The sequence below is a fragment of the Amblyomma americanum genome, unplaced genomic scaffold (genome assembly GCF_052857255.1).
Source record: "Amblyomma americanum isolate KBUSLIRL-KWMA unplaced genomic scaffold, ASM5285725v1 scaffold_34, whole genome shotgun sequence".
Lineage (NCBI taxonomy): Eukaryota > Metazoa > Arthropoda > Arachnida > Ixodida > Ixodidae > Amblyomma > Amblyomma americanum.
In genome coordinates this window covers 688,855-756,511 of record NW_027526506.1, presented here as the reverse complement: position 1 = coordinate 756,511, position 67,657 = coordinate 688,855, and positions in this window count along the sequence as shown.

Here is a 67,657-nt window from a genome sequence, read left to right as displayed (position 1 = left end):
GGCTTAAGAAAGACGGCAATTGTGCGAGCAGAAAGAAAAAGAGGAGCTTCGGTTGGCTCAAGAAAGACGGCAATTGTGCGAGCAGAAAGAAAAAGAAGAGCTTCGGTTGGCTCAAGAAAGACGGGAATTGTTTGAGCAGAAAGAAAAAGAAGAGCTTCGGTTGGCTCAAAAAAGTCGGGAATTGTGCCAGCAGAAAGAAAAAGAAGAGCTTCGGTTGGCTCAAGAGAGACGAGAATTTTGCGAGCAGAAAGAAAAAGAAGAGCTTCGGTTGGCTCAAGAAAGACGGGAATTGTGCGAGAAAAGAAAAAGAAGAGCTTCGGTTGGCTCAAAAAAGACGGGAATTGTGCGAGCAGAAAGAAAAAGAGCTTCGGTTAGCTCAAGAAAGACGGGCTATGTGTGAGCAGAAAAGAAAAGAAGAGCTTCGGTTAGCTCAAGAAAGGCGGGAATTGTGCGAGCAGAAAGAAAAAGTAGAGCTTCGGTTGGCTCATGTAAGATGGGAATTGTGCGAGCAGAAAGAAAAAGAAGAGCTTCGGTTGGCTCAAGAAAGACGGGAATTGTAAGAGCAGAAAGAAAAAGAAGAGCTTCGGTTGGCTCAAGAAAGACGGGAATTGTAAGAGCAGAAAGTAAAAGAAGAGCTTCGGTTGGCTTAAGAGAGACGGGAATTGTGCGAGCAGAAAGAAAAAGAAGAGCTTCGGTTGGCTCAGGAAAGACGGGAATTGTGTTAGCAGGAAGAAAAAGAAGAGCTTTAATTCGCTCAAGACGTTAATAGTGCCAGTGGAAAGAAAAAGAAGAGCTTCGATTGGCTCAAGAAAGACGGGAATTGTGCGAGCAGAAAGAAAAAGAAGAGCTTCGGTTGGCTCAAAAAGACGGGAATTGTGCGAGCAGAAAGAAAAAGAAGAGCTTCGGTTGGCTCAAGAAGGACGGGAATTGTGCGAGCAGAAAGAAAAAGAAGAGCTTCGGTTGGCTCAAGAAAGACGGGAATTGTGCGAGCAGAAATAAAAAGAAGAGCTTCGATTGGCACAAGAAAGACGGGAATTCTGCGAGCAGGAAGAAAAAGAAGAGCTTCGGTTGGCTCAAGAAAGACGGCAATTATGCGAGCAGAAAGAAAAAGAGAAGCTTCGGTTGGCTTAAGAAAGACGGGAATTGTTTGAGCAGAAAGAAAAAGAAGAGCTTCGGTTGGCTGAAAAAAGTCGGGAATTGTGCGAGCAGAAAGAAAAAGAAGAGCTTCGGTTGGCTCAAGAGAGACGAGAATTGTGCGAGCAGAACGAAAAAGAAGAGGTTCGGTTGGCTCAAGAAAGACGGGAATTGTGCGAGCAGAAAGAAAAAGAAGAGCTGCGGTTGGCTCAATAAAGACGGGAATTGTGCGAGCAGAAAGAAAAAGAAGAGCTTCGGTTGGCTCAAGAAAAACTGGATTTGTGCGAGCAGAAAGAAAAAGAAGAGCTTCGGGTGGCTCAAGAAAGACGGGAATTGTGGGAGCAGAATGAAAAAGAAGAGCTTCGGTTGGCTCAAGAAAGACCGGAATTTTGCGAGCCGGAAAAAAAAGAAGAGCTTCGGTTGGCTCAAAAAAGACGGAAATTGTGCGAGCAGAAAGAAAATGAAAGGCTTCGATTGCCTCAAAAAAGACGGGAATTGTGCGAGCAGAAAGAAAAAGAAGAGCTGCGGTTGGCTCAAGAAAGACGGAAATAGTGGGAGCAGAAAAAAAAAGAAGAGCTTTAGTTGGCTCAAGAAAGACGGGAATTGTGCGAGCAGAAATAAAAAGAAGAGCTTCCGTTGGCTCAAGAAAGACGGGAATTGAGCGAGCAGAAAGAAAAAGAAGAGCTTCGGTTGGCTCAAAAAAAGACGGAAATTGTGCGAACAGAAAGAAAAGGAAAGGCTTCGGTTGGCTCAACAAAGACGTGAATTGTGCGAGCAGAAAGAAATGGAAGAGCTTCGGTTGGCTTAAAAAAGACGGGAATTGTGCGAGAAAAGAAAAAGAAGAGCTTCGGTTGGCTCAAGAAAGACAGGAATTCTACGAACAGGAAAAAAAAGAAGAGCTTCGGTTGGCTCAAGAAAGACGGGAATTGTGCGAGCAGAAAGAAAAAGAAGAGCTTCAGTTGGCTCAAGAAAGACGGGAATTGTGCGAGCAGAAAGAAAAAGATGAGCTTTGGTCGGCTCAAGAGAGACGAGAATTGTGCGAGCAGAAAGAAAAAGAAGAGCATCGGTCGGCTGAAGAAAGACGGGAATTGTGCGAGCAGAAAGAAAAAGAAGAGCTTCGGTTGGCCCAAGAATGACGGGAATTGTGCGAGCAGAAAGAAAAAGAAGAGCTTCGATTGGCTCAAAAAATACGGGAATTGTGCGAGCAGAAAGAAAAATAGCTTCGGTTGGCTCAAGAAAGACGGGAATTCTGCGAGCAGGAAGGAAAAGAAGAGCTTCGGATGGCTTAAGAAAGACGGCAATTGTGCGAGCAGAAAGAAAAAGAGGAGCTTCGGTTGGCTCAAGAAAGACGGCAATTGTGCGAGCAGAAAGAAAAAGAAGAGCTTCGGTTGGCTCAAGAAAGACGGGAATTGTTTGAGCAGAAAGAAAAAGAAGAGCTTCGGTTGGCTCAAAAAAGTCGGGAATTGTGCCAGCAGAAAGAAAAAGAAGAGCTTCGGTTGGCTCAAGAGAGACGAGAATTTTGCGAGCAGAAAGAAAAAGAAGAGCTTCGGTTGGCTCAAGAAAGACGGGAATTGTGCGAGAAAAGAAAAAGAAGAGCTTCGGTTGGCTCAAAAAAGACGGGAATTGTGCGAGCAGAAAGAAAAAGAGCTTCGGTTAGCTCAAGAAAGACGGGCTATGTGTGAGCAGAAAAGAAAAGAAGAGCTTCGGTTAGCTCAAGAAAGGCGGGAATTGTGCGAGCAGAAAGAAAAAGTAGAGCTTCGGTTGGCTCATGTAAGATGGGAATTGTGCGAGCAGAAAGAAAAAGAAGAGCTTCGGTTGGCTCAAGAAAGACGGGAATTGTAAGAGCAGAAAGAAAAAGAAGAGCTTCGGTTGGCTCAAGAAAGACGGGAATTGTAAGAGCAGAAAGTAAAAGAAGAGCTTCGGTTGGCTTAAGAGAGACGGGAATTGTGCGAGCAGAAAGAAAAAGAAGAGCTTCGGTTGGCTCAGGAAAGACGGGAATTGTGCGAGCAGGAAGAAAAAGAAGAGCTTTAATTCGCTCAAGACGTTAATAGTGCCAGTGGAAAGAAAAAGAAGAGCTTCGATTGGCTCAAGAAAGACGGGAATTGTGCGAGCAGAAAGAAAAAGAAGAGCTTCGGTTGGCTCAAAAAGACGGGAATTGTGCGAGCAGAAAGAAAAAGAAGAGCTTCGGTTGGCTCAAGAAGGACGGGAATTGTGCGAGCAGAAAGAAAAAGAAGAGCTTCGGTTGGCTCAAGAAAGACGGGAATTGTGCGAGCAGAAATAAAAAGAAGAGCTTCGATTGGCACAAGAAAGACGGGAATTCTGCGAGCAGGAAGAAAAAGAAGAGCTTCGGTTGGCTCAAGAAAGACGGCAATTATGCGAGCAGAAAGAAAAAGAGAAGCTTCGGTTGGCTCAAGAAAGACGGGAATTGTTTGAGCAGAAAGAAAAAGAAGAGCTTCGGTTGGCTGAAAAAAGTCGGGAATTGTGCGAGCAGAAAGAAAAAGAAGAGCTTCGGTTGGCTCAAGAGAGACGAGAATTGTGCGAGCAGAACGAAAAAGAAGAGGTTCGGTTGGCTCAAGAAAGACGGGAATTGTGCGAGCAGAAAGAAAAAGAAGAGCTGCGGTTGGCTCAATAAAGACGGGAATTGTGCGAGCAGAAAGAAAAAGAAGAGCTTCGGTTGGCTCAAGAAAAACTGGATTTGTGCGAGCAGAAAGAAAAAGAAGAGCTTCGGGTGGCTCAAGAAAGACGGGAATTGTGGGAGCAGAATGAAAAAGAAGAGCTTCGGTTGGCTCAAAAAAGACCGGAATTTTGCGAGCCGGAAAAAAAGAAGAGCTTCGGTTGGCTCAAAAAAGACGGAAATTGTGCGAGCAGAAAGAAAATGAAAGGCTTCGGTTGCCTCAAAAAAGACGGGAATTGTGCGAGCAGAAAGAAAAAGAAGAGCTGCGGTTGGCTCAAGAAAGACGGAAATAGTGGGAGCAGAAAAAAAAAGAAGAGCTTTAGTTGGCTCAAGAAAGACGGGAATTGTGCGAGCAGAAATAAAAAGAAGAGCTTCGATTGGCTCAAGAAAGACGGGAATTGTGCGAGCAGAAAGAAAATGAAAGGTTTCGGTTGGCTCAAAAAAGACGGGAATTGTGCGAGCAGAAAGAAAAAGAAGAGGTTCGGTTGGCTCAAGAAAGACGGGAATTGTGCGAGCAGAAAGAAAAAGAAGAGCTGCGGTTGGCTCAATAAAGACGGGAATTGTGCGAGCAGAAAGAAAAAGAAGAGCTTCGGTTGGCTCAAGAAAAACTGGATTTGTGCGAGCAGAAAGAAAAAGAAGAGCTTCGGGTGGCTCAAGAAAGACGGGAATTGTGGGAGCAGAATGAAAAAGAAGAGCTTCGGTTGGCTCAAGAAAGACCGGAATTTTGCGAGCCGGAAAAAAAAGAAGAGCTTCGGTTGGCTCAAAAAAGACGGAAATTGTGCGAGCAGAAAGAAAATGAAAGGCTTCGATTGCCTCAAAAAAGACGGGAATTGTGCGAGCAGAAAGAAAAAGAAGAGCTGCGGTTGGCTCAAGAAAGACGGAAATAGTGGGAGCAGAAATAAAAAGAAGAGCTTTAGTTGGCTCAAGAAAGACGGGAATTGTGCGAGCAGAAATAAAAAGAAGAGCTTCCGTTGGCTCAAGAAAGACGGGAATTGAGCGAGCAGAAAGAAAAAGAAGAGCTTCGGTTGGCTCAAAAAAAGACGGAAATTGTGCGAACAGAAAGAAAAGGAAAGGCTTCGGTTGGCTCAACAAAGACGTGAATTGTGCGAGCAGAAAGAAATGGAAGAGCTTCGGTTGGCTTAAAAAAGACGGGAATTGTGCGAGAAAAGAAAAAGAAGAGCTTCGGTTGGCTCAAGAAAGACAGGAATTCTACGAACAGGAAAAAAAAGAAGAGCTTCGGTTGGCTCAAGAAAGACGGGAATTGTGCGAGCAGAAAGAAAAAGAAGAGCTTCAGTTGGCTCAAGAAAGACGGGAATTGTGCGAGCAGAAAGAAAAAGATGAGCTTTGGTCGGCTCAAGAGAGACGAGAATTGTGCGAGCAGAAAGAAAAAGAAGAGCATCGGTCGGCTGAAGAAAGACGGGAATTGTGCGAGCAGAAAGAAAAAGAAGAGCTTCGGTTGGCCCAAGAATGACGGGAATTGTGCGAGCAGAAAGAAAAAGAAGAGCTTCGATTGGCTCAAAAAATACGGGAATTGTGCGAGCAGAAAGAAAAATAGCTTCGGTTGGCTCAAGAAAGACGGGAATTCTGCGAGCAGGAAGGAAAAGAAGAGCTTCGGATGGCTTAAGAAAGACGGCAATTGTGCGAGCAGAAAGAAAAAGAGGAGCTTCGGTTGGCTCAAGAAAGACGGCAATTGTGCGAGCAGAAAGAAAAAGAAGAGCTTCGGTTGGCTCAAGAAAGACGGGAATTGTTTGAGCAGAAAGAAAAAGAAGAGCTTCGGTTGGCTCAAAAAAGTCGGGAATTGTGCCAGCAGAAAGAAAAAGAAGAGCTTCGGTTGGCTCAAGAGAGACGAGAATTTTGCGAGCAGAAAGAAAAAGAAGAGCTTCGGTTGGCTCAAGAAAGACGGGAATTGTGCGAGAAAAGAAAAAGAAGAGCTTCGGTTGGCTCAAAAAAGACGGGAATTGTGCGAGCAGAAAGAAAAAGAGCTTCGGTTAGCTCAAGAAAGACGGGCTATGTGTGAGCAGAAAAGAAAAGAAGAGCTTCGGTTAGCTCAAGAAAGGCGGGAATTGTGCGAGCAGAAAGAAAAAGTAGAGCTTCGGTTGGCTCATGTAAGATGGGAATTGTGCGAGCAGAAAGAAAAAGAAGAGCTTCGGTTGGCTCAAGAAAGACGGGAATTGTAAGAGCAGAAAGAAAAAGAAGAGCTTCGGTTGGCTCAAGAAAGACGGGAATTGTAAGAGCAGAAAGTAAAAGAAGAGCTTCGGTTGGCTTAAGAGAGACGGGAATTGTGCGAGCAGAAAGAAAAAGAAGAGCTTCGGTTGGCTCAGGAAAGACGGGAATTGTGCGAGCAGGAAGAAAAAGAAGAGCTTTAATTCGCTCAAGACGTTAATAGTGCCAGTGGAAAGAAAAAGAAGAGCTTCGATTGGCTCAAGAAAGACGGGAATTGTGCGAGCAGAAAGAAAAAGAAGAGCTTCGGTTGGCTCAAAAAGACGGGAATTGTGCGAGCAGAAAGAAAAAGAAGAGCTTCGGTTGGCTCAAGAAGGACGGGAATTGTGCGAGCAGAAAGAAAAAGAAGAGCTTCGGTTGGCTCAAGAAAGACGGGAATTGTGCGAGCAGAAATAAAAAGAAGAGCTTCGATTGGCACAAGAAAGACGGGAATTCTGCGAGCAGGAAGAAAAAGAAGAGCTTCGGTTGGCTCAAGAAAGACGGCAATTATGCGAGCAGAAAGAAAAAGAGAAGCTTCGGTTGGCTCAAGAAAGACGGGAATTGTTTGAGCAGAAAGAAAAAGAAGAGCTTCGGTTGGCTGAAAAAAGTCGGGAATTGTGCGAGCAGAAAGAAAAAGAAGAGCTTCGGTTGGCTCAAGAGAGACGAGAATTGTGCGAGCAGAACGAAAAAGAAGAGGTTCGGTTGGCTCAAGAAAGACGGGAATTGTGCGAGCAGAAAGAAAAAGAAGAGCTGCGGTTGGCTCAATAAAGACGGGAATTGTGCGAGCAGAAAGAAAAAGAAGAGCTTCGGTTGGCTCAAGAAAAACTGGATTTGTGCGAGCAGAAAGAAAAAGAAGAGCTTCGGGTGGCTCAAGAAAGACGGGAATTGTGGGAGCAGAATGAAAAAGAAGAGCTTCGGTTGGCTCAAAAAAGACCGGAATTTTGCGAGCCGGAAAAAAAAGAAGAGCTTCGGTTGGCTCAAAAAAGACGGAAATTGTGCGAGCAGAAAGAAAATGAAAGGCTTCGGTTGCCTCAAAAAAGACGGGAATTGTGCGAGCAGAAAGAAAAAGAAGAGCTGCGGTTGGCTCAAGAAAGACGGAAATAGTGGGAGCAGAAAAAAAAAGAAGAGCTTTAGTTGGCTCAAGAAAGACGGGAATTGTGCGAGCAGAAATAAAAAGAAGAGCTTCGATTGGCTCAAGAAAGACGGGAATTGTGCGAGCAGAAAGAAAATGAAAGGTTTCGGTTGGCTCAAAAAAGACGGGAATTGTGCGAGCAGAAAGAAAAAGAAGAGCTGCAGTTGGCTCAATAAAGACGGGAATTGTGCGAGCAGAAAGAAAAAGAAGAGCTGCGGTTGGCTCAAGAAAGACGGGAATTGTGCGAGCAGAAAGAAAAAGAAGAGCTTCGGTTGGCTCAAGAAAGAGGGGAATTGTGCGAACAGAAAGAAAAAGAAGAGCTTCGGTTGGCTCAAGAAAGACGGGAATTGTGCGAGCAGAAAGAAAAAGAAGAGCATCGGTTGGCTCAAGAAAGACGGGAATTGTGCGAGCAGAAATAAAAAGAAGAGCTTCGGTCGGCTCAAGAAAGACGGGAATTGTGCGAGCAGAATGAAAAAGAAGAGCTTCGGTTGGCTCAAGAGAGACGGGAATTGTGGGAGCAGAATGAAAAAGATGAGCTTCGATTGGCTCAAGAATTACGAAAATTGTGCGAGCAGAAAGAAAAAAAAGAGCTTCGGTTGGCTCAAAAAAGACGGGAATTGTGCGAGCAGAAAAAAAAGGAGAGCTTCGATTGGCTGAAAAAAGACGGGAATTGTGCGAGCAGAAAGAAAAAGAGCTTCGGTTGACTCAAAAAAGACGGGAATTGTGCGAGCAGAAAGAAAAAGAAGAGATTCGGTTGGCTCAAGAAAGATGGGAATTCTGCGAACAGGAAGAAAAAGAAGAGCTTCGGTTGGCTCAAGAAAGACGGCAATTGTACGAGCAGAAAGAAAAAGAGCTTCGGTTAGCTCAAGAAAGACGGGATATCTGTGAGCAAAAAGAAAAAGAAGAGCTTCGGTTAGCTCAAGAAATGCGGGAATTGTGCGAGCAGAAAGAAAAAGAAGAGCTTCGGTTGGCTCATGAAAGACGGGAATTGTGCGAGCATAAAGAAAAAGAAGAGCTTCGGTTGGCTCAAGAAAGACGGAATTGTAAGAGCAGAAAGAAAAAGAAGAGCTTCGGTTGGCTCAAGAAGGACCGGAATTGTGCGAGCAGAAAGTAAACTAAGAGCTTCGATTGGCTCAAGAAAGACGGGAATTGTGCGAACAGAAAGAAAAAGAAGTGATTCGGTTGGCTCAAGAAAGACGGGAATTGTGCGAGCAGAAAGAAAAGGAAGAGCTTCGGCTGGATCAAGAAAGACGGGAATTTTGCGAGCAGAAAGAAAAAGAAGAGCTTCGATTGGCTCAAGAAAGACGGGAATTGTGCGAGCAGACAGAAAAAGAAGAGCTGCGGTTGGCTCAATAAAGACGGGAATTGTGGGAGCAGAAAGAAAAAGAAGAGCTTCGGTTGGCTCAAGAAAAACTGAATTTGTGCGAGCAGAAAGAAAAAGAAGAGCTTCGGTTGGCTCAAGAAAGACGGGAATTGTGGGAGCAGAAAGAAAAAGAAGAGCTTCGGTTGGCTCAAGAAAGACGGGAATTTTGCGAGCAGAAAGAAAAAGAAGAGCTTCGGTTGTCTCAAAAATGACGGGAATGCTGCGAGCAGAAAGAAAAAGAAAGGCTTCAGTTGGCTCAAAAAAGACGGGAATTGTGCGAGCAGAAAGAAAAAGAAGAGCTGCGGTTGGCTCAATAAAGACGGGAATTGTGCGAGCAGAAAGAAAAATAGCTTCGGTTGGCTCAAGAAAGACGGGAATTCTGCGAGCAGGAAGGAAAAGAAGAGCTTCGGATGGCTTAAGAAAGACGGCAATTGTGCGAGCAGAAAGAAAAAGAGGAGCTTCGGTTGGCTCAAGAAAGACGGCAATTGTGCGAGCAGAAAGAAAAAGAAGAGCTTCGGTTGGCTCAAGAAAGACGGGAATTGTTTGAGCAGAAAGAAAAAGAAGAGCTTCGGTTGGCTCAAAAAAGTCGGGAATTGTGCCAGCAGAAAGAAAATGAAGAGCTTCGGTTGGCTCAAGAGAGACGAGAATTTTGCGAGCAGAAAGAAAAAGAAGAGCTTCGGTTGGCTCAAGAAAGACGGGAATTTTGCGAGAAAAGAAAAAGAAGAGCTTCGGTTGGCTCAAAAAAGACGGGAATTGTGCGAGCAGAAAGAAAAAGAGCTTCGGTTAGCTCAAGAAAGACGGGCTATGTGTGAGCAGAAAAGAAAAGAAGAGCTTCGGTTAGCTCAAGAAAGGCGGGAATTGTGCGAGCAGAAAGAAAAAGTAGAGCTTCGGTTGGCTCATGTAAGATGGGAATTGTGCGAGCAGAAAGAAAAAGAAGAGCTTCGGTTGGCTCAAGAAAGACGGGAATTGTAAGAGCAGAAAGAAAAAGAAGAGCTTCGGTTGGCTCAAGAAAGACGGGAATTGTAAGAGCAGAAAGTAAAAGAAGAGCTTCGGTTGGCTTAAGAGAGACGGGAATTGTGCGAGCAGAAAGAAAAAGAGAGCTTCGGTTGGCTCAGGAAAGACGGGAATTGTGCGAGCAGGAAGCTTTTTCTTCCTGCTCGCACAAGAGCTTTAATTCGCTCAAGACGTTAATAGTGCCAGTGGAAAGAAAAAGAAGAGCTTCGATTGGCTCAAGAAAGACGGGAATTGTGCGAGCAGAAAGAAAAAGAAGAGCTTCGGTTGGCTCAAAAAGACGGGAATTGTGCGAGCAGAAAGAAAAAGAAGAGCTTCGGTTGGCTCAAGAAAGACGGGAATTGTGCGAGCAGAAAGAAAAAGAAGAGCTTCGGTTGGCTCAAGAAAGACGGGAATTGTGCGAGCAGAAATAAAAAGAAGAGCTTCGATTGGCACAAGAAAGACGGGAATTCTGCGAGCAGGAAGAAAAAGAAGAGCTTCGGTTGGCTCAAGAAAGACGGCAATTATGCGAGCAGAAAGAAAAAGAGAAGCTTCGGTTGGCTCAAGAAAGACGGGAATTGTTTGAGCAGAAAGAAAAAGAAGAGCTTCGGTTGGCTGAAAAATGTCGGGAATTGTGCGAGCAGAAAGAAAAAGAAGAGCTTCGGTTGGCTCAAGAGAGACGAGAATTGTGCGAGCAGAACGAAAAAGAAGAGGTTCGGTTGGCTCAAGAAAGACGGGAATTGTGCGAGCAGAAAGAAAAAGAAGAGCTGCGGTTGGCTCAATAAAGACGGGAATTGTGCGAGCAGAAAGAAAAAGAAGAGCTTCGGTTGGCTCAAGAAAAACTGGATTTGTGCGAGCAGAAAGAAAAAGAAGAGCTTCGGGTGGCTCAAGGAAGACGGGAATTGTGGGAGCAGAATGAAAAAGAAGAGCTTCGGTTGGCTCAAGAAAGACCGGAATTTTGCGAGCCGGAAAAAAAAGAAGAGCTTCGGTTGGCTCAAAAAAGACGGAAATTGTGCGAGCAGAAAGAAAATGAAAGGCTTCGGTTGCCTCAAAAAAGACGGGAATTGTGCGAGCAGAAAGAAAAAGAAGAGCTGCAGTTGGCTCAATAAAGACGGGAATTGAGCGAGCAGTAAGAAAAAGAAGAGCTGCGGTTGGCTCAAGAAAGACGGAAATTGTGCGAGCAGTAAGAAAAAGAAGAGCTGCGGTTGGCTCAAGAAAGACGGAAATTGTGGGAGCAGAAAAAAAAAGAAGAGCTTTAGTTGGCTCAAGAAAGACGGGAATTGTGCGAGCAGAAATAAAAAGAAGAGCTTCGATTGGCTCAAGAAAGACGGGAATTTTGCGAGCAGAAAGAAAATGAAAGGTTTCGGTTGGCTCAAAAAAGACGGGAATTGTGCGAGCAGAAAGAAAAAGAAGAGCTGCAGTTGGCTCAATAAAGACGGGAATTGTGCGAGCAGAAAGAAAAAGAAGAGCTGCGGTTGGCTCAAGAAAGACGGGAATTGTGCGAGCAGAAAGAAAAAGAAGAGCTTCGGTTGGCTCAAGAAAGACGGGAATTGTGCGAGCAGAAAGAAAAAGAAGAGCTTCGGTTGGCTCAAGAAAGACGGGAATTGTGCGAGCAGAAAGAAAAAGAAGAGCTTCGGTTGGCTCAAGAAAGACGGGAATTGTGCGAGCAGAAATAAAAAGAAGAGCTTCGGTCGGCTCAAGAAAGACGCGAATTATGCGAGCAGAATGAAAAAGAAGAGCTTCGGTTGGCTCAAGAGAGACGGGAATTGTGGGAGCAGAATGAAAAAGATGAGCTTCGATTGGCTCAAGAATTACGAAAATTGTGCGAGCAGAAAGAAAAAGAAGAGCTTCGGTTGGCTCAAAAAAGACGGGAATTGTGCGAGCAGAAAAAAAAGGAGAGCTTCGATTGGCTGAAAAAAGACGGGAATTGTGCGAGCAGAAAGAAAAAGAGCTTCGGTTGACTCAAAAAAGACGGGAATTGTGCGAGCAGAAAGAAAAAGAAGAGATTCGGTTGGCTCAAGAATGACGGGAATTCTGCGAACAGGAAGAAAAAGAAGAGCTTCGGTTGGCTCAAGAAAGACGGCAATTGTACGAGCAGAAAGAAAAAGAGCTTCGGTTAGCTCAAGAAAGACGGGATATCTGTGAGCAAAAAGAAAAAGAAGAGCTTCGGTTAGCACAAGAAATGCGGGAATTGTGCGAGCAGAAAGAAAAAGAAGAGCTTCGGTTGGCTCATGAAAGACGGGAATTGTGCGAGCATAAAGAAAAAGGAGAGCTTCGGTTGGCTCAAGAAAGACGGAATTGTAAGAGCAGAAAGAAAAAGAAGAGCTTCGGTTGGCTCAAGAAGGACCGGAATTGTGCGAGCAGAAAGTAAACGAAGAGCTTCGATTGCCTCAAGAAAGGCGGGAATTGTGCGAACAGAAAGAAAAAGAAGTGATTCGGTTGGCTCAAGAAAGACGGGAATTGTGCGAGCAGAAAGAAAAGGAAGAGCTTCGGCTGGCTGAAGAAAGACGGGAATTTTGCGAGCAGAAAGAAAAAGAAGAGCTTCGATTGGCTCAAGAAAGACGGGAATTGTGCGAGCAGACAGAAAAAGAAGAGCTGCGGTTGGCTCAATAAAGACGGGAATTGTGGGAGCAGAAAGAAAAAGAAGAGCTTCGGTTGGCTCAAGAAAAACTGAATTTGTGCGAGCGGAAAGAAAAAGAAGAGCTTCGGTTGGCTCAAGAAAGACGGGAATTGTGGGAGCAGAAAGAAAAAGAAGAGCTTCGGTTGGCTCAAGAAAGACGGGAATTTTGCGAGCAGAAAGAAAAAGAAGAGCTTCGGTTGTCTCAAAAATGACGGGAATGCTGCGAGCAGAAAGAAAAAGAAAGGCTTCAGTTGGCTCAAAAAAGACGGGAATTGTGCGAGCAGAAAGAAAAAGAAGAGCTGCGGTTGGCTCAATAAAGACGGGAATTGTGCGAGCAGAAAGAAAAATAGCTTCGGTTGGCTCAAGAAAGACGGGAATTCTGCGAGCAGGAAGGAAAAGAAGAGCTTCGGATGGCTTAAGAAAGACGGCAATTGTGCGAGCAGAAAGAAAAAGAGGAGCTTCGGTTGGCTCAAGAAAGACGGCAATTGTGCGAGCAGAAAGAAAAAGAAGAGCTTCGGTTGGCTCAAGAAAGACGGGAATTGTTTGAGCAGAAAGAAAAAGAAGAGCTTCGGTTGGCTCAAAAAAGTCGGGAATTGTGCCAGCAGAAAGAAAATGAAGAGCTTCGGTTGGCTCAAGAGAGACGAGAATTTTGCGAGCAGAAAGAAAAAGAAGAGCTTCGGTTGGCTCAAGAAAGACGGGAATTTTGCGAGAAAAGAAAAAGAAGAGCTTCGGTTGGCTCAAAAAAGACGGGAATTGTGCGAGCAGAAAGAAAAAGAGCTTCGGTTAGCTCAAGAAAGACGGGCTATGTGTGAGCAGAAAAGAAAAGAAGAGCTTCGGTTAGCTCAAGAAAGGCGGGAATTGTGCGAGCAGTAAGAAAAAGTAGAGCTTCGGTTGGCTCATGTAAGATGGGAATTGTGCGAGCAGAAAGAAAAAGAAGAGCTTCGGTTGGCTCAAGAAAGACGGGAATTGTAAGAGCAGAAAGAAAAAGAAGAGCTTCAGGTGGCTCAAGAAAGACGGGAATTGTAAGAGCAGAAAGTAAAAGAAGAGCTTCGGTTGGCTTAAGAGAGACGGGAATTGTGCGAGCAGAAAGAAAAAGAGAGCTTCGGTTGGCTCAGGAAAGACGGGAATTGTGCGAGCAGGAAGCTTTTTCTTCCTGCTCGCACAAGAGCTTTAATTCGCTCAAGACGTTAATAGTGCCAGTGGAAAGAAAAAGAAGAGCTTCGATTGGCTCAAGAAAGACGGGAATTGTGCGAGCAGAAAGAAAAAGAAGAGCTTCGGTTGGCTCAAAAAGACGGGAATTGTGCGAGCAGAAAGAAAAAGAAGAGCTTCGGTTGGCTCAAGAAAGACGGGAATTGTGCGAGCAGAAAGAAAAAGAAGAGCTTCGGTTGGCTCAAGAAAGACGGGAATTGTGCGAGCAGAAATAAAAAGAAGAGCTTCGATTGGCACAAGAAAGACGGGAATTCTGCGAGCAGGAAGAAAAAGAAGAGCTTCGGTTGGCTCAAGAAAGACGGCAATTATGAGAGCAGAAAGAAAAAGAGAAGCTTCGGTTGGCTCAAGAAAGACGGGAATTGTGCGAGCAGAAAGAAAAAGAAGAGCTTCGGTTGGCTCAAGAGAGACGAGAATTGTGCGAGCAGAACGAAAAAGAAGAGGTTCGGTTGGCTCAAGAAAGACGGGAATTGTGCGAGCAGAAAGAAAAAGAAGAGCTGCGGTTGGGTCAATAAAGACGGGAATTGTGCGAGCAGAAAGAAAAAGAAGAGCTTCGGTTGGCTCAAGAAAAACTGGATTTGTGCGAGCAGAAAGAAAAAGAAGAGCTTCGGGTGGCTCAAGGAAGACGGGAATTGTGGGAGCAGAATGAAAAAGAAGAGCTTCGGTTGGCTCAAGAAAGACCGGAATTTTGCGAGCCGGAAAAAAAAGAAGAGCTTCGGTTGGCTCAAAAAAGACGGAAATTGTGCGAGCAGAAAGAAAATGAAAGGCTTCGGTTGCCTCAAAAAAGACGGGAATTGTGCGAGCAGAAAGAAAAAGAAGAGCTGCAGTTGGCTCAATAAAGACGGGAATTGTGCGAGCAGTAAGAAAAAGAAGAGCTGCGGTTGGCTCAAGAAAGACGGAAATTGTGCGAGCAGTAAGAAAAAGAAGAGCTGCGGTTGGCTCAAGAAAGACGGAAATTGTGGGAGCAGAAAAAAAAAGAAGAGCTTTAGTTGGCTCAAGAAAGACGGGAATTGTGCGAGCAGAAATAAAAAGAAGAGCTTCGATTGGCTCAAGAAAGACGGGAATTTTGCGAGCAGAAAGAAAATGAAAGGTTTCGGTTGGCTCAAAAAAGACGGGAATTGTGCGAGCAGAAAGAAAAAGAAGAGCTGCAGTTGGCTCAATAAAGACGGGAATTGTGCGAGCAGAAAGAAAAAGAAGAGCTGCGGTTGGCTCAAGAAAGACGGGAATTGTGCGAGCAGAAAGAAAAAGAAGAGCTTCGGTTGGCTCAAGAAAGACGGGAATTGTGCGAGCAGAAAGAAAAAGAAGAGCTTCGGTTGGCTCAAGAAAGACGGGAATTGTGCGAGCAGAAAGAAAAAGAAGAGCTTCGGTTGGCTCAAGAAAGACGGGAATTGTGCGAGCAGAAATAAGAAGAAGAGCTTCGGTCGGCTCAAGAAAGACGCGAATTATGCGAGCAGAATGAAAAAGAAGAGCTTCGGTTGGCTCAAGAGAGACGGGAATTGTGGGAGCAGAATGAAAAAGATGAGCTTCGATTGGCTCAAGAATTACGAAAATTGTGCGAGCAGAAAGAAAAAGAAGAGCTTCGGTTGGCTCAAAAAAGACGGGAATTGTGCGAGCAGAAAAAAAAGGAGAGCTTCGATTGGCTGAAAAAAGACGGGAATTGTGCGAGCAGAAAGAAAAAGAGCTTCGGTTGACTCAAAAAAGACGGGAATTGTGCGAGCAGAAAGAAAAAGAAGAGATTCGGTTGGCTCAAGAATGACGGGAATTCTGCGAACAGGAAGAAAAAGAAGAGCTTCGGTTGGCTCAAGAAAGACGGCAATTGTACGAGCAGAAAGAAAAAGAGCTTCGGTTAGCTCAAGAAAGACGGGATATCTGTGAGCAAAAAGAAAAAGAAGAGCTTCGGTTAGCACAAGAAATGCGGGAATTGTGCGAGCAGAAAGAAAAAGAAGAGCTTCGGTTGGCTCATGAAAGACGGGAATTGTGCGAGCATAAAGAAAAAGGAGAGCTTCGGTTGGCTCAAGAAAGACGGAATTGTAAGAGCAGAAAGAAAAAGAAGAGCTTCGGTTGGCTCAAGAAGGACCGGAATTGTGCGAGCAGAAAGTAAACGAAGAGCTTCGATTGCCTCAAGAAAGGCGGGAATTGTGCGAACAGAAAGAAAAAGAAGTGATTCGGTTGGCTCAAGAAAGACGGGAATTGTGCGAGCAGAAAGAAAAGGAAGAGCTTCGGCTGGCTGAAGAAAGACGGGAATTTTGCGAGCAGAAAGAAAAAGAAGAGCTTCGATTGGCTCAAGAAAGACGGGAATTGTGCGAGCAGACAGAAAAAGAAGAGCTGCGGTTGGCTCAATAAAGACGGGAATTGTGGGAGCAGAAAGAAAAAGAAGAGCTTCGGTTGGCTCAAGAAAAACTGAATTTGTGCGAGCGGAAAGAAAAAGAAGAGCTTCGGTTGGCTCAAGAAAGACGGGAATTGTGGGAGCAGAAAGAAAAAGAAGAGCTTCGGTTGGCTCAAGAAAGACGGGAATTTTGCGAGCAGAAAGAAAAAGAAGAGCTTCGGTTGTCTCTAAAATGACGGGAATGCTGCGAGCAGAAAGAAAAAGAAAGGCTTCAGTTGGCTCAAAAAAGACGGGAATTGTGCGAGCAGAAAGAAAAAGAAGAGCTGCGGTTGGCTCAATAAAGAGGGGAATTGTGCGAGCAGAAAGAAAAAGAAGAGCTGCGGTTGGCTCAAAAAAGACGGGAATTGTGCGAGCAGAAAGTAAAAGAAAAGCTTCGGTTGGCTTAGGAGAGACGGGAATTGTGCGAGCAGAAATAAAACGAAGAGCTTCGGTTGGCTCAAGAAATACGAGAATTGTGCGAGCAAGAAGAAAAAGAAGAGCTTTAATTCGCTCAAGACGTTAATAGTGCCAGTAGAAAGAAAAAGAAGAGCTTCGATTTGCTCAAGAAAGACGGGAATTGTGCGAGCAGAAAGAAAAAGAAGAGCTTCGGTTGGCTCAAAAAATACGGGAATTGTGCAAGCAGAAAGAAAAAGAAGAGCATCGATTGGCTCAAGAAAGACGTGAGTTGTGCGAGCAGAAAGAAAAAGGAGAGCTTCGGTTGGCTCGAGAAAGACCGGAATTGTGCGAGCAGAAAGAAAAAGAAGAGCTTCCGTTGGCTCAAGAAAGACGGGAATTGTGCGAGCAGAAAGAAAAAGAAGAGCTTCGATTGGCTGAAAAAAGACGGGAATAGTGCGAGCAGAAATAAAAAGAAGAGCTTCGATTGGCACAAGAAAGACGGGAATTCTGCGAGCAGGAAGAAAAAGAAAAGCTTCGGCTGGCTCAAGAAAGACGGCAATTATGCGAGCAGAAAGAAAAAGAGGAGCTTCGGTTGGCTCAAGAAAGACGGGAATTGTTTGAGCAGAAAGAAAAAGAAGAGCTTCGGTTGGCTGAAAAAAGTCGGGAATTGTGCGAGCAGAAAGAAAAAGAAGAGCTTCGGTTGGCTCAAGAGAGACGAGAATTGTGCGAGCAGAACGAAAAAGAAGAGGTTCGGTTGGCTCAAGAAAGACGGGAATTGTGCGAGCAGAAAGAAAAAGAAGAGCTGCGGTTGGCTCAATAAAGACGGGAATTGTGCGAGCAGAAAGAAAAAGAAGAGCTTCGGTTGGCTCAAGAAAAACTGGATTTGTGCGAGCAGAAAGAAAAAGAAGAGCTTCGGGTGGCTCAAGAAAGACGGGAATTGTGGGAGCAGAATGAAAAAGAAGAGCTTCGGTTGGCTCAAGAAAGACGGGAATTTTGCGAGCAGGAAAAAAAAGAAGAGCTTCGGTTGGCTCAAAAAAGACGGGAATTGTGCGAGCAGAAAGAAAATGAAAGGCTTCGGTTGCCTCAAAAAAGACGGGAATTGTGCGAGCAGAAAGAAAAAGAAGAGCAGCAGTTGGCTCAATAAAGACGGGAATTGTGCGAGCAGTAAGAAAAAGAAGAGCTGCGGTTGGCTCAAGAAAGACGGAAATTGTGGGAGCAGAAAGAAAAAGAAGAGCTTTAGTTGGCTCAAGAAAGACGGGAATTGTGCGAGCAGAAATAAAAAGAAGAGCTTCGATTGGCTCAAGAAAGACGAGAATTGTGCGAGCAGAAAGAAAATGAAAGGTTTCGGTTGGCTCAAAAAAGACGGGAATTGTCCGAGCAGAAAGAAAAAGAAGAGCTGCAGTTGGCTGAATAAAAACGGGAATTGTGCGAGCAGAAAGAAAAAGAAGAGCTTTAGTTGGCTCAAGAAAGACGGGAATTGTGCGAGCAGAAAGAAAAAGAAGAGCTTCGGTTGGCTCATGAAAGACGGGAATTGTGCGAGCAGAAAGAAAAAGAAGAGCTTCGGTTGGCTCAAGGGAGACGAGAATTGTGCAAGCAGAAAGAAAAAGAAGAGCTTCGGTTGGCGCAAGAAAGACGGGAATTGTGCGAGAAAAGAAAAAGAAGAGCTTCGGTTGTCTCAAGAAAAACGGGAATTGTGCGAGCAGAAAGAAAAAGAGCTTCGGTTAGCTCAAGAAAGACGGGATATGTGTGAGCAGAAAGAAAAAGAAGAGCTTCGGTTAGCTCAAGAAAGGCGGGAATTGTGCGAGCAGAAAGAAAAAGAGAAGCTTCTGTTGGCTCATGAAAGAGGGGAATTGTGCGAGCAGAAAGAAAAAGAAGAGCTTCGGTTGGCTCAAGAAACACGGGAATTGTGCGAGCAGAAAATAAAAGAAGAGCTTCGGTTGGCTTAAAAGAGACGGGAATTGTGCGAGCAGAAACAAAAAGAAGAGCTTCGGTTGGCTCATGAAAGACGGGAATTGTGCGAGCAGGAAGAAAAAGAAGAGCTTTAATTCGCTCAAGACGGTAATAGTGCCAGTAGAAAGAAAAAGAAGAGCTTCGGTTGGCTCAAGAAAGACGAGAATTGGGCGAGCATAAAGAAAAAGAAGAGCTTCGGTTGGCTCAAGAAAGACGGGAATTGTTTGAGCAGAAAGAAAAAGAAGAACTTCGGTTGGCTCAAAAAAGACGGGAATTGTGCGAGCAGAAAGAAAAAGAAGAGCTTCGGTTCGCTCAAGAGAGACGAGAATTGTGCGAGCAGAAAGAAAAAAAAGAGCTTCGGTTGGCTCAAGAAAGACGGGAATTGTGCGAGAAAAGAAAAAGAAGAGCTTCGGTTGGCTCAAGAAAGACGAGAATTGTGCGAGCAGAAAGAAAAAGAGCTTGGGTTAGATCAAGAAAGACGGCATATGTGTGAGCAGAAAGAAAAAGTAGAGCTTCGGTTGTCTCAAAAAAAGACGGAAATGGTGCGAGCAGAAAGAAAAAGAAAGGCTTCAGTTGGCTCAAAAAAGACGGGAATTGTGCGAGCAGAAAGAAAAAGAAGAGCTGCGGTTGGCTCAAGAAAGACGGGAATTGTTTGAGCAGAAAGAAAAAGAAGAGCTTCGGGTGGCTCAAGAAAGACGGGAATTTTGCGAGCAGAAAGAAAAAGAAGAGCTTCGGTTGGCTCAAAAAAGACGGGAATTGTGCGAGCAGAAAGAAAATGAAAGGCTTCGGTTGCCTCAAAAAAGACGGGAATTGTGCGAGCAGAAAGAAAAAGAAGAGCTACAGTTGGCTCAATAAAGACGGGAATTGTGCGAGCAGAAAGAAAAAGAAGAGCTTCGGTCGGCTCAAGAAAGACGGGAATTGTGCGAGCAGAAAGAAAAAGAAGAGCTTCGGTTGGCTCAAAAAAGACGGGAATTGTGCGAGCAGAAAGAAAAAGAAGAGCTGCGGTTGGCTCAAGAAAGACGGGAATTGTGCGAGCAGAAAGAAAAAGAAGAGCTTCGGTTGGCTCAAGAAAGAGGGGAATTGTGCGAACAGAAAGAAAAAGAAGAGCTTCGGTTGGCTCATGAAAGACGGGAATTGTGCGAGCAGAAAGAAAAAGAAGAGCTTCGGTTGGCTCAAGGGAGACGAGAATTGTGCAAGCAGAAAGAAAAAGAAGAGCTTCGGTTGGCGCAAGAAAGACGGGAATTGTGCGAGAAAAGAAAAAGAAGAGCTTCGGTTGTCTCAAGAAAAACGGGAATTGTGCGAGCAGAAAGAAAAAGAGCTTCGGTTAGCTCAAGAAAGACGGGATATGTGTGAGCAGAAAGAAAAAGAAGAGCTTCGGTTAGCTCAAGAAAGGCGGGAATTGTGCGAGCAGAAAGAAAAAGAGAAGCTTCTGTTGGCTCATGAAAGAGGGGAATTGTGCGAGCAGAAAGAAAAAGAAGAGCTTCGGTTGGCTCAAGAAACACGGGAATTGTGCGAGCAGAAAATAAAAGAAGAGCTTCGGTTGGCTTAAAAGAGACGGGAATTGTGCGAGCAGAAACAAAAAGAAGAGCTTCGGTTGGCTCATGAAAGACGGGAATTGTGCGAGCAGGAAGAAAAAGAAGAGCTTTAATTCGCTCAAGACGGTAATAGTGCCAGTAGAAAGAAAAAGAAGAGCTTCGGTTGGCTCAAGAAAGACGAGAATTGGGCGAGCATAAAGAAAAAGAAGAGCTTCGGTTGGCTCAAGAAAGACGGGAATTGTTTGAGCAGAAAGAAAAAGAAGAACTTCGGTTGGCTCAAAAAAGACGGGAATTGTGCGAGCAGAAAGAAAAAGAAGAGCTTCGGTTCGCTCAAGAGAGACGAGAATTGTGCGAGCAGAAAGAAAAAAAAGAGCTTCGGTTGGCTCAAGAAAGACGGGAATTGTGCGAGAAAAGAAAAAGAAGAGCTTCGGTTGGCTCAAGAAAGACGAGAATTGTGCGAGCAGAAAGAAAAAGAGCTTGGGTTAGATCAAGAAAGACGGCATATGTGTGAGCAGAAAGAAAAAGTAGAGCTTCGGTTGTCTCAAAAAAAGACGGAAATGGTGCGAGCAGAAAGAAAAAGAAAGGCTTCAGTTGGCTCAAAAAAGACGGGAATTGTGCGAGCAGAAAGAAAAAGAAGAGCTGCGGTTGGCTCAAGAAAGACGGGAATTGTTTGAGCAGAAAGAAAAAGAAGAGCTTCGGGTGGCTCAAGAAAGACGGGAATTTTGCGAGCAGAAAGAAAAAGAAGAGCTTCGGTTGGCTCAAAAAAGACGGGAATTGTGCGAGCAGAAAGAAAATGAAAGGCTTCGGTTGCCTCAAAAAAGACGGGAATTGTGCGAGCAGAAAGAAAAAGAAGAGCTACAGTTGGCTCAATAAAGACGGGAATTGTGCGAGCAGAAAGAAAAAGAAGAGCTTCGGTCGGCTCAAGAAAGACGGGAATTGTGCGAGTAGAAAGAAAAAGAAGAGCTTCGGTTGGCTCAAAAAAGACGGGAATTGTGCGAGCAGAAAGAAAAAGAAGAGCTGCGGTTGGCTCAAGAAAGACGGGAATTGTGCGAGCAGAAAGAAAAAGAAGAGCTTCGGTTGGCTCAAGAAAGAGGGGAATTGTGCGAACAGAAAGAAAAAGAAGAGCTTCGGTTGGCTCAAGAAAGACGGGAATTGTGCGAGCAGAAAGAAAAAGAAGAGCTTCGGTTGGCTCAAGAAAGACGGGAATTGTGCGAGCAGAAATAAAAAGAAGAGCTTCGGTCGGCTCAAGAAAGACGGGAATTGTGCGAGCAGAATGAAAAAGAAGAGTTTCGGTTGGCTCAAGAGAGACGGGAATTGTGGGAGCAGAATGAAAAAGATGAGCTTCGATTGGCTCAAGAATTACGAAAATTGTGCGAGCAGAAAGAAAAAGAAGAGCTTCGGTTGGCTCAAAAAAGACGGGAATTGTGCGAGCAGAAAAAAAAGGAGAGCTTCGATTGGCTGAAAAAAGACGGGAATTGTGCGAGCAGAAAGAAAAAGAGCTTGGGTTAGATCAAGAAAGACGGCATATGTGTGAGCAGAAAGAAAAAGTAGAGCTTCGGTTGACTCAAAAAAGACGGGAATTGTGGGAGCAGAAAGAAAAAGAAGAGCTTCGGTTGGCTCAAGAAAAACTGAATTTGTGCGAGCAGAAAGAAAAAGAAGAGCTTCGGTTGGCTCAAGAAAGAGGGGAATTGTGCGAACAGAAAGAAAAACAAGAGCTTCGGTTGGCTCAAGAAAGACGGGAATTGTGCGAGCAGAAAGAAAAAGAAGAGCTTCGGTTGGCTCAAGAAAGACGGGAATTGTGTGAGCAGAAAGAAAAAGTAGAGCTTCGGTTGACTCAAAAAAGACGGGAATTGTGGGAGCAGAAAGAAAAAGAAGAGCTTCGGTTGGCTCAAGAAAAACTGAATTTGTGCGAGCAGAAAGAAAAAGAAGAGCTTCGGTTGGCTCAAGAAAGACGGGAATTGTGGGAGCAGAAAGAAAAAGAAGAGCTTCGGTTGGCTCAAGAAAGACGGGAATTTTGCGAGCAGAAAGAAAAAGAAGAGCTTAGGTTGTCTCAAAAATGACGGGAATGCTGCGAGCAGAAAGAAAAAGAAAGGCTTCAGTTGGCTCAAAAAAGACGGGAATTGTGCGAGCAGAAAGAAAAAGAAGAGCTGCGGTTGGCTCAATAAAGAGGGGAATTGTGCGAGCAGAAAGAAAAAGAAGAGCTGCGGTTGGCTCAAAAAAGACAGGAATTGTGCGAGCAGAAAGTAAAAGAAAAGCTGCGGTTGGCTTAGAAGAGACGGGAATCGTGCGAGCAGAAATAAAACGAAGAGCTTCGGTTGGCTCAAGAAATACGAGAATTGTGCGAGCAAGAAGAAAAAGAAGAGCTTTAATTCGCTCAAGACGTTAATAGTGCCAGTAGAAAGAAAAAGAAGAGCTTCGATTTGCTCAAGAAAGACGGGAATTGTGCGAGCAGAAAGAAAAAGAAGAGCTTCGGTTGGCTCAAGAAAGACGGGAATTGTTTGAGCAGAAAGAAAAAGAAGAGCTTCGGTTGGCTGAAAAAAGTCGGGAATTGTGCGAGCAGAAAGAAAAAGAAGAGCTTCGGTTGGCTCAAGAGAGACGAGAATTGTACGAGCAGAACGAAAAAGAAGAGGTTCGGTTGGCTCAAGAAAGACGGGAATTGTGCGAGCAGAAAGAAAAAGAAGAGCTGCGGTTGGCTCAATAAAGACGGGAATTGTGCGAGCAGAAAGAAAAAGAAGAGCTTCGGTTGGCTCAAGAAAAACTGGATTTGTGCGAGCAGAAAGAAAAAGAAGAGCTTCGGGTGGCTCAAGAAAGACGGGAATTGTGGGAGCAGAATGAAAAAGAAGAGCTTCGGTTGGCTCAAGAAAGACGGGAATTTTGCGAGCAGGAAAAAAAAGAAGAGCTTCGGTTGGCTCAAAAAAGACGGGAATTGTGCGAGCAGAAAGAAAATGAAAGGCTTCGGTTGCCTCAAAAAAGACGGGAATTGTGCGAGCAGAAAGAAAAAGAAGAGCTGCAGTTGGCTCAATAAAGACGGGAATTGTGCGAGCAGTAAGAAAAAGAAGAGCTGCGGTTGGCTCAAGAAAGACGGAAATTGTGGGAGCAGAAAGAAAAAGAAGAGCTTTAGTTGGCTCAAGAAAGACGGGAATTGTGCGAGCAGAAATAAAAAGATGAGCTTCGATTGGCTCAAGAAAGACGAGAATTGTGCGAGCAGAAAGAAAATGAAAGGTTTCGGTTGGCTCAAAAAAGACGGGAATTGTGCGAGCAGAAAGAAAAAGAAGAGCTGCAGTTGGCTGAATAAAAACGGGAATTGTGCGAGCAGAAAGAAAAAGAAGAGCTTTAGTTGGCTCAAGAAAGACGGGAATTGTGCGAGCAGAAAGAAAAAGAAGAGCTTCGGTTGGCTCATGAAAGACGGGAATTGTGTGAGCAGAAAGAAAAAGAAGAACTTCGGTTGGCTCAAAAAAGACGGGAATTGTGCGAGCAGAAAGAAAAAGAAGAGCTTCGGTTGGCTCAAAAAAGACGGGAATTGTGCGAGCAGAAAAAAAAGGAGAGCTTCGATTGGCTGAAAAAAAGACGGGAATTGTGCGAGCAGAAAGAAAAAGAGCTTCGGTTGACTCAAAAAAGACGGGAATTGTGCGAGCAGAAAGAAAAAGAAGAGATTCGGTTGGCTCAAGAAAGACGGGAATTCTGCGAACAGGAAGAAAAAGAAGAGCTTCGGTTGGCTCAAGAAAGACGGCAATTGTACGAGCAGAAAGAAAAAGAGCTTCGGTTAGCTCAAGAAAGACGGGATATCTGTGAGCAAAAAGAAAAAGAAGAGCTTCGGTTAGCTCAAGAAATGCGGGAATTGTGCGAGCAGAAAGAAAAAGAAGAGCTTCGGTTGGCTCATGAAAGACGGGAATTGTGCGAGCATAAAGAAAAAGAAGAGCTTCGGTTGGCTCAAGAAAGACGGAATTGTAAGAGCAGAAAGAAAAAGAAGAGCTTCGGTTGGCTCAAGAAGGACCGGAATTGTGCGAGCAGAAAGTAAACGAAGAGCTTCGATTGGCTCAAGAAAGACGGGAATTGTGCGAACAGAAAGAAAAAGAAGTGATTCGGTTGGCTCAAGAAAGACGGGAATTGTGCGAGCAGAAAGAAAAGGAAGAGCTTCGGCTGGCTCAAGAAAGACGGGAATTTTGCGAGCAGAAAGAAAAAGAAGAGCTTCGATTGGCTCAAGAAAGACGGGAATTGTGCGAGCAGACAGAAAAAGAAGAGCTGCGGTTGGCTCAATAAAGACGGGAATTGTGGGAGCAGAAAGAAAAAGAAGAGTTTCGGTTGGCTCAAGAAAAACTGAATTTGTGCGAGCAGAAAGAAAAAGAAGAGCTTCGGTTGGCTCAAGAAAGACGGGAATTGTGGGAGCAGAAAGAAAAAGAAGAGCTTCGGTTGGCTCAAGAAAGACGGGAATTTTGCGAGCAGAAAGAAAAAGAAGAGCTTCGGTTGTCTCAAAAATGACGGGAATGCTGCGAGCAGAAAGAAAAAGAAAGGCTTCAGTTGGCTCAAAAAAGACGGGAATTGTGCGAGCAGAAAGAAAAAGAAGAGCTGCGGTTGGCTCAATAAAGAGGGGAATTGTGCGAGAAGAAAGAAAAAGAAGAGCTGCGGTTGGCTCAAAAAAGACGGGAATTGTGCGAGCAGAAAGTAAAAGAAAAGCTTCGGTTGGCTTAGGAGAGACGGGAATTGTGCGAGCAGAAATAAAACGAAGAGCTTCGGTTGGCTCAAGAAATACGAGAATTGTGCGAGCAAGAAGAAAAAGAAGAGCTTTAATTCGCTCAAGACGTTAATAGTGCCAGTAGAAAGAAAAAGAAGAGCTTCGGTTGGCTCAAAAAATACGGGAATTGTGCAAGCAGAAAGAAAAAGAAGAGCTTCGATTGGCTCAAGAAAGACGTGAATTGTGCGAGCAGAAAGAAAAAGGAGAGCTTCGGTTGGCTCGAGAAAGACCGGAATTGTGCGAGCAGAAAGAAAAAGAAGAGCTTCCGTTGGCTCAAGAAAGACGGGAATTGTGCGAGCAGAAAGAAAAAGAAGAGCTTCGATTGGCTGAAAAAAGACGGGAATTGTGCGAGCAGAAATAAAAAGAAGAGCTTCGATTGGCACAAGAAAGACGGGAATTCTGCGAGCAGGAAGAAAAAGAAAAGCTTCGGCTGGCTCAAGAAAGACGGCAATTATGCGAGCAGAAAGAAAAAGAGGAGCTTCGGTTGGCTCAAGAAAGACGGGAATTGTTTGAGCAGAAAGAAAAAGAAGAGCTTCGTTTGGCTGAAAAAAGTCGGGAATTGTGCGAGCAGAAAGAAAAAGAAGAGCTTCGGTTGGCTCAAGAGAGACGAGAATTGTGCGAGCAGAACGAAAAAGAAGAGGTTCGGTTGGCTCAAGAAAGACGGGAATTGTGCGAGCAGAAAGAAAAAGAAGAGCTGCGGTTGGCTCAATAAAGACGGGAATTGTGCGAGCAGAAAGAAAAAGAAGAGCTTCGGTTGGCTCAAGAAAAACTGGATTTGTGCGAGCAGAAAGAAAAAGAGCTTCGGTTAGCTCAAGAAAGACGGGATATCTGTGAGCAAAAAGAAAAAGAAGAGCTTCGGTTAGCTCAAGAAATGCGGGAATTGTGTGAGCAGAAAGAAAAAGAAGAGCTTCGGTTGGCTCATGAAAGACGGGAATTGTGCGAGCATAAAGAAAAAGAAGAGCTTCGGTTGGCTCAAGAAAGACGGAATTGTAAGAGCAGAAAGAAAAAGAAGAGCTTCGGTTGGCTCAAGAAGGACCGGAATTGTGCGAGCAGAAAGTAAACGAAGAGCTTCGATTGGCTCAAGAAAGACGGGAATTGTGCGAACAGAAAGAAAAAGAAGTGATTCGGTTGGCTCAAGAAAGACGGGAATTGTGCGAGCAGAAAGAAAAGGAAGAGCTTCGGCTGGCTCAAGAAAGACGGGAATTTTGCGAGCAGAAAGAAAAAGAAGAGCTTCGATTGGCTCAAGAAATACGGGAATTGTGCGAGCAGACAGAAAAAGAAGAGCTGCGGTTGGCTCAATAAAGACGGGAATTGTGGGAGCAGAAAGAAAAAGAAGAGTTTCGGTTGGCTCAAGAAAAACTGAATTTGTGCGAGCAGAAAGAAAAAGAAGAGCTTCGGTTGGCTCAAGAAAGACGGGAATTGTGGGAGCAGAAAGAAAAAGAAGAGCTTCGGTTGGCTCAAGAAAGACGGGAATTTTGCGAGCAGAAAGAAAAAGAAGAGCTTCGGTTGTCTCAAAAATGACGGGAATGCTGCGAGCAGAAAGAAAAAGAAAGGCTTCAGTTGGCTCAAAAAAGACGGGAATTGTGCGAGCAGAAAGAAAAAGAAGAGCTGCGGTTGGCTCAATAAAGAGGGGAATTGTGCGAGCAGAAAGAAAAAGAAGAGCTGCGGTTGGCTCAAAAAAGACGGGAATTGTGCGAGCAGAAAGTAAAAGAAAAGCTTCGGTTGGCTTAGGAGAGACGGGAATTGTGCGAGCAGAAATAAAACGAAGAGCTTCGGTTGGCTCAAGAAATACGAGAATTGTGCGAGCAAGAAGAAAAAGAAGAGCTTTAATTCGCTCAAGACGTTAATAGTGCCAGTAGAAAGAAAAAGAAGAGCTTCGATTTGCTCAAGAAAGACGGGAATTGTGCGAGCAGAAAGAAAAAGAAGAGCTTCGGTTGGCTCAAAAAATACGGGAATTGTGCAAGCAGAAAGAAAAAGAAGAGCTTCGATTGGCTCAAGAAAGACGTGAATTGTGCGAGCAGAAAGAAAAAGGAGAGCTTCGGTTGGCTCGAGAAAGACCGGAATTGTGCGAGCAGAAAGAAAAAGAAGAGCTTCCGTTGGCTCAAGAAAGACGGGAATTGTGCGAGCAGAAAGAAAAAGAAGAGCTTCAATTGGCTGAAAAAAGACGGGAATTGTGCGAGCAGAAATAAAAAGAAGAGCTTCGATTGGCACAAGAAAGACGGGAATTCTGCGAGCAGGAAGAAAAAGAAAAGCTTCGGCTGGCTCAAGAAAGACGGCAATTATGCGAGCAGAAAGAAAAAGATGAGCTTCGGTTGGCTCAAGAAAGACGGGAATTGTTTGAGCAGAAAGAAAAAGAAGAGCTTCGTTTGGCTGAAAAAAGTCGGGAATTGTGCGAGCAGAAAGAAAAAGAAGAGCTTCGGTTGGCTCAAGAGAGACGAGAATTGTGCGAGCAGAACGAAAAAGATGAGGTTCGGTTGGCTCAAGAAAGACGGGAATTGTGCGAGCAGAAAGAAAAAGAAGAGCTGCGGTTGGCTCAATAAAGACGGGAATTGTGCGAGCAGAAAGAAAAAGAAGAGCTTCGGTTGGCTCAAGAAAAACTGGATTTGTTAGAGCAGAAAGAAAAAGAAGAGCTTCGGGTGGCTCAAGAAAGACGGGAATTGTGGGAGCAGAATGAAAAAGAAGAGCTTCGGTTGGCTCAAGAAAGACGGGAATTTTGCGAGCAGGAAAAAAAAGAAGAGCTTCGGTTGGCTCAAAAAAGACGGGAATTGTGCGAGCAGAAAGAAAATGAAAGGCTTCGGTTGCCTCAAAAAAGACGGGAATTGTGCGAGCAGAAAGAAAAAGAAGAGCTGCAGTTGGCTCAATAAAGACGGGAATTGTGCGAGCAGTAAGAAAAAAAAGAGCTGCGGTTGGCTCAAGAAAGACGGAAATTGTGGGAGCAGAAAGAAAAAGAAGAGCTTTAGTTGGCTCAAGAAAGACGGGAATTGTGCGAGCAGAAATAAAAAGAAGAGCTTCGATTGGCTCAAGAAAGACGAGAATTGTGCGAGCAGAAAGAAAATGAAAGGTTTCGGTTGGCTCAAAAAAGACGGCAATTGTGCGAGCAGAAAGAAAAAGAAGAGCTGCAGTTGGCTGAATAAAAACGGGAATTGTGCGAGCAGAAAGAAAAAGAAGAGCTTTAGTTGGCTCAAGAAAGACGGGAATTGTGCGAGCAGAAAGAAAAAGAAGAGCTTCGGTTGGCTCATGAAAGACGGGAATTGTGTGAGCAGAAAGAAAAAGAAGAACTTCGGTTGGCTCAAAAAAGACGGGAATTGTGCGAGCAGAAAGAAAAAGAAGAGCTTCGGTTGGCTCAAGGGAGACGAGAATTGTGCAAGCAGAAAGAAAAAGAAGAGCTTCGGTTGGCGCAAGAAAGACGGGAATTGTGCGAGAAAAGAAAAAGAAGAGCTTCGGTTGTCTCAAGAAAAACGGGAATTGTGCGAGCAGAAAGAAAAAGAGCTTCGGTTAGCTCAAGAAAGACGGGATATGTGTGAGCAGAAAGAAAAAGAAGAGCTTCGGTTAGCTCAAGAAAGGCGGGAATTGTGCGAGCAGAAAGAAAAAGAGAAGCTTCTGTTGGCTCATGAAAGAGGGGAATTGTGCGAGCAGAAAGAAAAAGAAGAGCTTCGGTTGGCTCAAGAAACACGGGAATTGTGCGAGCAGAAAATAAAAGAAGAGCTTCGGTTGGCTTAAAAGAGACGGGAATTGTGCGAGCAGAAACAAAAAGAAGAGCTTCGGTTGGCTCATGAAAGACGGGAATTGTGCGAGCAGGAAGAAAAAGAAGAGCTTTAATTCGCTCAAGACGTTCATAGTGCCAGTAGAAAGAAAAAGAAGAGCTTCGGTTGGCTCAAAAAATACGGGAATTGTGCAAGCAGAAAGAAAAAGAAGAGCTTCGATTGGCTCAAGAAAGACGTGAATTGTGCGAGCAGAAAGAAAAAGGAGAGCTTCGGTTGGCTCGAGAAAGACCGGAATTGTGCGAGCAGAAAGAAAAAGAAGAGCTTCCGTTGGCTCAAGAAAGACGGGAATTGTGCGAGCAGAAAGAAAAAGAAGAGCTTCGATTGGCTGAAAAAAGACGGGAATTGTGCGAGCAGAAATAAAAAGAAGAGCTTCGATTGGCACAAGAAAGACGGGAATTCTGCGAGCAGGAAGAAAAAGAAAAGCTTCGGCTGGCTCAAGAAAGACGGCAATTATGCGAGCAGAAAGAAAAAGAGGAGCTTCGGTTGGCTCAAGAAAGACGGGAATTGTTTGAGCAGAAAGAAAAAGAAGAGCTTCGTTTGGCTGAAAAAAGTCGGGAATTGTGCGAGCAGAAAGAAAAAGAAGAGCTTCGGTTGGCTCAAGAGAGACGAGAATTGTGCGAGCAGAACGAAAAAGAAGAGGTTCGGTTGGCTCAAGAAAGACGGGAATTGTGCGAGCAGAAAGAAAAAGAAGAGCTGCGGTTGGCTCAATAAAGACGGGAATTGTGCGAGCAGAAAGAAAAAGAAGAGCTTCGGTTGGCTCAAGAAAAACTGGATTTGTGCGAGCAGAAAGAAAAAGAGCTTCGGTTAGCTCAAGAAAGACGGGATATCTGTGAGCAAAAAGAAAAAGAAGAGCTTCGGTTAGCTCAAGAAATGCGGGAATTGTGCGAGCAGAAAGAAAAAGAAGAGCTTCGGTTGGCTCATGAAAGACGGGAATTGTGCGAGCATAAAGAAAAAGAAGAGCTTCGGTTGGCTCAAGAAAGACGGAATTGTAAGAGCAGAAAGAAAAAGAAGAGCTTCGGTTGGCTCAAGAAGGACCGGAATTGTGCGAGCAGAAAGTAAACGAAGAGCTTCGATTGGCTCAAGAAAGACGGGAATTGTGCGAACAGAAAGAAAAAGAAGTGATTCGGTTGGCTCAAGAAAGACGGGAATTGTGCGAGCAGAAAGAAAAGGAAGAGCTTCGGCTGGCTCAAGAAAGACGGGAATTTTGCGAGCAGAAAGAAAAAGAAGAGCTTCGATTGGCTCAAGAAATACGGGAATTGTGCGAGCAGACAGAAAAAGAAGAGCTGCGGTTGGCTCAATAAAGACGGGAATTGTGGGAGCAGAAAGAAAAAGAAGAGTTTCGGTTGGCTCAAGAAAAACTGAATTTGTGCGAGCAGAAAGAAAAAGAAGAGCTTCGGTTGGCTCAAGAAAGACGGGAATTGTGGGAGCAGAAAGAAAAAGAAGAGCTTCGGTTGGCTCAAGAAAGACGGGAATTTTGCGAGCAGAAAGAAAAAGAAGAGCTTCGGTTGTCTCAAAAATGACGGGAATGCTGCGAGCAGAAAGAAAAAGAAAGGCTTCAGTTGGCTCAAAAAAGACGGGAATTGTGCGAGCAGAAAGAAAAAGAAGAGCTGCGGTTGGCTCAATAAAGAGGGGAATTGTGCGAGCAGAAAGAAAAAGAAGAGCTGCGGTTGGCTTAAAAAAGACGGGAATTGTGCGAGCAGAAAGTAAAAGAAAAGCTTCGGTTGGCTTAGGAGAGACGGGAATTGTGCGAGCAGAAATAAAACGAAGAGCTTCGGTTGGCTCAAGAAATACGAGAATTGTGCGAGCAAGAAGAAAAAGAAGAGCTTTAATTCGCTCAAGACGTTAATAGTGCCAGTAGAAAGAAAAAGAAGAGCTTCGATTTGCTCAAGAAAGACGGGAATTGTGCGAGCAGAAAGAAAAAGAAGAGCTTCGGTTGGCTCAAAAAATACGGGAATTGTGCAAGCAGAAAGAAAAAGAAGAGCTTCGATTGGCTCAAGAAAGACGTGAATTGTGCGAGCAGAAAGAAAAAGGAGAGCTTCGGTTGGCTCGAGAAAGACCGGAATTGTGCGAGCAGAAAGAAAAAGAAGAGCTTCCGTTGGCTCAAGAAAGACGGGAATTGTGCGAGCAGAAAGAAAAAGAAGAGCTTCGATTGGCTGAAAAAAGACGGGAATTGTGCGAGCAGAAATAAAAAGAAGAGCTTCGATTGGCACAAGAAAGACGGGAATTCTGCGAGCAGGAAGAAAAAGAAAAGCTTCGGCTGGCTCAAGAAAGACGGCAATTATGCGAGCAGAAAGAAAAAGATGAGCTTCGGTTGGCTCAAGAAAGACGGGAATTGTTTGAGCAGAAAGAAAAAGAAGAGCTTCGTTTGGCTGAAAAAAGTCGGGAATTGTGCGAGCAGAAAGAAAAAGAAGAGCTTCGGTTGGCTCAAGAGAGACGAGAATTGTGCGAGCAGAACGAAAAAGATGAGGTTCGGTTGGCTCAAGAAAGACGGGAATTGTGCGAGCAGAAAGAAAAAGAAGAGCTGCGGTTGGCTCAATAAAGACGGGAATTGTGCGAGCAGAAAGAAAAAGAAGAGCTTCGGTTGGCTCAAGAAAAACTGGATTTGTTAGAGCAGAAAGAAAAAGAAGAGCTTCGGGTGGCTCAAGAAAGACGGGAATTGTGGGAGCAGAATGAAAAAGAAGAGCTTCGGTTGGCTCAAGAAAGACGGGAATTTTGCGAGCAGGAAAAAAAAGAAGAGCTTCGGTTGGCTCAAAAAAGACGGGAATTGTGCGAGCAGAAAGAAAATGAAAGGCTTCGGTTGCCTCAAAAAAGACGGGAATTGTGCGAGCAGAAAGAAAAAGAAGAGCTGCAGTTGGCTCAATAAAGACGGGAATTGTGCGAGCAGTAAGAAAAAAAAAGAGCTGCGGTTGGCTCAAGAAAGACGGAAACTGTGGGAGCAGAAAGAAAAAGAAGAGCTTTAGTTGGCTCAAGAAAGACGGGAATTGTGCGAGCAGAAATAAAAAGAAGAGCTTCGATTGGCTCAAGAAAGACGAGAATTGTGCGAGCAGAAAGAAAATGAAAGGTTTCGGTTGGCTCAAAAAAGACGGCAATTGTGCGAGCAGAAAGAAAAAGAAGAGCTGCAGTTGGCTGAATAAAAACGGGAATTGTGCGAGCAGAAAGAAAAAGAAGAGCTTTAGTTGGCTCAAGAAAGACGGGAATTGTGCGAGCAGAAAGAAAAAGAAGAGCTTCGGTTGGCTCATGAAAGACGGGAATTGTGTGAGCAGAAAGAAAAAGAAGAACTTCGGTTGGCTCAAGGGAGACGAGAATTGTGCAAGCAGAAAGAAAAAGAAGAGCTTCGGTTGGCGCAAGAAAGACGGGAATTGTGCGAGAAAAGAAAAAGAAGAGCTTCGGTTGTCTCAAGAAAAACGGGAATTGTGCGAGCAGAAAGAAAAAGAGCTTCGGTTAGCTCAAGAAAGACGGGATATGTGTGAGCAGGAAGAAAAAGAAGAGCTTCGGTTAGCTCAAGAAAGGCGGGAATTGTGCGAGCAGAAAGAAAAAGAGAAGCTTCTGTTGGCTCATGAAAGAGGGGAATTGTGCGAGCAGAAAGAAAAAGAAGAGCTTCGGTTGGCTCAAGAAACACGGGAATTGTGCGAGCAGAAAATAAAAGAAGAGCTTCGGTTGGCTTAAAAGAGACGGGAATTGTGCGAGCAGAAACAAAAAGAAGAGCTTCGGTTGGCTCATGAAAGACGGGAATTGTGCGAGCAGGAAGAAAAAGAAGAGCTTTAATTCGCTCAAGACGTTCATAGTGCCAGTAGAAAGAAAAAGAAGAGCTTCGGTTGGCTCAAGAAAGACGAGAATTGGGCGAGCATAAAGAAAAAGAAGAGCTTCGGTTGGCTCAAGAAAGACGGGAATTGTTTGAGCAGAAAGAAAAAGAAGAACATCGGTTGGCTCAAAAAAGACGGGAATTGTGCGAGCAGAAAGAAAAAGAAGAGCTTCGGTTCGCTCAAGAAAGACGGGAATTGTGCGAGCGGAAAGAAAAAGAAGAGCTTCAGTTGGCTCAAGAAAGACGGGAATTGTGCGAGCAGGAAGAAAAAGAAGAGCTTCGGTTGGCTCAAGAGAGACGAGAAATGTGCGAGCAGAAAGAAAAAAAAGAGCTTCGGTTGGCTCAAGAAAGACGGGCATTGTGCGAGAAAAGAAAAAGAAGAGCTTCGGTTGGCTCAAGAAAGACGAGAATTGTGCGAGCAGAAAGAAAAAGAGCTTCGGTTAGATCAAGAAAGACGGGATATGTGGGAGCAGAAAGAAAAATATGAGCTTCGGTTGGCTCAAGAAAGACGGGAATTGTGGGAGCAGAAAGAAAAAGAAGAGCTTCGGTTGGCTCAAGAAAGACGTGAATTTTGCGAGCAGAAAGAAAAAGAAGAGCTTCGGTTGTCTCAAAAAAAGACGGGAATGGTGCGAGCAGAAAGAGAAAGAAAAGCTTCGGTTGGTTCAAAAAAGACGGGAATTGTGCGAGCAGAAAGAAAAAGAAGAGCTTCGGTTGGCTCAAGAAAGACGGGAATTGTGCGAGCAGAAAGAAAAAGAAGAGCTTCAGTTGGCTCAAGAAAGACGGGAATTGTGCGAGCAGAAAGAAAAAGATGAGCTTTGGTCGGCTCAAGAGAGACGAGAATTGTGCGAGCAGAAAGAAAAAGAAGAGCATCGGTCGGCTGAAGAAAGACGGGAATTGTGCGAGCAGAAAGAAAAAGAAGAGCTTCGGTTGGCCCAAGAATGACGGGAATTGTGCGAGCAGAAAGAAAAAGAAGAGCTTCGGTTGGCTCAAAAAAGACGGAAATTGTGCGAACAGAAAGAAAAAGAAAGGCTTCGGTTGGCTCAACAAAGACGTGAATTGTGCGAGCAGAAAGAAAAGGAAGAGCTTCGGTTGGCTTAAAAAAGACGGGAATTATGCGATAAAAGAAAAAGAAGAGCTTCGGCTGGCTCAAGAAAGACGGGAATTGTACGAGCAGAAAGAAAAAGAAGAGCTGCGGTTGGCTCAATAAAGACGGGAATTGTGCGAGCAGAAAAAAAAGAAGAGCTTCGGTTTGCTCAAGAACAACTGCATTTCTGCGATCAGAAAGAAAAAGAAGAGCTTCGGTTGGCTCAAGAAAGACGGGAATTGTGGGAGCAGAAAGAGAAAGAAGAGCTTCGGTTGGCTCAAGAAAGAGGGGAATTTTGCGAGCAGAAAGAAAAAGAAGAGCTTCGGTTGGCTCAAGAAAGACGGCAATTGTTCGAGCAGAAAAAAAAAGAAGAGCTTCGGTTGGCTGAAGAAAGACGGGAATTGTGTGAGCAGAAAGAAAATGAAGAACTTCGGTTGGCTCAAAAAAGACGGGAATTGTGCGAGCAGAAAGAAAAAGAAGAGCTTCGGTTGGCTCAAGGGAGACGAGAATTGTGCAAGCAGAAAGAAAAAGAAGAGCTTCGGTTGGCGCAAGAAAGACGGGAATTGTGCGAGAAAAGAAAAAGAAGAGCTTCGGTTGGCTCAAGAAAAACGGGAATTGTGCGAGCAGAAAGAAAAAGAGCTTCGGTTAGCTCAAGAAAGACGGGATATGTGTGAGCAGAAAGAAAAAGAAGAGCTTCGGTTAGCTCAAGAAAGGCGGGAATTGTGCGAGCAGAAAGAAAAAGAGAAGCTTTGGTTGGCTCATGAAAGAGGGGAATTGTGCGAGCAGAAAGAAAAACAAGAGCTTCGGTTGGCTCAAGAAAGACGGGAATTGTGCGAGCAGAAAATGAAAGAAGAGCTTCGGTTGGCTTAAAAGAGACGGGAATTGTGCGAGCAGAAACAAAAAGAAGAGCTTCGGGTGGCTCATGAAAGACGGGAATTGTGCGAGCAGGAAGAAATAGAAGAGCTTTAATTCGCTCAAGACGTTAATAGTGCCAGTAGAAAGAAAAAGAAGAACTTCGGTTGGCTCAAGACGGGAATTGTGCGAGCACAAAGAAAAAGAAGAGCTTAGATTGGCTCAAGAAAGACGAGAATTGGGCGAGCATAAAGAAAAAGAAGAGCTTCGGTTGGCTCAAGAAAGACGGGAATTGTTTGAGCAGAAAGAAAAAGAACTTCGGTTGGCTCAAAAAAGACGGGAATTGTGCGAGCAGAAAGAAAAAGAAGAGCTTCGGTTGGCTCAAGAGAGACGAGAAATGTGCGAGCAGAAAGAAAAAAAAGAGCTTCGGTTGGCTCAAGAAAGACGGGCATTGTGCGAGAAAAGAAAAAGAAGAGCTTCGGTTGGCTCAAGAAAGACGAGAATTGTGCGAGCAGAAAGAAAAAGATCTTCGGTTAGATCAAGAAAGACGGGATATGTGGGAGCAGAAAGAAAAATATGAGCTTCGGTTGGCTCAAGAAAGACGGGAATTGTGGGAGCAGAAAGAAAAATAGCTTCGGTTGGCTCAAGAAAGACGGGAATTCTGCGAGCAGGAAGGAAAAGAAGAGCTTCGGATGGCTTAAGAAAGACGGCAATTGTGCGAGCAGAAAGAAAAAGAGGAGCTTCGGTTGGCTCAAGAAAGACGGCAATTGTGCGAGCAGAAAGAAAAAGAAGAGCTTCGGTTGGCTCAAGAAAGACGGGAATTGTTTGAGCAGAAAGAAAAAGAAGAGCTTCGGTTGGCTCAAAAAAGTCGGGAATTGTGCCAGCAGAAAGAAAAAGAAGAGCTTCGGTTGGCTCAAGAGAGACGAGAATTTTGCGAGCAGAAAGAAAAAGAAGAGCTTCGGTTGGCTCAAGAAAGACGGGAATTGTGCGAGAAAAGAAAAAGAAGAGCTTCGGTTGGCTCAAAAAAGACGGGAATTGTGCGAGCAGAAAGAAAAAGAGCTTCGGTTAGCTCAAGAAAGACGGGCTATGTGTGAGCAGAAAAGAAAAGAAGAGCTTCGGTTAGCTCAAGAAAGGCGGGAATTGTGCGAGCAGAAAGAAAAAGTAGAGCTTCGGTTGGCTCATGTAAGATGGGAATTGTGCGAGCAGAAAGAAAAAGAAGAGCTTCGATTGGCTCAAGAAAGACGGGAATTGTGCGAGCAGAAAGAAAAAGAAGAGCTTCGGTTGGCTCAAAAAGACGGGAATTGTGCGAGCAGAAAGAAAAAGAAGAGCTTCGGTTGGCTCAAGAAAGACGGGAATTGTGCGAGCAGAAAGAAAAAGAAGAGCTTCGGTTGGCTCAAGAAAGACGGGAATTGTGCGAGCAGAAATAAAAAGAAGAGCTTCGATTGGCACAAGAAAGACGGGAATTCTGCGAGCAGGAAGAAAAAGAAGAGCTTCGGTTGGCTCAAGAAAGACGGCAATTATGCGAGCAGAAAGAAAAAGAGGAGCTTCGGTTGGCTCAAGAAAGACGGGAATTGTTTGAGCAGAAAGAAAAAGAAGAGCTTCGGTTGGCTGAAAAAAGTCGGGAATTGTGCGAGCAGAAAGAAAAAGAAGAGCTTCGGTTGGCTCAAGAGAGACGAGAATTGTGCGAGCAGAACGAAAAAGAAGAGGTTCGGTTGGCTCAAGAAAGACGGGAATTGTGCGAGCAGAAAGAAAAAGAAGAGCTGCGAATGGCTCAATAAACACGGGAATTGTGCGAGCAGAAAGAAAAAGAAGAGCTTCGGTTGGTTCAAGAAAAACTGGATTTGTGCGAGCAGAAAGAAAAAGAAGAGCTTCGGGTGGCTCAAGAAAGACGGGAATTGTGGGAGCAGAATGAAAAAGAAGAGCTTCGGTTGGCTCAAGAAAGACCGGAATTTTGCGAGCAGGAAAAAAAAGAAGAGCTTCGGTTGGCTCAAAAAAGACGGAAATTGTGCGAGCAGAAAGAAAATGAAAGGCTTCGGTTGCCTCAAAAAAGACGGGAATTGTGCGAGCAGAAAGAAAAAGAAGAGCTGCAGTTGGTTCAATAAAGACGGGAATTGTGCGAGCAGTAAGAAAAAGAAGAGCTGCGGTTGGCTCAAGAAAGACGGAAATTGTGGGAGCAGAAAAAAAAAAGAAGAGCTTTAGTTGGCTCAAGAAAGACGGGAATTGTGCGAGCAGAAATAAAAAGAAGAGCTTCGATTGGCTCAAGAAAGACGGGATTTGTGCGAGCAGAAAGAAAATGAAAGGTTTCGGTTGGCTCAAAAAAGACGGGAATTGTGCGAGCAGAAAGAAAAAGAAGAGCTGCAGTTGGCTCAATAAAGACGGGAATTGTGCAAGCAGAAAGTAAACGAAGAGCTTCGATTGGCTCAAGAAAGACGGGAATTGTGCGAACAGAAAGAAAAAGAAGTGATTCGGTTGGCTCAAGAAAGAGGGGAATTGTGCGAGCAGAAAGAAAAGGAAGAGCTTCGGCTGGCTCAAGAAAGACGGGAATTTTGCGAGCAGAAAGAAAAAGAAGAGCTTCGATTGGCTCAAGAAAGACGGGAATTGTGCGAGCAGACAGAAAAAGAAGAGCTGCGGTTGGCTCAATAAAGTCGGGAATTGTGCGAGCAGAAAGAAAAAGAAGAGCTTCAATTGGCTCAAGAAAAACTGAATTTGTGCGAGCAGAAAGAAAAAGAAGAGCTTCGGTTGGCTCAAGAAAGACGGGAATTGTGGGAGCAGAAAGAAAAAGAAGAGCTTCGGTTGGCTCAAGAAAGACGGGAATTTTGCGAGCAGAAAGAAAAAGGAGAGCTTCGGTTGGCTGAAAAAAGACGGGAATTGTGCGAGCAGAAATAAAAAGAAGAGCTTCGATTGGCACAAGAAAGACGGGAATTCTGCGAGCAGGAAGAAAAAGAAAAGCTTCGGCTGGCTCAAGAAAGACGGCAATTATGCGAGCAGAAAGAAAAAGAGGAGCTTCGGTTGGCTCAAGAAAGACGGGAATTGTTTGAGCAGAAAGAAAAAGAAGAGCTTCGGTTGGCTGAAAAAAGTCGGGAATTGTGCGAGCAGAAAGAAAAAGAAGAGCTTCGGTTGGCTCAAGAGAGACGGGAATTGTGCGAGCAGAAAGAAAAAGAAGAGCTGCGGTTGGCTCAATAAAGACGGGAATTGTGCGAGCAGAAAGAAAAAGAAGAGCTTCGGTTGGCTCAAGAAAAACTGGATTTGTGCGAGCAGAAAGAAAAAGAAGAGCTTCGGTTGGCTTAAAAAAAACGGGAATTGTGCGAGAAAAGAAAAAGAAGAGCTTCGGTTGGCTCAAGAAAGACAGGAATTCTACGAACAGGAAAAAAAAGAAGAGCTTCGGTTGGCTCAAGAAAGACGGGAATTGTGCGAGCAGAAAGAAAAAGAAGAGCTTCAGTTGGCTCAAGAAAGACGGGAATTGTGCGAGCAGGAAGAAAAAGAAGAGCTTCGGTTGGCTCAAGAGAGACGAGAAATGTGCGAGCAGAAAGAAAAAAAAGAGCTTCGGTTGGCTCAAGAAAGACGGGCATTGTGCGAGAAAAGAAAAAGAAGAGCTTCGGTTGGCTCAAGAAAGACGAGAATTGTGCGAGCAGAAAGAAAAAGAGCTTCGGTTAGATCAAGAAAGACGGGATATGTGGGAGCAGAAAGAAAAATATGAGCTTCGGTTGGCTCAAGAAAGACGGGAATTGTGGGAGCAGAAAGAAAAAGAAGAGCTTCGGTTGGCTCAAGAAAGACGTGAATTTTGCGAGCAGAAAGAAAAAGAAGAGCTTCGGTTGTCTCAAAAAAAGACGGGAATGGTGCGAGCAGAAAGAGAAAGAAAAGCTTCGGTTGGTTCAAAAAAGACGGGAATTGTGCGAGCAGAAAGAAAAAGAAGAGCTTCGGTTGGCTCAAGAAAGACGGGAATTGTGCGAGCAGAAAGAAAAAGAAGAGCTTCAGTTGGCTCAAGAAAGACGGGAATTGTGCGAGCAGAAAGAAAAAGATGAGCTTTGGTCGGCTCAAGAGAGACGAGAATTGTGCGAGCAGAAAGAAAAAGAAGAGCATCGGTCGGCTGAAGAAAGACGGGAATTGTGCGAGCAGAAAGAAAAAGAAGAGCTTCTGTTGGCCCAAGAATGACGGGAATTGTGCGAGCAGAAAGAAAAAGAAGAGCTTCGGTTGGCTCAAAAAAGACGGAAATTGTGCGAACAGAAAGAAAAAGAAAGGCTTCGGTTGGCTTAAAAAAGACGGGAATTATGCGATAAAAGAAAAAGAAGAGCTTCGGCTGGCTCAAGAAAGACGGGAATTGTACGAGCAGAAAGAAAAAGAAGAGCTGCGGTTGGCTCAATAAAGACGGGAATTGTGCGAGCAGAAAAAAAAGAAGAGCTTCGGTTTGCTCAAGAACAACTGCATTTCTGCGATCAGAAAGAAAAAGAAGAGCTTCGGTTGGCTCAAGAAAGACGGGAATTGCGGGAGCAGAAAGAGAAAAAAGAGCTTCGGTTGGCTCAAGAAAGAGGGGAATTTTGCGAGCAGAAAGAAAAAGAAGAGCTTCGGTTGACTCAAGAAAGACGGCAGTTGTGCGAGCAGAAAGAAAAAGAGGAGCTTCGGTTGGCTCAAGAAAGACGGCAATTGTTCGAGCAGAAAGAAAAAGAAGAGCTTAGATTGGCTCAAGAAAGACGAGAATTGGGCGAGCATAAAGAAAAAGAAGAGCTTCGGTTGGCTCAAGAAAGACGGGAATTGTTTGAGCAGAAAGAAAAAGAAGAACTTCGGTTGGCTCAAAAAAGACGGGAATTGTGCGAGCAGAAAGAAAAAGAAGAGCTTCGGTTGGCTCAAGAGAGGCGAGAAATGTGCGAGCAGAAAGAAAAAAAAGAGCTTCGGTTGGCTCAAGAAAGACGGGCATTGTGCGAGAAAAGAAAAAGAAGAGCTTCGGTTGGCTCAAGAAAGACGAGAATTGTGCGAGCAGAAAGAAAAAGAGCTTCGGTTTGATCAAGAAAGACGGGATATGTGGGAGCAGAAAGAAAAATATGAGCTTCGGTTGGCTCAAGAAAGACGGGAATTGTGGGAGCAGAAAGAAAAATAGCTTCGGTTGGCTCAAGAAAGACGGGAATTCTGCGAGCAGGAAGGAAAAGAAGAGCTTCGGATGGCTTAAGAAAGACGGCAATTGTGCGAGCAGAAAGAAAAAGAGGAGCTTCGGTTGGCTCAAGAAAGACGGCAATTGTGCGAGCAGAAAGAAAAAGAAGAGCTTCGGTTGGCTCAAGAAAGACGGGAATTGTTTGAGCAGAAAGAAAAAGAAGAGCTTCGGTTGGCTCAAAAAAGTCGGGAATTGTGCCAGCAGAAAGAAAAAGAAGAGCTTCGGTTGGCTCAAGAGAGACGAGAATTTTGCGAGCAGAAAGAAAAAGAAGAGCTTCGGTTGGCTCAAGAAAGACGGGAATTGTGCGAGAAAAGAAAAAGAAGAGCTTCGGTTGGCTCAAAAAAGACGGGAATTGTGCGAGCAGAAAGAAAAAGAGCTTCGGTTAGCTCAAGAAAGACGGGCTATGTGTGAGCAGAAAAGAAAAGAAGAGCTTCGGTTAGCTCAAGAAAGGCGGGAATTGTGCGAGCAGAAAGAAAAAGTAGAGCTTCGGTTGGCTCATGTAAGATGGGAATTGTGCGAGCAGAAAGAAAAAGAAGAGCTTCGATTGGCTCAAGAAAGACGGGAATTGTGCGAGCAGAAAGAAAAAGAAGAGCTTCGGTTGGCTCAAAAAGACGGGAATTGTGCGAGCAGAAAGAAAAAGAAGAGCTTCGGTTGGCTCAAGAAAGACGGGAATTGTGCGAGCAGAAAGAAAAAGAAGAGCTTCGGTTGGCTCAAGAAAGACGGGAATTGTGCGAGCAGAAATAAAAAGAAGAGCTTCGATTGGCACAAGAAAGACGGGAATTCTGCGAGCAGGAAGAAAAAGAAGAGCTTCGGTTGGCTCAAGAAAGACGGCAATTATGCGAGCAGAAAGAAAAAGAGGAGCTTCGGTTGGCTCAAGAAAGACGGGAATTGTTTGAGCAGAAAGAAAAAGAAGAGCTTCGGTTGGCTGAAAAAAGTCGGGAATTGTGCGAGCAGAAAGAAAAAGAAGAGCTTCGGTTGGCTCAAGAGAGACGAGAATTGTGCGAGCAGAACGAAAAAGAAGAGGTTCGGTTGGCTCAAGAAAGACGGGAATTGTGCGAGCAGAAAGAAAAAGAAGAGCTGCGAATGGCTCAATAAACACGGGAATTGTGCGAGCAGAAAGAAAAAGAAGAGCTTCGGTTGGCTCAAGAAAAACTGGATTTGTGCGAGCAGAAAGAAAAAGAAGAGCTTCGGGTGGCTCAAGAAAGACGGGAATTGTGGGAGCAGAATGAAAAAGAAGAGCTTCGGTTGGCTCAAGAAAGACCGGAATTTTGCGAGCAGGAAAAAAAAGAAGAGCTTCGGTTGGCTCAAAAAAGACGGAAATTGTGCGAGCAGAAAGAAAATGAAAGGCTTCGGTTGCCTCAAAAAAGACGGGAATTGTGCGAGCAGAAAGAAAAAGAAGAGCTGCAGTTGGCTCAATAAAGACGGGAATTGTGCGAGCAGTAAGAAAAAGAAGAGCTGCGGTTGGCTCAAGAAAGACGGAAATTGTGGGAGCAGAAAAAAAAAGAAGAGCTTTAGTTGGCTCAAGAAAGACGGGAATTGTGCGAGCAGAAATAAAAAGAAGAGCTTCGATTGGCTCAAGAAAGACGGGATTTGTGCGAGCAGAAAGAAAATGAAAGGTTTCGGTTGGCTCAAAAAAGACGGGAATTGTGCGAGCAGAAAGAAAAAGAAGAGCTGCAGTTGGCTCAATAAAGACGGGAATTGTGCAAGCAGAAAGTAAACGAAGAGCTTCGATTGGCTCAAGAAAGACGGGAATTGTGCGAACAGAAAGAAAAAGAAGTGATTCGGTTGGCTCAAGAAAGAGGGGAATTGTGCGAGCAGAAAGAAAAGGAAGAGCTTCGGTTGGCTCAAGAAAGACGGGAATTTTGCGAGCAGAAAGAAAAAAAAGAGCTTCGGTTGGCTCAAGAAAGACGGGCATTGTGCGAGAAAAGAAAAAGAAGAGCTTCGGTTGGCTCAAGAAAGACGAGAATTGTGCGAGCAGAAAGAAAAAGAGCTTCGGTTAGATCAAGAAAGACGGGATATGTGGGAGCAGAAAGAAAAATATGAGCTTCGGTTGGCTGAAAAAAGTCGGGAATTGTGCGAGCAGAAAGAAAAAGAAGAGCTTCGGTTGGCTCAAGAGAGACGGGAATTGTGCGAGCAGAAAGAAAAAGAAGAGCTGCGGTTGGCTCAATAAAGACGGGAATTGTGCGAGCAGAAAGAAAAAGAAGAGCTTCGGTTGGCCTAAAAAAAACGGGAATTGTGCGAGAAAAGAAAAAGAAGAGCTTCGGTTGGCTCAAGAAAGACAGGAATTCTACGAACAGGAAAAAAAAGAAGAGCTTCGGTTGGCTCAAGAAAGACGGGAATTGTGCGAGCAGAAAGAAAAAGAAGAGCTTCAGTTGGCTCAAGAAAGACGGGAATTGTGCGAGCAGGAAGAAAAAGAAGAGCTTCGGTTGGCTCAAGAGAGACGAGAAATGTGCGAGCAGAAAGAAAAAAAAGAGCTTCGGTTGGCTCAAGAAAGACGGGCATTGTGCGAGAAAAGAAAAAGAAGAGCTTCGGTTGGCTCAAGAAAGACGAGAATTGTGCGAGCAGAAAGAAAAAGAGCTTCGGTTAGATCAAGAAAGACGGGATATGTGGGAGCAGAAAGAAAAATATGAGCTTCGGTTGGCTCAAGAAAGACGGGAATTGTGGGAGCAGAAAGAAAAAGAAGAGCTTCGGTTGGCTCAAGAAAGACGTGAATTTTGCGAGCAGAAAGAAAAAGAAGAGCCTCGGTTGTCTCAAAAAAAGACGGGAATGGTGCGAGCAGAAAGAGAAAGAAAAGCTTCGGTTGGTTCAAAAAAGACGGGAATTGTGCGAGCAGAAAGAAAAAGAAGAGCTTCGGTTGGCTCAAGAAAGACGGGAATTGTGCGAGCAGAAAGAAAAAGAAGAGCTTCAGTTGGCTCAAGAAAGACGGGAATTGTGCGAGCAGAAAGAAAAAGATGAGCTTTGGTCGGCTCAAGAGAGACGAGAATTGTGCGAGCAGAAAGAAAAAGAAGAGCATCGGTCGGCTGAAGAAAGACGGGAATTGTGCGAGCAGAAAGAAAAAGAAGAGCTTCGGTTGGCCCAAGAATGACGGGAATTGTGCGAGCAGAAAGAAAAAGAAGAGCTTCGGTTGGCTCAAAAAAGACGGAAATTGTGCGAACAGAAAGAAAAAGAAAGGCTTCGGTTGGCTCAACAAAGACGTGAATTGTGCGAGCAGAAAGAAAAGGAAGAGCTTCGGTTGGCTTAAAAAAGACGGGAATTATGCGATAAAAGAAAAAGAAGAGCTTCGGCTGGCTCAAGAAAGACGGGAATTGTACGAGCAGAAAGAAAAAGAAGAGCTGCGGTTGGCTCAATAAAGACGGGAATTGTGCGAGCAGAAAAAAAAGAAGAGCTTCGGTTTGCTCAAGAACAACTGCATTTCTGCGATCAGAAAGAAAAAGAAGAGCTTCGGTTGGCTCAAGAAAGACGGGAATTGTGGGAGCAGAAAGAGAAAAAAGAGCTTCGGTTGGCTCAAGAAAGAGGGGAATTTTGCGAGCAGAAAGAAAAAGAAGAGCTTCGGTTGACTCAAGAAAGACGGCAGTTGTGCGAGCAGAAAGAAAAAGAGGAGCTTCGGTTGGCTCAAGAAAGACGGCAATTGTTCGAGCAGAAAGAAAAAGAAGAGCTTCGGTTGGCTGAAGAAAGACGGGAATTGTGTGAGCAGAAAGAAAATGAAGAACTTCGGTTGGCTCAAAAAAGACGGGAATTGTGCGAGCAGAAAGAAAAAGAAGAGCTTCGGTTGGCTCAAGGGAGACGAGAATTGTGCAAGCAGAAAGAAAAAGAAGAGCTTCGGTTGGCGCAAGAAAGACGGGAATTGTGCGAGAAAAGAAAAAGAAGAGCTTCGGTTGGCTCAAGAAAAACGGGAATTGTGCGAGCAGAAAGAAAAAGAGCTTCGGTTAGCTCAAGAAAGACGGGATATGTGTGAGCAGAAAGAAAAAGAAGAGCTTCGGTTAGCTCAAGAAAGGCGGGAATTGTGCGAGCAGAAAGAAAAAGAGAAGCTTCGGTTGGCTCATGAAAGAGGGGAATTGTGCGAGCAGAAAGAAAAACAAGAGCTTCGGTTGGCTCAAGAAAGACGGGAATTGTGCGAGCAGAAAATGAAAGAAGAGCTTCGGTTGGCTTAAAAGAGACGGGAATTGTGCGAGCAGAAACAAAAAGAAGAGCTTCGGGTGGCTCATGAAAGACGGGAATTGTGCGAGCAGGAAGAAAAAGAAGAGCTTTAATTCGCTCAAGACGTTAATAGTGCCAGTAGAAAGAAAAAGAAGAACTTCGGTTGGCTCAAGACGGGAATTGTGCGAGCACAAAGAAAAAGAAGAGCTTAGATTGGCTCAAGAAAGACGAGAATTGGGCGAGCATAAAGAAAAAGAAGAGCTTCGGTTGGCTCAAGAAAGACGGGAATTGTTTGAGCAGAAAGAAAAAGAAGAACTTCGGTTGGCTCAAAAAAGACGGGAATTGTGCGAGCAGAAAGAAAAAGAAGAGCTTCGGTTGGCTCAAGAGAGACGAGAAATGTGCGAGCATAAAGAAAAAAGAGAGCTTCGGTTGGCTCAAGAAAGACGGGCATTGTGCGAGAAAAGAAAAAGAAGAGCTTCGGTTGGCTCAAGAAAGACGAGAATTGTGCGAGCAGAAAGAAAAAGAGCTTCGGTTAGATCAAGAAAGACGGGATATGTGGGAGCAGAAAGAAAAATATGAGCTTCGGTTGGCTCAAGAAAGACGGGAATTGTGGGAGCAGAAAGAAAAATAGCTTCGGTTGGCTCAAGAAAGACGGGAATTCTGCGAGCAGGAAGGAAAAGAAGAGCTTCGGATGGCTTAAGAAAGACGGCAATTGTGCGAGCAGAAAGAAAAAGAGGAGCTTCGGTTGGCTCAAGAAAGACGGCAATTGTGCGAGCAGAAAGAAAAAGAAGAGCTTCGGTTGGCTCAAGAAAGACGGGAATTGTTTGAGCAGAAAGAAAAAGAAGAGCTTCGGTTGGCTCAAAAAAGTCGGGAATTGTGCCAGCAGAAAGAAAAAGAAGAGCTTCGGTTGGCTCAAGAGAGACGAGAATTTTGCGAGCAGAAAGAAAAAGAAGAGCTTCGGTTGGCTCAAGAAAGACGGGAATTGTGCGAGAAAAGAAAAAGAAGAGCTTCGGTTGGCTCAAAAAAGACGGGAATTGTGCGAGCAGAAAGAAAAAGAGCTTCGGTTAGCTCAAGAAAGACGGGCTAGGTGTGAGCAGAAAAGAAAAGAAGAGCTTCGGTTAGCTCAAGAAAGGCGGGAATTGTGCGAGCAGAAAGAAAAAGTAGAGCTTCGGTTGGCTCATGTAAGATGGGAATTGTGCGAGCAGAAAGAAAAAGAAGAGCTTCGATTGGCTCAAGAAAGACGGGAATTGTGCGAGCAGAAAGAAAAAGAAGAGCTTCGGTTGGCTCAAAAAGACGGGAATTGTGCGAGCAGAAAGAAAAAGAAGAGCTTCGGTTGGCTCAAGAAAGACGGGAATTGTGCGAGCAGAAAGAAAAAGAAGAGCTTCGGTTGGCTCAAGAAAGACGGGAATTGTGCGAGCAGAAATAAAAAGAAGAGCTTCGATTGGCACAAGAAAGACGGGAATTCTGCGAGCAGGAAGAAAAAGAAGAGCTTCGGTTGGCTCAAGAAAGACGGCAATTATGCGAGCAGAAAGAAAAAGAGGAGCTTCGGTTGGCTCAAGAAAGACGGGAATTGTTTGAGCAGAAAGAAAAAGAAGAGCTTCGGTTGGCTGAAAAAAGTCGGGAATTGTGCGAGCAGAAAGAAAAAGAAGAGCTTCGGTTGGCTCAAGAGAGACGAGAATTGTGCGAGCAGAAAGAAAAAGAAGAGGTTCGGTTGGCTCAAGAAAGACGGGAATTGTGCGAGCAGAAAGAAAAAGAAGAGCTGCGAATGGCTCAATAAACACGGGAATTGTGCGAGCAGAAAGAAAAAGAAGAGCTTCGGTTGGCTCAAGAAAAACTGGATTTGTGCGAGCAGAAAGAAAAAGAAGAGCTTCGGGTGGCTCAAGAAAGAGGGGAATTGTGCGAGCAGAAAGAAAAGGAAGAGCTTCGGCTGGCTCAAGAAAGACGGGAATTTTGCGAGCAGAAAGAAAAAGAAGAGCTTCGATTGGCTCAAGAAAGACGGGAATTGTGCGAGCAGACAGAAAAAGAAGAGCTGCGGTTGGCTGAATAAAGTCGGGAATTGTGCGAGCAGAAAGAAAAAGAAGAGCTTCGGTTGGCTCAAGAAAAACTGAATTTGTGCGAGCAGAAAGAAAAAGAAGAGCTTCGGTTGGCTCAAGAAAGACGGGAATTGTGGGAGCAGAAAGAAAAAGAAGAGCTTCGGTTGGCTCAAGAAAGACGGGAATTTTGCGAGCAGAAAGAAAAAGGAGAGCTTCGGTTGGCTGAAAAAAGACGGGAATTGTGCGAGCAGAAATAAAAAGAAGAGCTTCGATTGGCACAAGAAAGACGGGAATTCTGCGAGCAGGAAGAAAAAGAAAAGCTTCGGCTGGCTCAAGAAAGACGGCAATTATGCGAGCAGAAAGAAAAAGAGGAGCTTCGGTTGGCTCAAGAAAGACGGGAATTGTTTGAGAAAAAAGAAAAAGAAGAGCTGCGGTTGGCTGAAAAAAGTCGGGAATTGTGCGAGCAGAAAGAAAAAGAAGAGCTTCGGTTGGCTCAAGAGAGACGGGAATTGTGCGAGCAGAAAGAAAAAGAAGAGCTGCGGTTGGCTCAATAAACACGGGAATTGTGCGAGCAGAAAGAAAAAGAAGAGCTTCGGTTGGCTCAAGAAAAACTGGATTTGTGCGAGCAGAAAGAAAAAGAAGAGCTTCGGGTGGCTCAAGAAAGACGGGAATTGTGGGAGCAGAATGAAAAAGAAGAGCTTCGGTTGGCTCAAGAAAGACGGGAATTTTGCGAGCAGGAAAAAAAAGAAGAGCTTCGGTTGGCTCAAAAAAGACGGGAATTGTGCGAGCAGAAAGAAAATGAAAGGCTTCGGTTGCCTCAAAAAAGACGGGAATTGTGCGAGCAGAAAGAAAAAGAAGAGCTGAAGTTGGCTCAATAAAGACGGGAATTGTGCGAGCAGTAAGAAAAAGAAGATCTGCGGTTGGCTGAAGAAAGACGGAAATTGTGGGAGCAGAAAGAAAAAGAAGAGCTTTAGTTGGCTCAAGAAAGACGGGAATTGTGCGAGCAGAAATAAAAAGAAGAGCTTCGATTGGCTCAAGAAAGACGAGAATTGTGCGAGCAGAAAGAAAATGAAAGGTTTCGGTTGGCTCAAAAAAGACGGGAATTGTGCGAGCAGAAAGAAAAAGAAGAGCTGCAGTTGGCTGAATAAAAACGGGAATTGTGCGAGCAGAAAGAAAAAGAAGAGCTGCGGTTGGGTCAAGAAAGACGGGAATTGTGCGAGCAGAAAGAAAAAGAAGAGCTTCGGTTGGCTCAAGAAAGAGGGGAATTGTGCGAACAGAAAGAAAAAGAAGAGCTTCGGTTGGCTCAAGAAAGACGGGAATTGTGCGAGCAGAAAGAAAAAGAGCTTCGGTTGGCTCAAGAAAGACGGGAATTGTGCGAGCAGAAATAAAAAGAAGAGCTTCGGTCGGCTCAAGAAAGACGGGAATTGTGCGAGCAGAATGAAAAAGAAGAGCTTCGGTTGGCTCAAGAGAGACGGGAATTGTGGGAGCAGAATGAAAAAGATGAGCTTCGATTGGCTCAAGAATTACGAAAATTGTGCGAGCAGAAAGAAAAAGAAGAGCTTCGGTTGGCTCAAAAAAGACGGGAATTGTGCGAGCAGAAAAAAAAGAAGAGTTTCGATTGGCTGAAAAAAGACGGGAATTGTGCGAGCAGAAAGAAAAAGAGCTTCGGATGACTCAAAAAAGACGGGAATTGTGCGAGCAGAAAGAAAAAGAAGAGATTCGGTTGGCTCAAGAAAGACGAGAATTCTGCGAACAGGAAGAAAAAGAAGAGCTTCGGTTGGCTCAAGAAAGACGGCAATTGTACGAGCAGAAAGAAAAAGAGCTTCGGTTAGCTCAAGAAAGACGGGATATCTGTGAGCAGAAAGAAAAAGAAGAGCTTCGGTTAGCTCAAGAAATGCGGGAATTGTGCGAGCAGAAAGAAAAAGAAGAGCTTCGGTTGGCTCATGAAAGACGGGAATTGTGCGAGCATAAAGAAAAAGAAGAGCTTCGGTTGGCTCAAGAAAGACGGAATTGTAAGAGCAGAAAGAAAAAGAAGAGCTTCGGTTGGCTCAAGAAGGACCGGAATTGTGCGAGCAGAAAGTAAACGAAGAGCTTCGATTGGCTCAAGAAAGACGGGAATTGTGCGAACAGAAAGAAAAAGAAGTGATTCGGTTGGCTCAAGAAAGACGGGAATTGTGCGAGCAGAAAGAAAAGGAAGAGCTTCGATTGGCTCAAGTAAGACGGGAATTGTGCGAGCAGACAGAAAAAGAAGAGCTGCGGTTGGCTCAATAAAGACGGCAATTGTGCGAGCAGAAAGAAAAAGAAGAGCTTCGGTTGGCTCAAGAAAAACTGAATTTGTGCGAGCAGAAAGAAAAAGAAGAGCTGCAGTTGGCTCAATAAAGACGGGAATTGTGCGAGCAGTAAGAAAAAGAAGAGCTGCGGTTGGCTCAAGAAAGACGGAAATTGTGGGAGCTGAAAAAAAAAGAAGAGCTTTAGTTGGCTCAAGAAAGACGGGAATTGTGCGAGCAGAAATAAAAAGAAGAGCTTCGATTGGCTCAAGAAAGACGGGATTTGTGCGAGCAGAAAGAAAATGAAAGGTTTCGGTTGGCTCAAAAAAGACGGGAATTGTGCGAGCAGAAAGAGAAAGAAGAGCTGCAGTTGGCTCAATAAAGACGGGAATAGTGCAAGCAGAAAGTAAACGAAGAGCTTCGATTGGCTCAAGAAAGACGGGAATTGTGCGAACAGAAAGAAAAAGAAGTGATTCGGTTGGCTCAAGAAAGAGTGGAATTGTGCGAGCAGAAAGAAAAGGAAGAGCTTCGGCTGGCTCAAGAAAGACGGGAATTTTGCGAGCAGAAAGAAAAAGAAGAGCTTCGATTGGCTCAAGAAAGACGGGAATTGTGCGAGCAGACAGAAAAAGAAGAGCTGCGGTTGGCTCAATAAAGACGGGAATTGTGCGAGCAGAAAGAAAAAGAAGAGCTTCGGTTGGCTCAAGAAAAACTGAATTTGTGCGAGCAGAAAGAAAAATAAGAGCTTCGGTTGGCTCAAGAAAGACGGGAATTGTGGGAGCAGAAAGAAAAAGAAGAGCTTCGGTTGGCTCAAGAAAGACGGGAATTTTGCGAGCAGAAAGAAAAAGGAGAGCTTCGGTTGGCTGAAAAAAGACGGGAATTGTGCGAGCAGAAATAAAAAGAAGAGCTTCGATTGGCACAAGAAAGACGGGAATTCTGCGAGCAGGAAGAAAAAGAAAAGCTTCGGCTGGCTCAAGAAAGACGGCAATTATGCGAGCAGAAAGAAAAAGAGGAGCTTCGGTTGGCTCAAGAAAGACGGGAATTGTGCGAGCAGAAAGAAAAAGAAGAGCTTCGGTTGGCTCAAGAGAGACGAGAATTGTGCGAGCAGAACGAAAAAGAACAGGTTCGGTTGGCTCAAGAAAGACGGGAATTGTGCGAGCAGAAAGAAAAAGAAGAGCTGCGGTTGGCTCAATAAAGACGGGAATTGTGCGAGCAGAAAGAAAAACAAGAGCTTCGGTTGGCTCAAGAAAAACTGGATTTGTGCGAGCAGAAAGAAAAAGAAGAGCTTCGGGTGGCTCAAGAAAGACGGGAATTGTGGGAGCAGAATGAAAAAGAAGAGCTTCGGTTGGCTCAAGAAAGACGGGAATTTTGCGAGCAGGAAAAAAAAGAAGAGCTTCGGTTGGCTCAAAAAAGACGGGAATTGTGCGAGGAGAAAGAAAATGAAAGGCTTCGGTTGCCTCAGAAAAGACGGGAATTGTGCGAGCAGAAAGAAAAAGAAGAGCTGAAGTTGGCTCAATAAAGACGGGAATTGTGCGAGCAGTAAGAAAAAGAAGACCTGCGGTTGGCTCAAGAAAGACGGAAATTGTGGGAGCAGAAAGAAAAAGAAGAGCTTTAGTTGGCTCAAGAAAGACGGGAATTGTGCGAGCAGAAATAAAAAGAAGAGCTTCGATTGGCTCAAGAAAGACGAGAATAGTGCGAGCAGAAAGAAAATGGAAGGTTTCGGTTGGCTCAAAAAAGACGGGAATTGTGCGAGCAGAAAGAAAAAGAAGAGCTGCAGTTGGCTGAATAAAAACGGGAATTGTGCGAGCAGAAAGAAAAAGAAGAGCTGCGGTTGGCTCAAGAAAGACGGGAATTGTGCGAGCAGAAAGAAAAAGAAGAGCTTCGGTTGGCTCAAGAAAGAGGGGAATTGTGCGAACAGAAAGAAAAAGAAGAGCTTCGGTTGGCTCAAGAAAGACGGGAATTGTGCGAGCAGAAATAAAAAGAGCTTCGGTTGGCTCAAGAAAGACGGGAATTGTGCGAGCAGAAATAAAAAGAAGAGCTTCGGTCGGCTCAAGAAAGACGGGAATTGTGCGAGCAGAATGAAAAAGAAGAGCTTCGGTTGGCTCAAGAGAGACGGGAATTGTGGGAGCAGAATGAAAAAGATGAGCTTCGATTGGCTCAAGAATTACGAAAATTGTGCGAGCAGAAAGAAAAAGAAGAGCTTCGGTTGGCTCAAAAAAGACGGGAATTGTGCGAGCAGAAAAAAAAGAAGAGCTTCGATTGGCTGAAAAAAGACGGGAAGTGTGCGAGCAGAAAGAAAAAGAGCTTCGGTTGACTCAAAAAAGACGGGAATTGTGCGAGCAGAAAGAAAAAGAAGAGATTCGGTTGGCTCAAGAAAGACGAGAATTCTGCGAACAGGAAGAAAAAGAAGAGCTTCGGTTGGCTCAAGAAAGACGGCAATTGTACGAGCAGAAAGAAAAAGAGCTTCGATTAGCTCAAAAAAGACGGGATATCTGTGAGCAGAAAGAAAAAGAAGAGCTTCGGTTAGCTCAAGAAATGCGGGAATTGTGCGAGCAGAAAGAAAAAGAAGAGCTTCGGTTGGCTCATGAAAGACGGGAATTGTGTGAGCATAAAGAAAAAGAAGAGCTTCGGTTGGCTCAAGAAAGACGGAATTGTAAGAGCAGAAAGAAAAAGAAGAGCTTCGGTTGGCTCAAGAAGGACCGGAATTGTGCGAGCAGAAAGTAAACGAAGAGCTTCGATTGGCTCAAGAAAGACGGGAATTGTGCGAACAGAAAGAAAAAGAAGTGATTCGGTTGGCTCAAGAAAGACGGGAATTGTGCGAGCAGAAAGAAAAGGAAGAGCTTCGGCTGGCTCAAGAAAGACGGGAATTTTGCGAACAGAAAGAAAAAGAAGAGCTTCGATTGTGTCAAGTAAGACGGGAATTGTGCGAGCAGACAGAAAAAGAAGAGCTGCGGTTGGCTCAATAAAGACGGGAATTGTGCGAGCAGAAAGAAAAAGAAGAGCTTCGGTTGGCTCAAGAAAAACTGAATTTGTGCGAGCAGAAAGAAAAAGAAGAGCTTCGGTTGGCTCAAGAAAGACGGGAATTGTGGGAGCAGAAAGAAAAAGAAGAGCTTCGGTTGGCTCAAGACAGACGGGAATTTTGCGAGCAGAAAGAAAAAGAAGAGCTTCGGTTGTCTCAAAAATGACGGGAATGCTGCGAGCAGAAAGAAAAAGAAAGGCTTCAGTTGGCTCAAAAAAGACGGGAATTGTGCGAGCAGAAAGAAAAAGAAGAGCTGCGGTTGGCTCAATGAAGAGGGGAATTGTGCGAGCAGAAAGAAAAAGAAGAGCTGCGGTTGGCTCAAAAAAGACGGGAATTGTGCGAGCAGAAAGTAAAAGAAGAGCTTCGGTTGGCTTAGGAGAGACGGGAATTGTGCGAGCAGAAATAAAACGAAGAGCTTCGGATGCCTCAAGAAATACAAGAATTGTGCGAGCAGAAAGAAAAAGAAGATCTTCGGTTGGCTCAAAAAAGACGGAAATTGTGCGAACAGAAAGAAAAAGAAAGGCTTCGGTTGGCTCAACAAAGACGTGAATTGTGCGAGCAGAAAGAAAAGGAAGAGCTTCGGTTGGCTTAAAAAAGACGGGAATTGTGCGAGAAAAGAAAAAGAAGAGCTTCGGCTGGCTCAATAAAGACGGGAATTGTGCGAGCAGAAAGAAAAAGAAGAGCTTCGGTCGGCTCAAGAAAGACGGGAATTGTGCGAGCAGAAAGAAAAAGAAGAGCTTCGGTTGGCTCAAAAAAGACGGGAATTGTGCGAGCAGAAAGAAAAAGAAGAGCTTCGATTGGCTCAAGAAAGAAGGCAATTGTGCGAGCAGAAAGAAATAGAGGAGCTTCGGTTGGCTCGAGAAAGACAGGAATTGTGCGAGCAGAAAGAAAAAGAAGAGCTTCGGTTGACTCAAGAAAGACGGCAATTGTGCGAGCAGAATGAAAAAGAGGATCTTCGGTTGGCTCAAGAAAGACAGCAGTTGTTCGAGCAGAAAGAAAAAGAAGAGCTTCGGTTGGCTCATGAAAGACGGCAATTGTGTGAGCAGAAAGAAAAAGAAGAACTTCGGTTGGCTCAAAAAAGACGGGAATTGTGCGAGCAGAAAAAAAAAGAAGAGCTTCGGTTGGCTCAAGGGAGACGAGAATTGTGCAAGCAGAAAGAAAAAGAAGAGCTTCGGTTGGCGCAAGAAAGACGGGAATTGTGCGAGAAAAGAAAAAGAAGAGCTTCGGTTGTCTCAAGAAAAACGGGAATTGTGCGAGCAGAAAGAAAAAGAGCTTCGGTTAGCTCAAGAAAGACGGGATATGTGTGAGCAGAAAGAAAAAGAAGAGCTTCGGTTAGCTCAAGAAAGGCGGGAATTGTGCGAGCAGAAAGAAAAAGAGAAGCTTCTGTTGGCTCATGAAAGAGGGGAATAGTGCGAGCACAAAGAAAAAGAAGAGCTTCGGTTGGCTCAAGAAACACGGGAATTGTGCGAGCAGAAAATAAAAGAAGAGCTTCGATTGGCTTAAAAGAGACGGGAATTGTGCGAGCAGAAATAAAAAGAAGAGCTTCGATTGGCACAAGAAAGACGGGAATTCTGCGAGCAGGAAAAAAAGAAAAGCTTCGGCTGGCTCAAGAAAGACGGCAATTATGCGAGCAGAAAGAAAAAGAGGAGCTTCGGTTGGCTCAAGAAAGACGGGAATTGTTTGAGCAGAAAGAAAAAGAAGAGCTTCGGTTGGCTGAAAAAAGTCGGGAATTGTGCGAGCAGAAAGAAAAAGAAGAGCTTCGGTTGGCTCAAGAGAGACGAGAATTGTGCGAGCAGAACGAAAAAGAAGAGGTTCGGTTGGCTCAAGAAAGACGGGAATTGTGCGAGCAGAAAGAAAAAGAAGAGCTGCGGTTGGCTCAATAAAGACGGGAATTGTGCGAGCAGAAAGAAAAAGAAGAGCTTCGGTTGGCTCAAGAAAAACTGGATTTGTGCGAGCAGAAAGAAAAAGAAGAGCTTCGGGTGGCTCAAGAAAGACGGGAATTGTGGGAGCAGAATGAAAAAGAAGAGCTTCGGTTGGCTCAAGAAAGACGGGAATTTTGCGAGCAGGAAAAAAAAGAAGAGCTTCGGTTGGCTCAAAAAAGACGGGAATTGTGCGAGCAGAAAGAAAATGAAAGGCTTCGGTTGCCTCAAAAAAGACGGGAATTGTGCGAGCAGAAAGAAAAAGAAGAGCTGAAGTTGGCTCAATAAAGACGGGAATTGTGCGAGCAGTAAGAAAAAGAAGAGCTGCGGTTGGCTCAAGAAAGACGGAAATTGTGGGAGCAGAAAGAAAAAGAAGAGCTTTAGTTGGCTCAAGAAAGACGGGAATTGTGCGAGCAGAAATAAAAAGAAGAGCTTCGATTGGCTCAAGAAAGACGAGAATTGTGCGAGCAGAAAGAAAATGAAAGGTTTCGGTTGGCTCAAAAAAGACGGGAATTGTGCGAGCAGAAAGAAAAAGAAGAGCTGCAGTTGGCTGAATAAAAACGGGAATTGTGCGAGCAGAAAGAAAAAGAAGAGCTGCGGTTGGCTCAAGAAAGACGGGAATTGTGCGAGCAGAAAGAAAAAGAAGAGCTTCGGTTGGCTCAAGAAAGAGGGGAATTGTGCGAACAGAAAGAAAAAGAAGAGCTTCGGTTGGCTCAAGAAAGACGGGAATTGTGCGAGCAGAAAGAAAAAGAGCTTCGGTTGGCTCAAGAAAGACGGGAATTGTGCGAGCAGAAATAAAAAGAAGAGCTTCGGTCGGCTCAAGAAAGACGGGAATTGTGCGAGCAGAATGAAAAAGAAGAGCTTCGGTTGGCTCAAGAGAGACGGGAATTGTGGGAGCAGAATGAAAAAGATGAGCTTCGATTGGCTCAAGAATTACGAAAATTGTGCGAGCAGAAAGAAAAAGAAGAGCTTCGGTTGGCTCAAAAAAGACGGGAATTTAGCGAGCAGAAAAAAAAGAAGAGCTTCGATTGGCTGAAAAAAGACGGGAATTGTGCGAGCAGAAAGAAAAAGAGCTTCGGTTGACTCAAAAAAGACGGGAATTGTGCGAGCAGAAAGAAAAAGAAGAGATTCGGTTGGCTCAAGAAAGACGAGAATTCTGCGAACAGGAAGAAAAAGAAGAGCTTCGGTTGGCTCAAGAAAGACGGCAATTGTACGAGCAGAAAGAAAAAGAGCTTCGGTTAGCTCAAGAAAGACGGGATATCTGTGAGCAGAAAGAAAAAGAAGAGCTTCGGTTAGCTCAAGAAATGCGGGAATTGTGCGAGCAGAAAGAAAAAGAAGAGCTTCGGTTGGCTCATGAAAGACGGGAATTGTGCGAGCATAAAGAAAAAGAAGAGCTTCGGTTGGCTCAAGAAAGACGGAATTGTAAGAGCAGAAAGAAAAAGAAGAGCTTCGGTGGCTCAAGAAGGACCGGAATTGTGCGAGCAGAAAGTAAACGAAGAGCTTCGATTGGCTCAAGAAAGACGGGAATTGTGCGAACAGAAAGAAAAAGAAGTGATTCGGTTGGCTCAAGAAAGACGGGAATTGTGCGAGCAGAAAGAAAAGGAAGAGCTTCGGCTGGCTCAAGAAAGACGGGAATTTTGCGAGCAGAAAGAAAAAGAAGAGCTTCGATTGGCTCAAGTAAGACGGGAATTGTGCGAGCAGACAGAAAAAGAAGAGCTGCGGTTGGCTCAATAAAGACGGGAATTGTGCGAGCAGTAAGAAAAAGAAGAGCTGCGGTTGGCTCAAGAAAGACGGAAATTGTGGGAGCAGAAAAAAAAAGAAGAGCTTTAGTTGGCTCAAGAAAGACGGGAATTGTGCGAGCAGAAATAAAAAGAAGAGCTTCGATTGGCTCAAGAAAGACGGGATTTGTGCGAGCAGAAAGAAAATGAAAGGTTTCGGTTGGCTCAAAAAGACGGGAATTGTGCGAGCAGAAAGAAAAAGAAGAGCTGCAGTTGGCTCAATAAAGACGGGAATTGTGCAAGCAGAAAGTAAACGAAGAGCTTCGATTGGCTCAAGAAAGACGGGAATTGTGCGAACAGAAAGAAAAAGAAGTGATTCGGTTGGCTCAAGAAAGAGGGGAATTGTGCGAGCAGAAAGAAAAGGAAGAGCTTCGGCTGGCTCAAGAAAGACGGGAATTTTGCGAGCAGAAAGAAAAAGAAGAGCTTCGATTGGCTCAAGAAAGACGGGAATTGTGCGAGCAGACAGAAAAAGAAGAGCTGCGGTTGGCTCAATAAAGACGGGAATTGTGCGAGCAGAAAGAAAAAGAAGAGCTTCGGTTGGCTCAAGAAAAACTGAATTTGTGCGAGCAGAAAGAAAAAGAAGAGCTTCGGTTGGCTCAAGAAAGACGGGAATTGTGGGAGCAGAAAGAAAAAGAAGAGCTTCGGTTGGCTCAAGAAAGACGGGAATTTTACGAGCAGAAAGAAAAAGGAGAGCTTCGGTTGGCTGAAAAAAGACGGGAATTGTGCGAGCAGAAATAAAAAGAAGAGCTTCGATTGGCACAAGAAAGACGGGAATTCTGCGAGCAGGAAGAAAAAGAAAAGCTTCGGCTGGCTCAAGAAAGACGGCAATTATGCGAGCAGAAAGAAAAAGAGGAGCTTCGGTTGGCTCAAGAAAGACGGGAATTGTTTGAGCAGAAAGAAAAAGAAGAGCTTCGGTTGGCTGAAAAAAGTCGGGAATTGTGCGAGCAGAAAGAAAAAGAAGAGCTTCGGTTGGCTCAAGAGAGACGAGAATTGTGCGAGCAGAACGAAAAAGAACAGGTTCGGTTGGCTCAAGAAAGACGGGAATTGTGCGAGCAGAAAGAAAAAGAGCTTCGGTTGACTCAAAAAAGACGGGAATTGTGCGAGCAGAAAGAAAAAGAAGAGATTCGGTTGGCTCAAGAAAGACGAGAATTCTGCGAACAGGAAGAAAAAGAAGAGCTTCGGTTGGCTCAAGAAAGACGGCAATTGTACGAGCAGAAAGAAAAAGAGCTTCGGTTAGCTCAAGAAAGACGGGATATCTGTGAGCAGAAAGAAAAAGAAGAGCTTCGGTTAGCTCAAGAAATGCGGGAATTGTGCGAGCAGAAAGAAAAAGAAGAGCTTCGGTTGGCTCATGAAAGACGGGAATTGTGCGAGCATAAAGAAAAAGAAGAGCTTCGGTTGGCTCAAGAAAGACGGAATTGTAAGAGCAGAAAGAAAAAGAAGAGCTTCGGTTGGCTCAAGAAGGACCGGAATTGTGCGAGCAGAAAGTAAACGAAGAGCTTCGATTGGCTCAAGAAAGACGGGAATTGTGCGAACAGAAAGAAAAAGAAGTGATTCGGTTGGCTCAAGAAAGACGGGAATTGTGCGAGCAGAAAGAAAAGGAAGAGCTTCGGCTGGCTCAAGAAAGACGGGAATTTTGCGAGCAGAAAGAAAAAGAAGAGCTTCGATTGGCTCAAGTAAGACGGGAATTGTGCGAGCAGACAGAAAAAGAAGAGCTGCGGTTGGCTCAATAAAGACGGGAATTGTGCGAGCAGAAAGAAAAAGAAGAGCTTCGGTTGGCTCAAGAAAAACTGAATTTGTGCGAGCAGAAAGAAAAAGAAGAGCTGCAGTTGGCTCAATAAAGACGGGAATTGTGCGAGCAGTAAGAAAAAGAAGAGCTGCGGTTGGCTCAAGAAAGACGGAAATTGTGGGAGCAGAAAAAAAAAGAAGAGCTTTAGTTGGCTCAAGAAAGACGGGAATTGTTCGAGCAGAAATAAAAAGAAGAGCTTCGATTGGCTCAAGAAAGACGGGATTTGTGCGAGCAGAAAGAAAATGAAAGGTTTCGGTTGGCTCAAAAAAGACGGGAATTGTGCGAGCAGAAAGAAAAAGAAGAGCTGCAGTTGGCTCAATAAAGACGGGAATTGTGCAAGCAGAAAGTAAACGAAGAGCTTCGATTGGCTCAAGAAAGACGGGAATTGTGCGAACAGAAAGAAAAAGAAGTGATTCGGTTGGCTCAAGAAAGAGGGGAATTGTGCGAGCAGAAAGAAAAGGAAGAGCTTCGGCTGGCTCAAGAAAGACGGGAATTTTGCGAGCAGAAAGAAAAAGAAGAGCTTCGATTGGCTCAAGAAAGACGGGAATTGTGCGAGCAGACAGAAAAAGAAGAGCTGCGGTTGGCTCAATAAAGACGGGAATTGTGCGAGCAGAAAGAAAAAGAAGAGCTTCGGTTGGCTCAAGAAAAACTGAATTTGTGCGAGCAGAAAGAAAAAGAAGAGCTTCGGTTGGCTCAAGAAAGACGGGAATTGTGGGAGCAGAAAGAAAAAGAAGAGCTTCGGTTGGCTCAAGAAAGACGGGAATTTTGCGAGCAGAAAGAAAAAGGAGAGCTTCGGTTGGCTGAAAAAAGACGGGAATTGTGCGAGCAGAAATAAAAAGAAGAGCTTCGATTGGCACAAGAAAGACGGGAATTCTGCGAGCAGGAAGAAAAAGAAAAGCTTCGGCTGGCTCAAGAAAGACGGCAATTATGCGAGCAGAAAGAAAAAGAGGAGCTTCGGTTGGCTCAAGAAAGACGGGAATTGTTTGAGCAGAAAGAAAAAGAAGAGCTTCGGTTGGCTGAAAAAAGTCGGGAATTGTGCGACCAGAAAGAAAAAGAAGAGCTTCGGTTGGCTCAAGAGAGACGAGAATTGTGCGAGCAGAACGAAAAAGAACAGGTTCGGTTGGCTCAAGAAAGACGGGAATTGTGCGAGCAGAAAGAAAAAGAAGAGCTGCGGTTGGCTCAATAAAGACGGGAATTGTGCGAGCAGAAAGAAAAAGAAGAGCTTCGGTTGGCTCAAGAAAAACTGGATTTGTGCGAGCAGAAAGAAAAAGAAGAGCTTCGGGTGGCTCAAGAAAGACGGGAATTGTGGGAGCAGAATGAAAAAGAAGAGCTTCGGTTGGCTCAAGAAAGACGGGAATTTTGCGAGCAGGAAAAAAAAGAAGAGCTTCGGTTGGCTCAAAAAAGACGGGAATTGTGCGAGCAGAAAGAAAATGAAAGGCTTCGGTTGCCTCAAAAAAGACGGGAATTGTGCGAGCAGAAAGAAAAAGAAGAGCTGAAGTTGGCTCAATAAAGACGGGAATTGTGCGAGCAGTAAGAAAAAGAAGAGCTGCGGTTGGCTCAAGAAAGACGGAAATTGTGGGAGCAGAAAGAAAAAGAAGAGCTTTAGTTGGCTCAAGAAAGACGGGAATTGTGCGAGCAGAAATAAAAAGAAGAGCTTCGATTGGCTCAAGAAAGACGAGAATTGTGCGAGCAGAAAGAAAATGAAAGGTTTCGGTTGGCTCAAAAAAGACGGGAATTGTGCGAGCAGAAAGAAAAAGAAGAGCTGCAGTTGGCTGAATAAAAACGGGAATTGTGCGAGCAGAAAGAAAAAGAAGAGCTGCGGTTGGCTCAAGAAAGACGGGAATTGTGCGAGCAGAAAGAAAAAGAAGAGCTTCGGTTGGCTCAGGAAAGAGGGGAATTGTGCGAACAGAAAGAAAAAGAAGAGCTTCGGTTGGCTCAAGAAAGACGGGAATTGTGCGAGCAGAAAGAAAAAGAGCTTCGGTTGGCTCAAGAAAGACGGGAATTGTGCGAGCAGAAATAAAAAGAAGAGCTTCGGTCGGCTCAAGAAAGACGGGAATTGTGCGAGCAGAATGAAAAAGAAGAGCTTCGGTTGGCTCAAGAGAGACGGGAATTGTGGGAGCAGAATGAAAATGATGAGCTTCGATTGGCTCAAGAATTACGAAAATTGTGCGAGCAGAAAGAAAAAGTAGAGCTTCGGTTGGCTCAAAAAAGACGGGAATTGTGCGAGCAGAAAAAAAAGAAGAGCTTCGATTGGCTGAAAAAAGACGGGAATTGTGCGAGCAGAAAGAAAAAGAGCTTCGGTTGACTCAAAAAAGACGGGAATTGTGCGAGCAGAAAGAAAAAGAACAGATTCGGTTGGCTCAAGAAAGACGAGAATTCTGCGAACAGGAAGAAAAAGAAGAGCTTCGGTTGGCTCAAGAAAGACGGCAATTGTACGAGCAGAAAGAAAAAGAGCTTCGGTTAGCTCAAGAAAGACGGGATATCTGTGAGCAGAAAGAAAAAGAAGAGCTTCGGTTAGCTCAAGAAATGCGGGAATTGTGCGAGCAGAAAGAAAAAGAAGAGCTTCGGTTGGCTCATGAAAGACGGGAATTGTGCGAGCATAAAGAAAAAGAAGAGCTTCGGTTGGCTCAAGAAAGACGGAATTGTAAGAGCAGAAAGAAAAAGAAGAGCTTCGGTTGGCTCAAGAAGGACCGGAATTGTGCGAGCAGAAAGTAAACGAAGAGCTTCGATTGGCTCAAGAAAGACGGGAATTGTGCGAACAGAAAGAAAAAGAAGTGATTCGGTTGGCTCAAGAAAGACGGGAATTGTGCGAGCAGAAAGAAAAGGAAGAGCTTCGGCTGGCTCAAGAAAGACGGGAATTTTGCGAGCAGAAAGAAAAAGAAGAGCTTCGATTGTGTAAAGTAAGACGGGAATTGTGCGAGCAGAAAGAAAAAGAAGAGCTTCGGTTGTCTCAAAAATGACGGGAATGCTGCGAGCAGAAAGAAAAAGAAAGGCTTCAGTTGGCTCAAAAAAGACGGGAATTGTGCGAGCAGAAAGAAAAAGAAGAGCTGCGGTTGGCTCAATGAAGAGGGGAATTGTGCGAGCAGAAAGAAAAAGAAGAGCTGCGGTTGGCTCAAAAAAGACGGGAATTGTGCGAGCAGAAAGAAAAAGGAGAGCTTCGGTTGGCTCGAGAAAGACCGGAATTGTGCGAGCAGAAATAAAAAGAAGAGCTTCGGATGCCTCAAGAAATACGAGAATTGTGCGAGCAAGAAGAAAAAGAAGAGCTTTAATTCGCTCAAGACGTTAATAGTGCCAGTAGAAAGAAAAAGAAGAGCTTCGATTTGCTCAAGAAAGACGGGAATTGTGCGAGCAGAAAGAAAAAGAAGAGCTTCGGTTGGCTCAAAAAATATGGGAATTGTGCGAGCAGAAATAAAAAGAAGAGCTTCGGTCGGCTCAAGAAAGACGGGAATTGTGCGAGCAGAATGAAAAAGAAGAGCTTCGGTTGGCTCAAGAGAGACGGGAATTGTGGGAGTAGAATGAAAAAGATGAGCTTCGATTGGCTCAAGAATTACGGGAATTGTGCGAGCAAGAAGAAAAAGAAGAGCTTCGGTTGGCTCGAGAAAGACGGGAATTGTGCGAGCAGAAAGAAAAAGAAGAGCTTCCGTTGGCTCAAGAAAGACGGGAATTGTGCGAGCAGAAAGAAAAAGAAGATCTTCGGTTGGCTCAAAAAAGACGGAAATTGTGCGAACAGAAAGAAAAAGAAAGGCTTCGGTTGGCTCAACAAAGACGTGAATTGTGCGAGCAGAAAGAAAAGGAAGAGCTTCGGTTGGCTTAAAAAAGACGGGAATTGTGCGAGAAAAGAAAAAGAAGAGCTTCGGCTGGCTCAATAAAGACGGGAATTGTGCGAGCAGAAAGAAAAAGAAGAGCTTCGGTCGGCTCAAGAAAGACGGGAATTGTGCGAGCAGAAAGAAAAAGAAGAGCTTCGGTTGGCTCAAAAAAGACGGGAATTGTGCGAGCAGAAAGAAAAAGAAGAGCTTCGATTGGCTCAAGAAAGAAGGCAATTGTGCGAGCAGAAAGAAATAGAGGAGCTTCGGTTGGCTCGAGAAAGACGGGAATTGTGCGAGCAGAAAGAAAAAGAAGAGCTTCGGTTGACTCAAGAAAGACGGCAATTGTGCGAGCAGAATGAAAAAGAGGATCTTCGGTTGGCTCAAGAAAGACGGCAGTTGTTCGAGCAGAAAGAAAAAGAAGAGCTTCGGTTGGCTCATGAAAGACGGGAATTGTGTGAGCAGAAAGAAAAAGAAGAACTTCGGTTGGCTCAAAAAAGACGGGAATTGTGCGAGCAGAAAAAAAAGAAGAGCTTCGGTTGGCTCAAGGGAGACGAGAATTGTGCAAGCAGAAAGAAAAAGAAGAGCTTCGGTTGGCGCAAGAAAGACGGGAATTGTGCGAGAAAAGAAAAAGAAGAGCTTCGGTTGTCTCAAGAAAAACGGGAATTGTGCGAGCAGAAAGAAAAAGAGCTTCGGTTAGCTCAAGAAAGACGGGATATGTGTGAGCAGAAAGAAAAAGAAGAGCTTCGGTTAGCTCAAGAAAGGCGGGAATTGTGCGAGCAGAAAGAAAAAGAGAAGCTTCTGTTGGCTCATGAAAGAGGGGAATTGTGCGAGCACAAAGAAAAAGAAGAGCTTCGGTTGGCTCAAGAAACACGGGAATTGTGCGAGCAGAAAATAAAAGAAGAGCTTCGGTTGGCTTAAAAGAGACGGGAATTGTGCGAGCAGAAACAAAAAGAAGAGCTTCGGTTGGCTCATGAAAGACGGGAATTGTGCGAGCAGGAAGAAAAAGAAGAGCTTTAATTCGCTCAAGACGTTAATAGTGCCAGTAGAAAGAAAAAGAAGAGCTTCGGTTGGCTCAAGAAAGACGGGAATTGTGCGAGCACAAAGAAAAAGAAGAGCTTAGATTGGCTCAAAAAAGACGAGAATTGGGCGAGCATAAAGAAAAAGAAGAGCTTCGGTTGGCTCCAGAAAGACGGGAATTGTTTGAGCAGAAAGAAAAAGAAGAACTTCGGTTGGCTCAAAAAAGACGGGAATTGTGCGAGCAGAAAGAAAAAGAAGAGCTTCGGTTCGCTCAAGAGAGACGAGAATTGTGCGAGCAGAAAGAAAAAAAAGAGCTTCGGTTGGCTCAAGAAAGACGAGAATTGTGCGAGCAGAAAGAAAAAGAGCTTGGGTTAGATCAAGAAAGACGGCATATGTGTGAGCAGAAAGAAAAAGTAGAGCTTCGGTTGTCTCAAAAAAAGACGGAAATGGTGCGAGCAGAAAGAAAAACAAAGGCTTCAGTTGGCTCAAAAAAGACGGGAATTGTGCGAGCAGAAAGAAAAAGAAGAGCTGCGGTTGGCTCAAAAAAGACGGGAATTGTTTGAGCAGAAAGAAAAAGAAGACCTTCGGGTGGCTCAAGAAAGACGGGAATTTTGCGAGCAGAAAGAAAAAGAAGAGCTTCGGTTGGCTCAAAAAAGACGGGAATTGTGCGAGCAGAAAGAAAATGAAAGGCTTCGGTTGCCTCAAAAAAGACGGGAATTGTGCGAGCAGAAAGAAAAAGAAGAGCTACAGTTGGCTCAATAAAGACGGGAATTGTGCGAGCAGAAAGAAAAAGAAGAGCTTCGGTCGGCTCAAGAAAGACGGGAATTGTGCGAGCAGAAAGAAAAAGAAGAGCTTCGGTTGGCTCAAAAAAGACGGGAATTGTGCGAGCAGAAAGAAAAAGAAGAGCTTCGATTGGCTCAAGAAAGACGGCAATTGTGCGAGCAGAAAGAAATAGAAGAGCTTCGGTAGGCTCGAGAAAGACGGGAATTGTGCGAGCAGAAAGAAAACGAAGAGCTTCCGTTGGCTCAAGAAAGACGGGAATTGTGCGAGCAGAAAGAAAAAGAAGAGCTTCGGTTGGCTCAAAAAAGACGGAAATTGTGCGAACAGAAAGAAAAAGAAAGGCTTCGGTTGGCTCAACAAAGACGTGAATTGTGCGAGCAGAAAGAAAAGGAAGAGCTTCGGTTGGCTTAAAAAAGACGGGAATTATGCGATAAAAGAAAAAGAAGAGCTTCGGCTGGCTCAAGAAAGACGGGAATTGTACGAGCATAAAGAAAAAGAAGAGCTGCGGTTGGCTCAATAAAGACGGGAATTGTGCGAGCAGAAAAAAAAGAAGAGCTTCGGTTTGCTCAAGAACAACTGCATTTCTGCGATCAGAAAGAAAAAGAAGAGCTTCGGTTGGCTCAAGAAAGACGGGAATTGTGGGAGCAGAAAGAGAAAAAAGAGCTTCGGTTGGCTCAAGAAAGAGGGGAATTTTGCGAGCAGAAAGAAAAAGAAGAGCTTCGGTTGACTCAAGAAAGACGGCAATTGTGCGAGCAGAAAGAAAAAGAGGAGCTTCGGTTGGCTCAAGAAAGACGGCAATTGTTCGAGCAGAAAGAAAAAGAAGAGCTTCGGTTGGCTGAAGAAAGACGGGAATTGTGTGAGCAGAAAGAAAATGAAGAACTTCGGTTGGCTCAAAAAAGACGGGAATTGTGCGAGCAGAAAGAAAAAGAAGATCTTCGGTTGGCTCAAGGGAGAAGAGAATTGTGCAAGCAGAAAGAAAAAGAAGAGCTTCGGTTGGCGCAAGAAAGACGGGAATTGTGCGAGAAAAGAAAAAGAAGAGCTTCGGTTGGCTCAAGAAAAACGTGAATTGTGCGAGCAGAAAGAAAAAGAGCTTCGGTTAGCTCAAGAAAGACGGGATATGTGTGAGCAGAAAGAAAAAGAAGAGCTTCGGTTAGCTCAAGAAAGGCGGGAATTGTGCGAGCAGAAAGAAAAAGAGAAGCTTCGGTTGGCTCATGAAAGAGGGGAATTGTGCGAGCAGAAAGAAAAACAAGAGCTTCGGTTGGCTCAAGAAGGACGGGAATTGTGCGAGCAGAAAATGAAAGAAGAGCTTCGGTTGGCTTAAAAGAGACGGCAATTGTGTGAGCAGAAACAAAAAGAAGAGCTTCGGGTGGCTCATGAAAGACGGGAATTGTGCGAGCAGGAAGAAAAAGAAGAGCTTTAATTCGCTCAAGACGTTAATAGTGCCAGTAGAAAGAAAAAGAAGAACTTCGGTTGGCTCAAGACGGGAATTGTGCGAGCACAAAGAAAAATAAGAGCTTAGATTGGCTCAAGAAAGACGAGAATTGGGCGAGCATAAAGAAAAAGAAGAGCTTCGGTTGGCTCAAGAAAGACGGGAATTGTTTGAGCAGAAAGAAAAAGAAGAACTTCGGTTGGCTCAAAAAAGACGGGAATTGTGCGAGCAGAAAGAAAAAGAAGAGCTTCGGTTGGCTCAAGAGAGACGAGAAATGTGCGAGCAGAAAGAAAAAAAAGAGCTTCGGTTGGCTCAAGAAAGACGGGCATTGTGCGAGAAAAGAAAAAGAAGAGCTTCGGTTGGCTCAAGAAAGACGAGAATTGTGCGAGCAGAAAGAAAAAGAGCTTCGGTTAGATCAAGAAAGACGGGATATGTGGGAGCAGAAAGAAAAATAAGAGCTTCGGTTGGCTCAAGAAAGACGGGAATTGTGGGAGCAGAAAGAAAAAGAAGAGCTTCGGTTGGCTCAAGAAAGACGTGAATTTTGCGAGCAGAAAGAAAAAGAAGAGCTTCGGTTGTCTCAAAAAAAGACGGGAATGGTGCGAGCAGAAAGAGAAAGAAAAGCTTCGGTTGGCTCAAAAAAGACGGGAATTGTTTGAGCAGAAAGAAAAAGAAGAGCTTCGGTTGGCTCATGAAAGACGGGAATTGTGTGAGCAGAAAGAAAAAGAAGAACTTCGGTTGGCTCAAAAAAGACGGGAATTGTGCGAGCAGAAAGAAAAAGAAGAGCTTCGGTTGGCTCAAGGGAGACGAGAATTGTGCAAGCAGAAAGAAAAAAAAGAGCTTCGGTTGGCGCAAGAAAGACGGGAATTGTGCGAGAAAAGAAAAAGAAGAGCTTCGGATGTCTCAAGAAAAACGGGAATTGTGCGAGCAGAAAGAAAAAGAGCTTCGGTTAGCTCAAGAAAGACGGGATATGTGTGAGCAGAAAGAAAAAGAAGAGCTTCGGTTAGCTCAAGAAAGGCGGGAATTGTGCGAGCAGAAAGAAAAAGAGAAGCTTCTGTTGGCTCATGAAAGACGGGAATTGTTTGAGCAGAAAGAAAAAGAAGAACTTCGGTTGGCTCAAAAAAGACGGGAATTGTGCGAGCAGAAAGAAAAAGAAGAGCTTCGGTTGGCTCAAGAGAGACGAGAAATGTGCGAGCAGAAAGAAAAAAAAGAGCTTCGGTTGGCTCAAGAAAGACGGGAATTGTGCGAGAAAAGAAAAAGAAGAGCTTCGGTTGGCTCAAGAAAGACGAGAATTGTGCGAGCAGAAAGAAAAAGAGCTTTGGTTAGATCAAGAAAGACGGGATATGTGGGAGCAGAAAGAAAAATAAGAGCTTCGGTTGGCTCAAGAAAGACGGGAATTGTGGGAGCAGAAAGAAAAAGAAGAGCTTCGGTTGGCTCAAGAAAGACGTGAATTTTGCGAGCAGAAAGAAAAAGAAGAGCTTCGGTTGTCTCAAAAAAAGACGGGAATGGTGCGAGCAGAAAGAGAAAGAAAAGCTTCGGTTGGCTCAAAAAAGACGGGAATTGTGCGAGCAGAAAGAAAAAGAAGAGCTGCGGTTGGCTCAAGAAAGACGGGAATTGTTTGAGCAGAAAGAAAAAGAAGAGCTTCGGTTGGCTCATGAAAGACGGGAATTGTGTGAGCAGAAAGAAAAAGAAGAACTTCGGTTGGCTCAAAAAAGACGGGAATTGTGCGAGCAGAAAGAAAAAGAAGAGCTTCGGTTGGCTCAAGGGAGACGAGAATTGTGCAAGCAGAAAGAAAAAGAAGAGCTTCGGTTGGCGCAAGAAAGACGGCAATTGTGCGAGAAAAGAAAAAGAAGAGCTTCGGTTGTCTCAAGAAAAACGGGAATTGTGCGAGCAGAAAGAAAAAGAGCTTCGGTTAGCTCAAGAAAGACGGGATATGTGTGAGCAGAAAGAAAAAGAAGAGCTTCGATTGGCTCAAGAAAGACGGCAATTGTGCGAGCAGAAAGAAATAGAAGAGCTTCGGTTGGCTCGAGAAAGACGGGAATTGTGCGAGCAGAAAGAAAAAGAAGAGCTTCCGTTGGCTCAAGAAAGACGGGAATTGTGCGAGCAGAAAGAAAAAGAAGAGCTTTGGATGGCTCAAAAAAGACGGAAATTGTGCGAACAGAAAGAAAAAGAAAGGCTTCGGTTGGCTCAACAAAGACGTGAATTGTGCGAGCAGAAAGAAAAGGAAGAGCTTCGGTTGGCTTAAAAAAGACGGGAATTATGCGATAAAAAAAAAGAAGAGCTTCGGCTCGCTCAAGAAAGACGGGAATTGTACGAGCAGAAAGAAAAAGAAGAGCTGCGGTTGGCTCAATAAAGACGGGAATTGTGCGAGCAGAAAAAAAAGAAGAGCTTCGGTTTGCTCAAGAACAACTGCATTTCTGCGATCAGAAAGAAAAAGAAGAGCTTCGGTTGGCTCAAGAAAGACGGGAATTGTGGGAGCAGAAAGAGAAAAAAGAGCTTCGGTTGGCTCAAGAAAGAGGGGAATTTTGCGAGCAGAAAGAAAAAGAAGAGCTTCGGTTGACTCAAGAAAGACGGCAATTGTGCGAGCAGAAAGAAAAAGAGGAGCTTCGGTTGGCTCAAGAAAGACGGCAATTGTTCGAGCAGAAAGAAAAAGAAGAGCTTCGGTTGGCTGAAGAAAGACGGGAATTGTGTGAGCAGAAAGAAAATGAAGAACTTCGGTTGGCTCAAAAAAGACGGGAATTGTGCGAGCAGAAAGAAAAAGAAGAGCTTCGGTTGGCTCAAGGGAGACGAGAATTGTGCAAGCAGAAAGAAAAAGAAGAGCTTCGGTTGGCGCAAGAAAGACGGGAATTGTGCGAGAAAAGAAAAAGAAGAGCTTCGGTTGGCTCAAGAAAAACGGGAATTGTGTGAGCAGAAAGAAAAAGAGCTTCGGTTAGCTCAAGAAAGACGGGATATGTGTGAGCAGAAAGAAAAAGAAGAGCTTCGGTTAGCTCAAGAAAGGCGGGAATTGTGCGAGCAGAAAGAAAAAGAGAAGCTTCGGTTGGCTCATGAAAGAGGGGAATTGTGCGAGCAGAAAGAAAAACAAGAGCTTCGGTTGGCTCAAGAAAGACGGGAATTGTGCGAGCAGAAAATGAAAGAAGAGCTTCGGTTGGCCTAAAAGAGACGGCAATTGTGCGAGCAGAAACAAAAAGAAGAGCTTCGGGTGGCTCATGAAAGACGGGAATTGTGCGAGCAGGAAGAAAAAGAAGAGCTTTAATTCGCTCAAGACGTTAATAGTGCCAGTAGAAAGAAAAAGAAGAACTTCGGTTGGCTCAAGACGGGAATTGTGCGAGCACAAAGAAAAAGAAGAGCTTAGATTGGCTCAAGAAAGACGAGAATTGGGCGAGCATAAAGAAAAAGAAGAGCTTCGGTTGGCTCAAGAAAGACGGGAATTGTTTGAGCAGAAAGAAAAAGAAGAAGTTCGGTTGGCTCAAAAAAGACGGGAATTGTGCGAGCAGAAAGAAAAAGAACAGCTTCGGTTGGCTCAAGAGAGACGAGAAATGTGCGAGCAGAAAGAAAAAAAAGAGCTTCGGTTGGCTCAAGAAAGACGGGCATTGTGCGAGAAAAGAAAAAGAAGAGCTTCGGTTGGCTCAAGAAAGACGAGAATTGTGCGAGCAGAAAGAAAAAGAGCTTCGGTTAGATCAAGAAAGACGGGATATGTGGGAGCAGAAAGAAAAATAAGAGCTTCGGTTGGCTCAAGAAAGACGGGAATTGTGGGAGCAGAAAGAAAAAGAAGAGCTTCGGTTGGCTCAAGAAAGACGTGAATTTTGCGAGCAGAAAGAAAAAGAAGAGCTTCGGTTGTCTCAAAAAAAGACGGGAATGGTGCGAGCAGAAAGAGAAAGAAAAGCTTCGGTTGGCTCAAAAAAGACGGGAATTGTTTGAGCAGAAAGAAAAAGAAGAGCTTCGGTTGGATCATGAAAGACGGGAATTGTGTGAGCAGAAAGAAAAAGAAGAACTTCGGTTGGCTCAAAAAAGACGGGAATTGTGCGAGCAGAAAGAAAAAGAAGAGCTTCGGTTGGCTCAAGGGAGACGAGAATTGTGCAAGCAGAAAGAAAACGAAGAGCTTCGGTTGGCGCAAGAAAGACGGGAATTGTGCGAGAAAAGAAAAAGAAGAGCTTCGGTTGTCTCAAGAAAAACGGGAATTGTGCGAGCAGAAAGAAAAAGAGCTTCGGTTAGCTCAAGAAAGACGGGATATGTGTGAGCAGAAAGAAAAAGAAGAGCTTCGGTTAGCTCAAGAAAGGCGGGAATTGTGCGAGCAGAAAGAAAAAGAGAAGCTTCTGTTGGCTCATGAAAGACGGGAATTGTTTGAGCAGAAAGAAAAAGAAGAACTTCGGTTGGCTCAAAAAAGACGGGAATTGGGCGAGCAGAAAGAAAAAAAAGAGCTTCGGTTGGCTCAAGAGAGACGAGAAATGTGCGAGCAGAAAGAAAAAAAAGAGCTTCGGTTGGCTCAAGAAAGACGGGAATTGTGCGAGAAAAGAAAAACAAGAGCTTCGGTTGGCTCAAGAAAGACGAGAATTGTGCGAGCAGAAAGAAAAAGAGCTTTGGTTAGATCAAGAAAGACGGGATATGTGGGAGCAGAAAGAAAAATAAGAGCTTCGGTTGGCTCAAGAAAGACGGGAATTGTGGGAGCAGAAAGAAAAAGAAGAGCTTCGGTTGGCTCAAGAAAGACGTGAATTTTGCGAGCAGAAAGAAAAAGAAGAGCTTCGGTTGTCTCA